Source organism: Miscanthus floridulus, chromosome 13 (assembly GCF_019320115.1).
Source record: "Miscanthus floridulus cultivar M001 chromosome 13, ASM1932011v1, whole genome shotgun sequence".
In the NCBI taxonomy this organism is placed as follows: Eukaryota; Viridiplantae; Streptophyta; class Magnoliopsida; order Poales; family Poaceae; genus Miscanthus; species Miscanthus floridulus.
Window position 1 is genome coordinate 84578508 of NC_089592.1, and position 70684 is coordinate 84649191.

General features: G+C 46.9%; 5 protein-coding genes across 5 annotated transcripts; 1 reads left to right on the top strand and 4 right to left on the bottom strand.

Annotated features, from left to right (window-relative positions):
- Nucleotides 1–2233: 2233 nt before the first annotated feature.
- On the bottom strand, nucleotides 2234–4355 carry LOC136501262 (BTB/POZ and MATH domain-containing protein 1-like). Its single transcript, XM_066496761.1, has 2 exons — nucleotides 4077–4355; nucleotides 2234–3876 (listed from the first exon to the last, which is right to left on the bottom strand). Exon 2 carries the CDS (start codon nucleotides 3735–3737, stop codon nucleotides 2835–2837), a length of 903 nt encoding a protein of 300 aa, XP_066352858.1. The 5' UTR covers nucleotides 3738–3876; nucleotides 4077–4355; the 3' UTR covers nucleotides 2234–2834.
- Nucleotides 4356–6953: 2598 nt separating this feature from the next.
- LOC136502234 (probable L-type lectin-domain containing receptor kinase S.5) lies at nucleotides 6954–9447 on the bottom strand. The gene is made up of 2 exons (XM_066497696.1): nucleotides 8100–9447; nucleotides 6954–7801 (listed from the first exon to the last, which is right to left on the bottom strand). The coding sequence occupies exons 1-2, from the start codon at nucleotides 9445–9447 to the stop codon at nucleotides 6954–6956; spliced, it is 2196 nt and encodes a 731-aa protein (XP_066353793.1).
- A 5256-nt stretch (nucleotides 9448–14703) lies between these two features.
- LOC136500194 (uncharacterized) lies at nucleotides 14704–17629 on the bottom strand. Its single transcript, XM_066495571.1, has 6 exons — nucleotides 17609–17629; nucleotides 17281–17519; nucleotides 16335–16750; nucleotides 15999–16220; nucleotides 15813–15911; nucleotides 14704–15161 (listed from the first exon to the last, which is right to left on the bottom strand). The coding sequence occupies exons 1-6, from the start codon at nucleotides 17627–17629 to the stop codon at nucleotides 14704–14706; spliced, it is 1455 nt and encodes a 484-aa protein (XP_066351668.1).
- A 4306-nt stretch (nucleotides 17630–21935) lies between these two features.
- LOC136501995 (probable L-type lectin-domain containing receptor kinase S.5) lies at nucleotides 21936–24965 on the bottom strand. Its single transcript, XM_066497491.1, has 2 exons — nucleotides 23508–24965; nucleotides 21936–23026 (listed from the first exon to the last, which is right to left on the bottom strand). Exons 1-2 carry the CDS (start codon nucleotides 24874–24876, stop codon nucleotides 22149–22151), a joined length of 2247 nt encoding a protein of 748 aa, XP_066353588.1. The 5' UTR covers nucleotides 24877–24965; the 3' UTR covers nucleotides 21936–22148.
- A 20745-nt stretch (nucleotides 24966–45710) lies between these two features.
- LOC136501371 (methionine aminopeptidase 2B-like) lies at nucleotides 45711–49618 on the top strand. Its single transcript, XM_066496884.1, has 13 exons — nucleotides 45711–45853; nucleotides 46277–46373; nucleotides 46847–46973; nucleotides 47088–47124; nucleotides 47206–47313; nucleotides 47479–47578; nucleotides 47671–47816; nucleotides 47921–48012; nucleotides 48132–48226; nucleotides 48519–48615; nucleotides 48719–48862; nucleotides 49074–49291; nucleotides 49381–49618. The coding sequence occupies exons 2-13, from the start codon at nucleotides 46305–46307 to the stop codon at nucleotides 49489–49491; spliced, it is 1344 nt and encodes a 447-aa protein (XP_066352981.1). The 5' UTR covers nucleotides 45711–45853; nucleotides 46277–46304; the 3' UTR covers nucleotides 49492–49618.
- Nucleotides 49619–70684: the final 21066 nt, after the last annotated feature.

Below are 70684 nucleotides of genomic sequence, written 5' to 3' on the forward strand. Positions count from 1 at the left end.
TATCCCCCCATAGCTAGTCCCCGAGCGTCTTGTATCCGTTGTGCAATGTCATCTTGAGCTTGTCCGAGCAGGTGCGAACAAAGCCGAACAGTCAGACTCATGGTCCGACCACCATGATGAGTTGCCGAGCAGTTGTGAACCGTCACTGAGCAGTTGTGAACCATCATCGAGCAGTTGTGAACCGTCACCGAGCAGTATATCCAAGTAAGGCTTGTCATAAGGATGTAAGGAGCTCAAGTTCAAAATCTAAAAATTCTGAAAATTCTTCCAATTAGGAGAAGTGTAGCCACTTAGACTCCGTCAATAAGGAGGGTAAATCAAGAAATAAGCACTATATTCACTGCCAGGTGAAGTGTAGCTACTTAGTCCCCGAGCCTGCTGAAAGATGAAGAATGAATCTTGTAGCAGGGTCAAAGAAAAGAAGTCTGAAAGCTTGCCGACGTCATCTGACATGCGTGTATCAAGACCCCAGACATGCTGCCCAAGATCTGCACCTTGATCCGAACAGCTTGGAGCAGCTTGATAGCACACCAATGAGATGTAGCAAGATCCGACCACCAAGAGAGTCCTCAGCTTAGCTAGCGATGCTTGTACGAAGAATCCGAACACCGAGGAGTCCCCGACGTAGCTGGCGATGTCCGAGCACCGAGGAGTCCCCAGCGTAACTGGCGATGTCCGAACACCGAGGAGTCTCCGACGTAGCTGGCGATGTCCGAGCACCGAGGAGTCCCCGGCATAGCTGATGATGAAGCACGAGCGATGAACAGTCCGGTCAACTAGTCGGCGGCGAAGTGAGCATTGAGTAGAAGCGATCGGTGAACAGTCCGATCAACTGGTCGGCGATGAAGTCCATGAACCTAGTGGTTCGACCAGTTGATTGGTGGAGAAGTCCGAGCACCAGGTGGTTCGATCACCTAGACGATGATCCTACAATAAATATGTAGAACGGGTAGTACATGATGTAAAAATATATGAACTCCAGAGAAAAATCAGCAATGGTGATGAAATAGCGTATACAGCTCAACGATCAGTTGGTGTGAAGATGTATTTATATTTAATACAAAACGTCCGACCAGTTAGTGTGTAGTTGAGTCTCCAGCCCTAACTAGCCTGTTAACTATAAGGCGGAGCGCGGAGCACGTATGCGTGTAGGAAGAATAAAGCGTCGCTAAGGAGCCACTGTCGACCACCCATACGTAGAGGACAGACGCTCGTGCACGTGTAGGGAGGAGTCGGAAATAGAGCCGTCTCTAGGAACATCCGAGCATCAACATGATTGTTCGAGGATTTGCCTTAGACTTAGTTGTATGCCATCTTTAAGATGGTATACATGAAAGAAAATCGTTTGGAGAATAAACATGGAGAAAACAGCTCGGAGAAACATCGTGGCGATATATGAAGATCGGAGAATATTTTGAAAAATATTAAAGCGTGACTTAGCTTTAGACAGAACGTCTGATCAGTGGCGTATGGCGTTATCTGGTCGGCGTCGCGGGCAGCTCGCTTAGCGGCTCGCTTGACGGCTGGAACGAAGTTGATCTCGTGTTAGAGTAGGACGACATAGTCGGAGCTTGGTGGTGTCAATCCGCGTACGAAGACGTGCACCGTGGTTGTCGAAGGATGTCAACACGATCCGCCGAGTTGCCGCGAAGGATGTTGATCTTGAGTTACGCCATCTGGTTCGCCAGGGATCAGCGCGCACGAGCCCCACGGTGGGCGCCAACTGTCGATAAAAGATGCTCAGCAGTCCTCCGAGGGGTATCCCACGAAGGTAGATTGATCGGTGGAGATGCGCGTGATCAGGAACCGGATTGTGACACAAGGCGCAGAGATAGCGATTTAGACAGGTTCGGGTCGTCTGATCGACGTAATACCATACGTCTTGTGTCTTTGGTGTATTGTATTGAATATGAGATGTATGTAGATGTCGACTAGGGAATCTGTGTCTCTTCTTATATATTCTGGAGGGGTAGGGTTACAAGGAAAGTATCCTTTTTGGTACTATATAATATCTTGCAGTGCACGTCGACCAGTGATGTGCACATCTTAATCTTGTGGCTGGACCACCTCTGATGGTGCGGCCCATGTCTTGTCTTATAGATACTAGGGTCATATCCCCCACAGTTATATGAAAACAGTAAGAGACATATAGAATGGAGCATTGACTTGAACACGCCACAAATTAAGTCACCACAGTTTGCAGTTACCAAACGGAAGTCTGCAATGGTGGATAGTCGTGATGCAAAAGCCAACTACTTCCATGTTCCAACAGGCTTGAAAAGGCCAGACATTACTCATGGAGATGAGAATACATAAAGTTAAGACCAGACAATGTAGCAAAGTAAAACTGAACATCTCAAAAGCTTGAAGCATAACCAAATACAGGACACGATAGGACCCAAGACAATACTGAAACAATAAAACTAGGCTACTAAGTGAACATAATCTCCATAGCTTCACACCGGATCTGAACCATGGCTCCATAACTTTGAACCTGATCCGAGCGACAACAGCCACCTCGCCTCATAGCCTTGGACAGCTGAACCTGATATGCGACAATATCCTCCACCTTGCCTCACATGGCAGCAACTTAGTTCAATACTGAAAGGAGAAGATTTCAATGCCCACTAGACCAAAATATCTGAACACCATATTTGACAATATCCTCCACCTTGCCTCACATGGCAGCGACTTAGTTCAATACTGAAAGGAGAAGATTTCAATGCCCCATTATGCACGAAAAACTACAGAAACACTAGACCAAAATATCTGAACACCATATTCGGCTACACTTGAACGCTTGAACTACGTACATGGAGCCTTCTCACACACTGTCATAACCCAATCCTCTGTCGTAACTCATCAATAATTGAAGGGAACTCCTGAACCAACTGCACATAACCCCTGGTCAACACAGCCTTCTTGAAATTCTCCTCAGATGCAAAGAAGTCAATGCACTTGTTCTTCAACTCTAGGCAGCTGTACATTTCAGCACAAGTTAAGATCCCAGCAACCGTATCGACAGACACCCCTTCCCACAATTTCTGTGCACACATAAGCTTAAGCCGGTCCAATGCGAACCGGTCAGCCGCAGCTAGCAGATGCTGCACCATCTCAGAAGGAGAGTCCCCAAGCTCATCACCTCCTGGGAAGGCATCTGTGTAAACAAACCGAAGCATGGCTCTGAATGTTGTAGGGGCAATGTCGTGTAGGGTGATGGAGGACATTGTAGACTCAGCCATAGGACCAAGGAGCTCGGCTTTGAAAACCGGCGAACGGGCAGCAAGCACCGCTCGGTGTGCATGGAATGTCACAGTTCCAATGACGAACGAGACATCTGTCCCGTCTGAGCTATCCAACAGTGAGCCAAAATGTTTTCCAATGTCTGAAGCCGGCACATGAATAGATCTGTCACAAACAACCATGACGACACATAAAAAGGTTAAATATCCATCTGTCACGTACTCTCTCTCCAGATCAGTCCGTAAAATGTTGTGCTGACAGCCACATTCAGGATAGTCAGTTTGGAACAGATGAAGGCCACTTAGGAACGGACGAATGGAAGATGTTCCTGCAGCCACATGACGTGGCTGCCCATTCATGTGCAGTAAGAATGTCTCAAACATGGCATAGACGCCTCCGGAATCACTCACCAGCTTAAAGCGGATACTGAGATTGAGGTACTCAGCCTGGCCAGACTCATGTTCCCCACACAGAAAGAAGCTAACCCGCCACATGTGGCCACCAGCGGAGACGAGTTGGGAGTGGATGGAGTTGAAGCCCTTGCTGCACCCATAGTATACACTGAATTCGTGCACAGTGGAATCAATGGTCTGCCCCTCCAGCCCAGCCCAGCCAACCGGCGTCGCTTGCTCACTGCATAAACGGGAACTAAACTCAGTCTAAACCAAATACAATGGCGCTCAGATCTAGAAATCGAACATCACAAAATCAGAAGCTTTTTATCCTTCCACTTGCAGAGTTGCAGTCACACATCAGATCAGTGTACCACCAAATCAGACTGAAAACGAAATCCGTAATCTGCAAGAACTGAAGCGCACGAGAGGGGTACTCACTATCTGCTGCCGGAGGTGGCCGTGGCGATGGCTGGTGCCTGCACCTGCCTGCTGGTGGCAGCGACTCGCCGGCGGCAGCTCCTCCGTCTTCCGCACTCCTGACTTAGGTCCTCCGGCCGACCGTGAACGCGGCCCCGTCACCACCGTCGTCACCTACCCGGCTCCCGCAACGAACTTCCGCGGGACCTAGACGTCCGTCGCCTCGCCCGCCGCTAGGGTTCGTCTCGCTTCTGCGGACTGCGGTTGCAGGCGCAAGAGCGGCCGCGTGTCGAGCGTCCGGGTGCGAGCGTACGAATGGGATCACAACTTCACAAGGGTGAAACCCACACGGCCTGGGCCTGGGCCTGCACTGGATATGCTAACGGCGCTGCCCAGCTTTTCCACGGCGCAGTCTCAATCCCATTATTCGCTTTTTTTTTTTTTTGAATTTAGCCCAGGAATGGCTTTGCAGCTCTAGGACCGATAAAAACCTTGATGAATTGGGCTCGGTGACTGGGTCGATTACACTCGGTTTACTCTTTTTATTTAAAGGTAAAATTAGCTGATCTGGATGAAGGTCCGTTTAGATTCAGTTTAAAGTTGGATCTCCAACAGCACAAAAAACTAAAGCAGCGCCGCCGCCGCCGCCTTGCACCCCCGCTTCCCCTCCTTTATCTTTCCGCGTCTCGCTGGAGGGCAGAGGGGTGGGAATCTATTATTTTCATAAGTTTTTTTTTAAGTAGATCGAGTCCTTAGAGTTAGGATCTCTCCATGCCAAATTTGTTGGTATTGGAGATTTATCTCCACCTCTTCCTCTCCGGTGACGGTAAAAAGGAAGGGTGGAATTGTTTTCTCCATGGTGGCTCTGCTGGAGCTAAGGGCGACAACTATGGTGTCATCAACTTCATCGGCTTGATGACATGGAGACCTTTCTTTCCGGAGAACGACATCAAGGTGGAGATGATGTCGTCGCCATGGAATAATTTTCCCTGGTCTCTTCTCCGTTTTATCGTGGTTAGATCTAGCCACGACGAAGGACTAGGGAGAATAATTTTCAGATCAGTCTTCCTCATTCTTCGGTGACAGAAAGAAGAAGAAGAAGTTTCTCCACTCCGTCGACATGAATGTTGGTCGTCGTTCGTTGGGCATATGTTCTCATGACTTTTTGCCGAGTGTTTGCTCGTGCGGTCATCCATGCTGCAAAGTGTCGTATAGATTTGGTTTTAGATCTGGAGCTATTCACAGCATGTGTACAATTTAGATGAAAATTAGTTTTTGGATATTTATATAATCTAGAGTGCTTGTAACGTGTTGATGTACCCAACTATTATCTAATATATAATTCTTCTTTCGTCGCATCGCAAAAAAAAACAGCACAAAAAACTATATAAACAAATTAAATCAATTTTGAAGAAAACTAAAGAAATAGCTTGGTACACTTTTACCAGGAAGTAGATACAAGAACATCTCCAATAGTTCGCTAAACCCACTTTTTTTGCAGGATGAAAAATTTACAGATTTGCTAATTGATAACTGCATGGAGCACGACGTGCGGTTTCTGGGCCTTTGGATCCCCTAGGCTCCGATCGACGGCCTGTAGGGAGCGTCGCCTCCTGCACCTCGCCCAGCGCAGGCATGTAGGCGGTCCCCACCACCAAAGCCAGATGGATGCGTGCTTTCTCTCTCTCTCTCTGACAAACCAGCCACAACCCCCACGAGAGCATGCAACAACTGATGGATCCCACTGCAATTCGTGAACAATTTGTTATTTGCTCGTGAATAATTTATGAATAATTTAACATATATTCTCTGATCATAGAAATAATTTGTAATTTTTTATGAAAAATTTGGTACGAGATCTGCAGTCTATGGAAATAAAAGTTGTGTTATCTCCAAATTATATCACTCTGTCCAGTAAATTACACTGAAAAAATCATTATAAATATAGTTATAAGATCACGTAAGTCCATGGGAAAAATGTGGTTGTTAGGAGGGGCTAAAACAACCGGTTGTTGGCCAGACAGATTCAAAATTATTCCTCCAACAACTTATATTATATTAACTTTGTATTTGTGCTAGGTTCAAAAAAAAACTTTGTATTTGTGCATTCTTTCAAAAAAAAAACTTTGTATTAGTGCACATTTAGAGAAAAGAGGCTTCCACGCATAAACATACGTGGATGCAGCGGCGGATCCACAGGGGGGGCTGGGGGGGCTCCAGCCCCCCCTAATTTCTTGATTTCAAGCTTAATCACTGTAGCAAAAACTTGATTTCACCATTAAATCTTCATGCAAATCAACATCTCCATTGTTTTAGCCCCCCCTTATCCTGCATCGTGCATCCGCCACTGCGTGGATGATCGACGTTTAGAAAAGATAGGCTTCCATGTGCAAACATACATGGATGACTACTACTCCCTGTATCACTGTACACCCTCGACCTTGCTCAACATCTTTCACCAAATCAAAAGTTATGTTTACCTGACGAAAGATCGGGTACTATATATGTTCCCATCGTAGTCGACAAGCTAGATATGTGCTTTCTATTAATTGCGTAAACAAGAGAGAGAGAAGTAGACGGCCAATTCTGGACCTTCATCGCCGAGTGACGACATCAAAAAATCTAAAAAAAACATAATTACAATGGTATAAATTTTGAACAAAGCAAAAGAAAGTAAAGAAATCAAACAAAACACAAAGAAGACATTTATGTTCATACGAACAACCGTATCACTAGATCATCATCTTCTCCGGTCTACGGTCTTTGATCGTCTTGTGATCGTGGAGGTCACTCTGCTTTGAACAATTAGCCTCCACAGTGACCATGACGGAGATTCCATCGTGTCGAACATGTTGCGGTGTTTTACGAGAACAAACATTAAGAATGATAGCTCAGTCATTACGCCAAGGAATCGGTGCCTTCTTGCTCGAACGCGTGCTTCAGGCTGCCTTTCATGAAGTTGCCGCTCCACGTGGACGCCGACGTCAAGCTGAGGTGGCTGGTCGTGGTGCCCGCCGTGGTCGACATGGTGTCCAGCACCCCATCGGTCGCCGGCCACACGAAGGACGGCTTGAACGGCGGCACCACCGGCGGCGGTATGGACCCGAGCAGGATCTGCAGGATGGCCGGCGTCTTGGGCCGCTCGGCGGGGTTCGGGTGGCTGCACGCGAGCCCCAGCAGGATCAGCCGCTCCGCCTGGTCGGCGTCGAACGCGCCGTCGAGCCGCGCGTCGACGGCCTCCAGCGCGCGGCCGTCGCGGTGGAGGCGCCACACCCAGTCGACGAGGAAGTGGAAGCCCTCGATGTCGCAGCGCGGGCGGCGGCCGCACACCACCTCCAGCACGACGGCGCCGAACGCGTAGACGTCGGACTCGCGCGTCGCCTTCTCGGTGTGGAAGCACTCGGGCGCGATGTACCCGACGGTGCCGTGCACGCCGCCGCCGGCCTCCTCCATGTACGACGTCTTGTCGGTCTCGATGGCGCGCGCCAGGCCGAAGTCGCCCAGGCGCGCGCTGAAGGCGGCGTCCAGCATGATGTTGGAGGCCTTGAGGTCCCGGTGCACCACGCGCTGGTCGTACTCGTCGTGCAGGTAGTGCAGCGCCGACGCCACGCCCTTGACGATGTTGTACCGGAGCTCCCACCCCAGCAGCTGCCGACCTGGAGCAGGGCTGAACAGGTGCTGGTCCAGGCTCCCGTTCGGCATGAACTCGTACACCAGCAGCAACTCGCCATTGTCGTGGCTCCACCCTGCCCGTCCAAAGATAGCCATAAACATGTCGTTCATCAGTGATTGTGGTAGCCCACTTAGTAGGTTAATTAGTTTGGACGCAATGTGGAGAGTCAACAGAACAAAAAAAAATGTTGTGCGCACATGGATCGCCTGGAAAGACGAGTGCAGTGCGTTCAAACGGGCATTGTTAATGGGCATTCCATGTGCGAGATGAGATGATGAGAACCGAATCACAGGTGAATAAAGAATGGAGAAATGGGCGGCGCGCCGGCGGGCGGCCGGAGGACAGCAAGAATGTGGGGCTAGCTAGCTTACCGACGAGACGGACGAGGTGCTTGTGGCGGAGGCGGTTGATGATGCTGAGCTCGGCGAGGAAGTCGTTCTGGCCCTGCGTGCTGGCGCGGGAGAACTTCTTGACGGCCACCTCGACGGCGCTCCCGGCGCCGCCGGGGCTGGTGTGGTCGCCGACCACCACGCCCCGGTACACGACCCCGTATCCGCCCTGCCCCAGCTTCATCTTCTCGTCGAAGTTGTTGGTGGCCTTGCGGATCTCGCGGTACTCGAACTCCCGCGGCCCGCCGGCGAAGCTCCGGATCATGGTGCCGGTGATGGCGCTGCTGCTGTTGCCGTCGTCGCCGTGCACCTTCCGACGCTCCACCACGCACACGTACGCCAGGACGGCGGCGCCGACCACCGCGACGACACCCACGGCCACGGGCACTCCGACGGCGAGCCCGAGCGTCCGTCTCTTGCCACCGCCATCGCCGTCGTCGAACGGGAGCTTCTCCAGCGTCATGTTCCACGCGAGCACGCAGTTGAGCTGGTACTTGCGCCCCGTCGACGCCGCGAACCCGAAGTAGGACCACTCGGCCACGGTCTCCCCGAGGTCCAGCGGCGCGGCGAGGACCGCGCGCTGGGGCTTCACCTTCCCCGACACGGCCATGCGCACCGCAATGCGGCGCGCGGCGCCGTCGTAGTCGACCCAGACGTCGTACTTGACGGGGACGACGGGCGAGATCTCGATGCCGAGCGGCGTCAGCGAGGCGGTGGCGACGGAGACGACGCTGTTGACGTCGAGCCCGACGTGGTTGTCGTCCGGGTCGTACGCCTGCTTCTCAGTGTCGAGCTCCACAGCGACGATCCGGTTCGTGGCGTTGCCGTCGGTGGCCGCGTTGGTCAGGCCGAGGTACCCGCCGGAGCTCCCCGTGGGCGGCTCGTCCGCGGACGGCGCGATCACGAACGCGAACCCTTCCGCGGGCTCCGTGCCGTTGGGCCGGAACACGTTGACGGTGAAGACGGTGCTGAAGGACGCGACCTGCTTGCCCCCGCCGGTGGCGTTGGTGGCCTTGTCGCGGTGCCAGAGCTTGAACGGGGTGGCATAGAGCACGCGGCCAGACTTGTGGGTGAGGTAGGTGGCGGCGTTGTTGAGCGAGTCCGGCGTGATCTGGAGCGCGCCCTGGTTGATGTTGGCGTCGCCGAGCACCGTCACGTTGACGACGCGGTTCGCGCTGACGAACCGGGAGAAGCTGAACCCGGTGACGTTGCCGCCGCAGCTGACGCCAGGGGCCGCGGTGGCATTGGTGGAGAGTGAGGTAGAGGCGGCGGCGACGGCGCTGGCGGCGGCTAAGAGGAGCAGGTGTACGAGGAAACGGGCGGCGGCCATCAACCGCGAGCGAGAGGGCGAGACGAGCACTGTTGCCGCCCGTGTGCGGTGCCACTGCGGCCCGGCTGCCCTCCTTATTTCCACCCGGTTTCCTGAGGCTGACAGACTAGATTCGCTTCGCTGGCCTACCGGTAAAGATGACCCTATAAAATTTTGAAGCTTTTTTTCAGTAGCAAAGCTGCGTCCACACCAGTGTGTGTCGTCTGCTCCTGCGTGCGATAGATCCGAAAGTACTTCTAAGCGTGATCGGTGGATAAATTACTTAACTTAGACAGAGTCCGGGTGACGTACCTCGTCCAGTGAAGTCGCGGCCATGACGCCGCCGACGTGGTAGCAGCAACGTGGAGGCGCTGTCAAGTGACAGCGGCGAAGGCGATGGCACTTCCCGTCGCTTACATTGCGCCATTCTAGATCGGACTAGAGCTAAGACGTCGGTGGGGCGCTGGCGGCTACGGTGAACCTCATGACTCGAGCCCCAGTCCACACCTCCTATTTACTCGCGCCATGACGACGCATTTTAAATGTGCCAAGGTCAATACTAGGACAGCATAAAAGCTATCCAAACTTCTCTCGCTATGCGGGATACAAAACATATAAATCATCACAAAACTTCTCCCGCCATGCAGGATTGACTAGCATAAGTACTATACCAAAACTTCTCCCCATGCGGGATACATCTATACGAAAACTTAGTCATGACGACTAAAACATTCACTTATACTTCATTTTCCGATTAAATCTTCCCGTTCGTTCCAATTTAATCATAAAATTAGTAAACAAACAAAAAAACTATCTTGGCTTGACTCAGGCCTTTTCATTCACATACCTCAATATTGTAGTCTGTTGGCATACAACCGAGTGATCTCGTCGGTTAAAAATAAAACATACAATATGCTTCTGCATCAATTCTACATCACCGTTGGGCAGAAAATAGAATTAATGCATAAAACTCATAAAATTAACTTAAAATCCATATAACTACTCTTCAAAATTAAATTCTCCTGTTGGTTTGAATTTAATTAGAAGATAATCAATATCATTGCAGCGAAAACTTGATAATGAAATACATTCTTTTAGTTCAGGAGCACTTCTTGGTCCTTATCTATTCTTTGAAAAATTGACCATGTTAGTGTAAAATTTATCAGAGATTTAAACTTCAAACTTAAATTCATTATAATATTATCATCATCAACGTTGGTCGGAAAATGACAATACCATAATCTCACTTAAATAAAACGGACTACTCATCTAATTTAAATTTTCCGTTGGTTCTAATTTAATTAGAGGATAAATATAATCATAATTTACTAAATATAAATGCTCTTCAAAATTAAATTCTCCCGATGGTTCGAATTTAATTAGAAGATAATCAACATTAAACTTTGCAGCGGAAACACAAAAAATTTCTTTATCTACTTTTCAGAAGCATTTAACTTTTCTTACCTACTCTTTGAAAAAATTATCTCGTGGGTTCAAATTTTGACAGAGATTTAAACTAGACAAAAATCATCAAAAAAATTGCTTATGAAAAAGAATAAAACATGAACTTGGGGTTCACTGTTCATTTGACCTGGACTTGATGAAACCGTCGCGACCCAGTGCCGCGAAATCGGCCCACTACGCACGCGCGCGTAGCTCCTCCCCCGCGCCCAGGCCGCAACCTGGGCCTGGGCTAGGATTTTCCGCACCCGCCTAGGCCTAATCTAGATCCAGCGAATCGCAGCCGTTGCTTACGATCGGACGGCTAGGCGACGTCTGCGCGAGTACAAAACGCCCCGCCGCGGCGCGGGCACCCTAACCCTAAGTCATTCTCGCTGCCCTTCGTCTCCTCTCCTCAGCGTAGCCGGAAGAGAAAAGAGAGAGCAACGTAGCGGCGCCGCCGCCGGTCCCCTCACCGGCGCGCACGCTCGCCCTAGGCTGAGTGCGCCGTCGTCGAGCGGTCTGGGCGACGGTGCCCTCATCCCCCATATGCGTTGCGGTGGGCTTGCCCTTAACGCTAGATCTAGCCCTCTCTCCCCACCGCACCCGAGGTCAACGCAGGAGGTGAAAGCGCCGCTGTGGCGCCCTTCGCAAGTGCACGCGTGCGGCCGGAGCCACGCGCAGCACCGTCGAGTGGCACCGCGGTGGTGCACTTTGCGCCCCACACGCGTTGCGGTGGAGCACGACCCCAAAAATCTAGATTTTACCGGCGCCGCCGCAGGTCCCTTCACCGGAGCGCGCACTCCCTAGTGGGTGAGCGCGCCGCCGTCGAGCGGTCCTGTGACGGTGCCCTCGGCCGGGTTCGTGTGCACGGCGGCGAGCGCGGCTCGGCTTCTCTTCGGCGCCGGCAAGGCGGCGGCGGAGGTCCTTCCCGCGCGACGGCGGTGGTGACGCGCGGCGGAGAGTCCAGGTAGGTCGTCCCCTCCATCGTCCTTACTCTAGGGTTAGGGTTTCTATTAGGGTCAATTCAATTCGGTCTCTTTCTTGATTTCTTTTCACTTTTCTACCCCGATCTAGATCTACACACTAGAAAAAACCTGACTCTAGTACCATGGATAGATCTGAAAGTACTTTTAGGCGTAGATCAGTGGATAAATTGTTAACTTAGATAGGAGTCCTAGTGATGTACCTCGCTCAGTGAAGTCGCGGCCATGGCGCCGCTGATGTGGTAGCAGCAACGTGGAGGCGCGGTCCAGTGGCGGCGGCGAAGGCGATGGCGCTTCACGTCGTTTACAGCACGCCCTTCTAGATCGGACTAGGGCTAGGACGTCGGTGGGGTGCTGGCGGCTACGGTGAACCTCGTGACTCGAGCCCCAGCCCCCACCTTCTATTTATTGCGCTGCGCGACGGGGGCTCATCAGCCAGAAGAACGGCTGGGCGCCCCCGATCAGGACGCGGATCAAGAGCCAAATTGGCCGTTGGGCCAAATTGGTGGAGATCAACCTAATAGCGTGAAGACGACGAAGAGAGCGGAGAGAAGGAGAGATGAAGGTGCCGTGCAGTCTTTGTTATCTTTTGGGTGCTGTCAACCTGGCACGGCTGCTGGTACGATGCCCTTTCGGATCAAAGATATTCCAAAATGTGACCAGAAAATACAATAGCATTCCACTTCTGTTCTTGCTGAAAGTTTACACGATCCCCATTCTTTTGAAAGAAACATGATCATGCTTCGTGCATGAAGCTGCTGGTGTGGATGTGGATGGGCAATTGGCCAGATGATGAGAAACAGCATATGGTGTGGTGATGACAGTGTGAGTAAGTGAATAGTAACTGAACATGATGCCATCATGCCCACGCTGCTACCATGCTTCGTCAGTTGAAGAAATGTGCAGGTATATGCATATGCTTGAGTTGGTACGGGCAGGTACGGTCTGCAATCGGAATGCAAGCTTCAGTTCATTTTCCCTGGACTTCAGCTTGCTCTTTGTCCTTTTGTTCGCACTCGCAGCGGTACTATTGTAGACTGAATTTTTACAAGAGAATACAGTTCTTCTGTGCTTGCATGGTAGACTGTAGACCGTAGCTCATTCGCCGTTTCTTGTTCAGCGCTGGAGACAGACAAGGAGACGACGACAGGAGGGATTCACACACACGGGCCACGGCACGCTTGCCTGCTCGCTGTCACCGGTCAGCAGGTGACTGGATTGGATTGGGTCACCTTTCAGTGATGACATCTTCACCTTCAAATGTTCAGCAAGACAGCAACATTAGGATAAGGAGAACTGCACAAGCACCGGAGAATCCAATTTGCAGCGGCATTTCCTGACGCTCTCCGTCCTCAGCTCAGATTCCACGCGGGGCTCCGGCGACGTGCAGCAACTCGGCTAACAGTTTCCTGCAGGCTGCAGCGAAGGACGACCAACCTGAACCTGAACCTGTGATTGTTGAATCCAACCTGGAGCTGCATGCGACTCTGACGAAGTGACGGGAGAGCGTCCGTCCAGGTCAATTTCTGCTCTTCAACTGCTGCACTGCTTGCATCATTAAGTTTTCACACCGACTGGCTGACGCATCAGCGACCAAGAACTGTACGTGGCCCGCACATGGCGCAGCCGCCAGCTCCGTGCAGGCTCGAGCTGTTCTGTTCTGTTCTGTCTGCCAGTGGCACTTTCTCATCTTCCTTTCCCGGGAAAAAGAATCAGATCGTCTCGCTTTGGCTTTGGCTTTGCCGTGTGAAACTGACGCGGCGAGGAGACTGGCATCATCAGGTGGAATTGTGGGAAAGATGAGGTGCAGTGCGAGCTGGTGCCGGCGACAGCACTTTTGTTCAACAATGATAGGGGCATGCAGCTTAGAACCTAGCAGCTTATTATACCAAACTCTCTCTCTTTCACAAGTGTTGCAGCGAATTGTGGTGAAGTTCACTGCGTCAACCGTCAAGGTAAAAGTGGAGTGGAGGAGAATTTACGGTGAGTTTAGGAAGGGAGGAAATGGTACCAAGAGGCCCCGTTCGGCTTACCCCATATTCAATTTGTTCGACTTCTTTTTTCAGCCGGAACAGTATTTTTCTCTCACAACAATTCAGTTAGGACAGTGTTTTTCAGCCGAACTAAAAATCAGCCAGCCGAACGGGGCCCATCGTCACCGCTCGCAATTGGTCCAGATCAGAAGTCATCACCCTGACACCATCGTTGGATGTGATGGGATGTATATATGTACCCAAGATCCCAAGTAGTACTCGCTGAATTGTCGCTTTTGTTTGCCATCTTTCTAAGATCGGTCCAGTCGTCCAGACAGTTCTGCAATTCATAATCAGTTACCTATAATGGCAGGTGACGTGCCCACATGCTAATGCTATGCTACACGGTGAGTGCATCAACAGAAAAGAGTGCAAGTAGCATTCGAGCATCACGAACGTTGGATCAGGATCCAACCAACCAACCCGTGCTAGGTAGCAGCGCTAGGGGAAAAAAATGGGGGAGGCACCATGAATCTGCTGTATTCACCGAGGCCTATTTATCTGTATTGCTTAATGGGTTTTAATATTAAACACCTTGTCTTGAAACGTCTATAGGACTAACGAGCGGGACGTCGTCTCCTTCGACGTCGGCACTAGAAGCGTATGATGAAATCTACAGCGAGGACCCTGCAGTGACGGACCTAGGTTTTTATCTCTGGGTATGTGCAACAAAAAGTTTTCTTATGCAATTCGGTAAACCATATATAATTTGGTAAAACCATATTCTCATTCGGTAAAACCATATTCTAAAACCATATAAATTGTTCAAATGAAATACAAAATACTTTAAAATATAACCATATAAGAGACTTACAATATTACTTGTTGATCCGTCGCTTTCTCAATGACATGAATGTCTCAATTATATCATCTTCATCAACTTGAAAGAAAATATCCCGCTCAATAAATGTTTGTAGACAATCATCCAGAACAATATCACCTAGCTTATTCCTTGATTTTGTTTTCACTATAACCAATGCAGAAAATACCCTTTCAACGCTCGCAGTTGCCACCGGTAAAAGCAATACCAATTTGAGAAGCAAGTACACCATATCATACACTTTGTGCCTATTTGTATCAATAAGCTTAACTGAGAGATCAACAATATTGTCTAGACCTTGGAAGCATTCAGTTCGTTTCATGTCATCAATATAATTATCAAGTTGCAATTCTAGCTGTACCAAATTGTTGTTGGAGAAGTCATTAGGATAAAATTCAGCCAATCTACGCAGCTTCTGTGCATCAAATGAAGCAAAGGACTTGGAAGGACTAAAGGCTGACATACAAGAGAGTAGCTCCATGTTGATCTCATCAAACCGATTATCAAGCTCTTGACTAATTTAATCAATGACACCAATGTACACTTCTCTTCTAAAATGATCATCATTTTTTTGGTTTCGGGCTCGGGCATACCTTGCTGATTTTCCATAAGGCACATAAGCATCATCCATAGCAGGAACTTCGACATCATGTGTAATACAAAAAGAAGTGACCGTCTTATGAAATTTATCCCAACCATCAGACCTCAACTATTGCATTCTGCTCTTTGCCACATTAACAAGTGAGATTGCATTAAGAATATCTTGATCCCTTCTCTGCAAACACTCGGATAACTCATTTGTGTATCCAAGAATAACATACATTAAGTGCACAAAGAAAACAAACTCAAAGATTTCAAATGCTCCAAGCACAAAATGAATCTTTGTCCAATCATCCTTATATGCAATATCAGCACTAAGCTCAATGAGCACATCATGGATTGAGGAATACATAGTGATGATGCTACATATAGTTTTGTAATGCGAGCCCCACCGAGTGTCACCAGGCCTAGGCAAACCCATCTCTTGATTTAAACCACTCCCTGATTCAAGCTCACCACACTGTAGTGATTTCTTGACATTCTCCAGCCTAGTATTTTGAAACATACCATGACGCTTGCAAGAAACCCCAACAATGTTCAACAAGATAGATACTTGATCAAAAAAGGTCTTGCAATCAGTATTTCCCTTGGCAACAACTACAAGAACTAGTTGGAGTTGATGTGCAAAGCAATGAATATAATAAGCAGAAGGTGATTCTTTCATGATTAATGTTTTCAGCCCTTTAATATCACCTTTCATATTGCTAGCTCCATCATAACCTTGACCTCTAATCCGAGTCATACTCAATCCATTACTATCAAGTAAACCTTTGATTGCTTCCTTAAGTGACAAAGACGTAGTATCATCTACATGAACAACTCCAATGAAGTGCTCACATGGCCTTCCAAGTTTATCAACAAAACGCAAGCAAAGAGCTAGTTGTTCTTTATGTGATATGTCACTAGACTCATCGGCTAAAATTGCAAAGGGCTCATCACCAAGTTCCTCAATTATTTTCTTTCTAGTTTCTATGGCACAACAATGAATAATTTGCTTTTGTATCTTTGGGCTAGTCAAAGTGCAATTACCTGGTGCATTGTTCAAGACATACTTGTTCACTTCATCACTATTTCCTGCAAGAAACTTCAAAAGTTCAATGAAGTTGCCTCTGTTGCTAGACTCTTCACTTTCATCATTTCCACGGAATGCCAATCCTTGAAACAAAAGAAACTTGATACATCTAAGTGAATATGTCAATCTTTTCTTGTAAAGACGAAGCTCCTCATCAGTCCACTTGTCAATGTGATAATCAATTGCTACCTTGGGATTTATAAAACCAATATACCTCTCCTGAGCTGCTTTGTGTACCTTAGAACCACTATGTTTGATGAGTGCGGCGTTTCCTATATTCCAATTATCCCATCCATCAACAACAAATGCATCTGACCCACTGCCCTTCTTGAACAAGTAGCATATAAAGCAAAATACAGAATCCTTCTTGATACTATATTCAAGCCACTCATAATTATACAACCACTGTAAACTGAATCAACGAGGTGTGTCTCCAATGTTTCGATATGGGAAATCATGTATATAAGGTTTGCAAGGACCTTTAGTAATATATGTTCTACGGATTGCATCTTGATCATTAACATGATAATCTTTTATGGGCAGCCTTTCACCTGGATCATATGGTAGAAGATTGATGTCATACACCGATGGCTTTGATGCGGGCGGTGGCGGTGGCGATGACGCTAGCGGGGGCGAAGGATCTGCAATTTCTTCAACTTCTGCTCTATCTTCTCGATTCTGCTCTTCCACAACAGTTTCAACCGGAGGTGGGGTAGGGTTCAAAGCAGCTGCAGCCGGCTTCTTTGCTGCTTTGCAAAAAAAAGGATCGAATGTCGTCGTTTCTCTTCATCATTCAACAATTATTCTGAAAAATAGTTTATAATTACCAAACGTGCGAAACTCAAATAGTATAGTCACATGCGATATTGAGTTATTGACTCATGTTTGGACTTTGGAACTTACCGACTGGTGCTGATGAACTTGCTGGAGTTCTGGACCTCGCGCGTCGCCCTGAGGAGCCAAGCAGATCGACGTCGCCACCTCGCCGGATCGTCGCGGGCTCGCGGCTTCTCCTTTCCCGTCGCGGCGTCGCCCTGAAGGAGCCAGGTAGGAGCAAATTGTCGCAGAGTCGCGGCCAGGAAATCCCGCGGATCGCTGTCGGCCGTCGCCGTCTCCAGGCCCGTACTTGAGAATTTTAGGCCCTGGTGCGAATCATACAAATGGGGCCTTATAGAGCAATACAAATAACTAAAGTGCATTTGATTATATTATATAAAGCCTGTTTTCTCACAATATCAAGAACCACAGACATGCACTGATGCTAAAAATATATGACAGGTGTTACTAATTAGTTAAGAAAGTAAAGGGCATGTACCTGGGATCAGGGATCGCCGAGTTGCTGCTCCTGCGGTCTGTGAGAAGAACAGGCGGCGGCGGCGTCAGTTCGGCTTCCACGCTTCGACTCCTACACTCCCGGTCAAAACGCGATGCAGAAACTCACGTAAAGCTACCAGGCCGGCAGGCTATAGCAGGGAAAAAACGAGAACCAAAAGGCCCATACAGCCATACTAGCCTCATGAAGCCCAGTCGGAGGGGGCCCGAAAATTTGGGGGCCTAGTGCCGATCGTTTTTTTATTTACATTAAAATTTTCTATCTGTCTCTATGACTGGCGGACCCCAGGGTATGCGGTGGCCCACCCTGCATACCCTGTGGGTCCGTCCCTGGGACCCCGGTAATATACAAGCGCTACGCGAGTTGTTCCCACCGGACGATGACGTGGGTCCGCGCAAGTAGCGCTGTCGCCGCTCAGCCGCCCAGGCATAACCTCCTAGCCGACGCCGCAATTCGGGTTGATCAGTGTCCAATGTAACAGCATGGCTTTCAGTACACTAGGAGGGTCCGAGTGTCCATGTAAATCTCTTCTGACCACCTAGGCGCCATTAAGGCGTGTTGTATTAAAGTTTTCCTCTATTTTAACACAAAGACGCATAAACCTTTTGCGTGATCGAGAAAAAAAATAAAAGATTTAATATTAATTAGTATCATATTATTAGTTGATGTAGAGCTAAAATATTCTTCTCACTATATATCTATGTGTCAACCTTTGCTGATAGAAGTATATCAGGATACCAGGACTAATATACGGGGAGCAGGACTAATATACGGGGAGCCTAAGGTTTGGGAATTCCTAATGTAGTCCGTTAGATTTGTTTTCCTCTCTCTCTATTGCATCACCACCAGTTTACGGAACCTCCTCGCATCAGCGAGTTTACGGAACCTCTTCGATCAGGTGTTTGGAAGCGTTTCGTGCTACTGCTTGTGTTCTTCACAAGGAGTTGCCTTCCATTCAATTTAAACGGTCCTGCATACTACTGTCCTCGTGGCCGACTGCATACCACCGCCACCGCTTGTGTCCCAAACACCGATCCTCTTAAGCCTATATTCATCTCAATTAACATATGTTGAAATAGATTGAAGTAGAACTAAACTAAATTTTATTTCATTCCACTTCAATACATGTGGATTGACGTGATACATATGTCGAATTCCACTTTAGCGTTCGCCCGCTCATTTTGAATTGAGCGAACCGTGCACGCGGCTCACTCCACGGGCTACGGATACGGATGAACCGATTCCAGATTGGTGCTCGTTTCACTCGGCTTCGATGAACACTCCCTCCGACTTCTATTCCATTAATTATGAGTTGGACTCGTTTTTCTTCTTTTTTTCCATGCGAGATACTCCGTATTCGTGAACGTTCGGAGGGAATAGAAGTCCGATGTAATTAATACAAGTCGTCTGCGTGGCTTCAGTGCTTGTATTAATTAATTAATAATGTATTATTATTATTCTTTTTTTTCTTTTTTACTTTTTACAGTAGTCTATCAATTTTATTTTTATATTATCAACATACCTGTTAAATATGTTACGATATTAATTTATACCTCTAAGTTCTTGAATATGACTTATACGTCCAATTTTACATCTAAGTTATTTATCAAGTTATATATCTAAGTTATACATAAAAGTTTTGTGTATATTTTTTTAGCTTTTTGGGAAAGAAATTATGTTGATAAGTTTGTTCCGCAACATATTATACATAAAAGTTATGCGTGTCACGTAGTAAGTTATATGTATAACTTTGTCAAGTTAAAGGTAAACGGATCAAGTCATGTGTATAAGTTATATGTATAAGTTATACCTTTAAGTTTGTTTCAGAAGTTATACATAAAAGTTGTGAGTATAACTAGTATAACTTTGTAACTTTTCAAAAGAGAAAGTTGCGAAATTTTTTTTGCCAAAAATGGAAAGCTTTCCAAAAACAGAAATTTGTAGATTTTTTTTGCCAAAAAAGGAAAGTCGTAGGGCTGTCTGAACGTTCGTTGTTTAGCCAGACCGATACACATGTATCCAAACAAGGCCTAAAGGTACAATACAATTTTCTAACTATTAATATTATTTCTTTTTTAATCCATTCAATATTACTTCCTATTACATCTATGCTAATTTATTTCATGATTTAGGCCCCGTTCGGCTTGCTGAAACTTGGCTGGAACTGGTTCAAAAATATTGTTCTGGCTGAATTGTTGTGAGAGAAAAACACTGTTCCGGCTGAAAAAAGAAGCCGAACAAGCCGGCTTCTGGGTAAGCCGAACCGGGCCTTATATTCTATAAACATACTCCTAATGTTCCAATACTAAGTATGGATAACTGGTACCAAAAAAAATATAAAAGAGAAGAAAAAACGTCCATAGCACTAGCAGCATCATACTCCATGCCATGCCATGGGGTCGGTCGACCTCCTCTAGGGCCCATCTTGGCCCAACTTCGTCGAGGTTGGTTCTTTCTTCATGTATTGCTATTCTACACGTGCATAAGACAAAAATCTTGTTCATTGTTTTCATATGTGTTTGTCAAGGTGGATCTTTCTCCCCCACAATTGTTTACTGTTTTATTTTATGCACAAAATGTGGAGACAAACACATATATATACAAAGAGACAAAGAGACATATATAATAGAGCAATTGCATTAATAGTATATAAAGCACTTTTTATTATTAGTAAGCAAACTTTATCAAACTAACACACCATTTAATCTAAAGCGAACTGAACTTAAACAAACTAGCCTAATAGCGTTTGATACTAACATCAAGCTCAAACTTCTAATCTAGATTTTCATCAACTAATCTTTTCTCAAGCCTGGAGACATAACGGCGTAACACATTAAACTTGTCTTCTAATTCAAAGCGTTGCATCTCATGGTCAAGCCTATCTCGCAGGGACTGGGTATACTTAAAAAGATCACTATACTTTTTGTTTACACTCCCAACAATGATCCTCTTACGCTTTTTTTCTTGCACTTTAGCAGACGGAGGCACCTTCTTCTTCTCTACCAGAGTAGAGGTTTTCGGTGGAATCCTAACTTGTCCTGGTTCAGCTCTAATCCCCTTGATAGTCACTCTTGGCTTCACTTGACACTAGGTGGCATAAGCAGTATCTCCATCCTTAACCAAGGTCTCCCCCTTCCTAGAAGGAAGGATGTCAAGATAATTGGCTTAGGATTCAGCTGATCGAACGGACGCTTCTCTCCTCCAATCTTGTATTTCATTGGAACGTGAGAAATTGGAGGCACAGGCAATGGGTGAGAAGTGGTGGATGCACCAGGAAAGGTTGCCTACCCATAAAAGGGTTCAGCTGACCTGTTCCAACCACTAAGAGCTACATCTTTTGCCGGAGTTGGAACAATCTCTCTTGGAGGCAAAACACTGAGTGCTAAGGCTTCCTCTCGTCGCTCAAAATTTCTTAGATCAGTCCCATATGAGGCTTCCTCTCTCGTCGCTCAAAATTTCTTAGATCAGTCCCATATGGAACGATCTGCTTCCCCTTATTTCCAGCCATTTGCGAATGGAAGAGTAAGGCTTAGATGAGGCTTTGAGAAGAGATGAAAAGGCTTGGGATGGCTTAGAATGCTAGTGTCAACTAAGCAATGAAGGAGGATGAAGATATGAGGTTTCTCATATCGCAACCGGCTTTAAGGTGGGCCCATCTAAGGATGAAATTGCTATTAAAGGAACAACCTACGGATTTGAGAGCAAAGCATATAAATAGAGTGAGGATGATGCAGAGTTGTATAAAAACTGGAATGTGTGACCACATTGACAGGGACAGAACCTCATGGAGGCGATAGTAGACTCTTGTCTCCTTGATCCAAAGGCAAATTTTAATATTTGCATCCATCCATCAAATCTCCGAGCTCTTTATCCCATCAGTCTTCTCTTGAGAAACCGGATAACTCTCTACATCGCACACAACTATATCCTTGTGTGTTGGATTGTATGCTCAAGTTTTATTAAAGCTGCCTCCCTCCCCCATGATTCTACCTCACGCTCCACCACTGCACATTTGCAGTTGGACTGCTAGCTGATTTGGCATTTTAGTGAGTTTATAACTCCGAAGACGAAAGTCCGTTTCTTCCAAGAAATCAAACAAAAAAAATACTCCTTTATTTCAGTTGAGTCAATGTGAAGATCTGGCTGTACAATACTAAAATTTCTGACTAGCCTAAACAGAGCCTGTCGTGCTTCACTAAAACAACAGATGCAGGTCTCCTAAAACTTGAAGTGCAGGTGCATGGAACTAAGCTCCTTAACGAATTCGATATTGTACATGGATATATATATTTACATCTTCGAAGCTAGCTGCAATCATGACCAAATGCATGCATACATGATGTAAAAGGCCAAGATTATGTGCGTGTTATATGCTATGTCTATGCACACAAAGCAAGCCCTGGATCAACGGTTGGGAAGTAACCGTCGCTGCCGTTGATCAACGGCCGGAGGAGAGGGCTGGGAAGTAACTGTCGCTGCTGTTTGGCGCGGTGTGCCGCTGGAAGCTTTCGTAGGAGGTGCTCTGCGTGGCCCGCGTCGACACGCCGTCGTCGGTGCCGGTGCCACTCGTGGTCACCTCGACATCGCTCAGCTGGAAATTCGCTCCCCCCTCGGGCGGCCACACGAACCGGGGCTTGAACGGCGGCACCTCGGGCGGCGGCGCGGCCTTGGTTAGGACCTGCAGCACCTGCGGCATGGTGGGCCGGTCGCCCGGGTTGGGGCTGCTGCACGCCAGGGCGAGGAGCAGCAGACGGGCGGCCTCGTCGTGGTCGAACTCGTCGGCGCCGAGGCTCTGGTCCACGGCACCAAGCAGCGCGCCGCGGCCGTGCATCTGCCACACCCAGTCCGACAGCAGCGGGCACCGGGGGTCGCCGGCGCGCAGCGCGAGCTGCCCCGTGACCACCTCCAGCACGAGGGCGCCGAACGCGAACACGTCCGTCTCGCGCGACGCCTTGTGGCCGACGGAGTACTCGGGCGCGATGAACCCCCGCGTGCCGTTGACTTGGAGGTCGGTGAAGGCCTCGCGGTCGTCGTCGAGCACGCGCGCCAGGCCGAAGTCGCCCAGCCGCGCGCGGAAGGACGCGTCCAGCAGCACGTTGCTGGCCTTGACGTCGCGGTGCAGCACCATGCGGGTGTACTCGTGGTGCACGTAGTGGAGCCCCGCCGCGACGTCGCCCACGATGGCGTACCGCCTCGCCCAACTCAGCACGGGCCACCGCTGCTCGTGGACGCCGCGCCGGAACAGGTGCTGCTCCAGGCTGCCGTTGGGCATGAACTCGTACACCAGCAGCAACTGCCCTTTCTTGTAGCACCAACCTGACAAAAATGCAAGCGACGCAGTGCTCGTCAGATCAGAATGGAAAAAGAACAAGACGCATCTCATCGTCCAGTGGACATCACTGCACGTTCGCTCTAACTATAGCCTACTCTGTAGGATTTGTTCAATGGTGATGCCCAATAGAAGAAAAATCAGGACGCGTACGTCACCGGGATAGTTGAACAACAGAATACTAAGTTGTTTGTTCGTTTACGATTTCATAAACGTGTCAGAATTTTAGTAGAAAACGTTGCCCCTTCTACTTGCCCATCACTACTGACTCGTCAATGCTACAAAATGAAGTTGCTGGTTGTTCAGCCTAAAGCTACTAACCACCTACAAGCCTTCAACTGATGCAAAAAAATGGTTAGGAAGTCTAAAACTATTACTGCAGCCTAGTCAAGTCTCAGGTCATGATGAACCAAAATGATGATCATCAGCTAACCCCTGATCATGCATTTGCAAAAATAGATCACATACCGATGAGGGGGACGATGTTCTTGTGGCGCAGCCGGTTGATGATGTCGACCTCCTGGAGGAAGTCGGTGACGTCCTTACCATCGTCCCGGATGAACCTCTTCACCGCCACGTCCATCCCCTCCGGCAGGGCCTCGTCGGCGGGGAGCACGCCCTTGTAGACCATGCCGTACCCACCTTTCCCCAGCCGGAGCCGCTCGTCGAAGTTCCTGGTGGCCTTCTTGAGCTTGTCGTACGCGAACCCCCTGGGCATCCCGGGGAGGTTGCTGAGCTGCTGCTCCAGCCGCTCTTGCCGCCTCTCCATGGACCGCCTCGCGCGCAGCTTCCTGGCGAGGAAGAAGGCGGCGACGCCGACCGCGACGACGGTCACCGGCACGACGACGGCGACGATGACGACCCACGTCGTGCTCTTCTTCTCCGGAATCACCTCGATCGACAGGGTCCAGTCGAGGATGCAGTTGAGCTCGAAGTCGGTGCCGGTGGACGCTGTGAAGCCGATGTAGGCCTGCTCCGGGACGTGCTCGCTGAGGTCCAGCGGCGAGTCCAGCACCGGGGACGCCGGCTTCGGCTCGCCCCGGACGGCCATGTACACGGACACGTGCCGCGCCGCGCCGTCGTACTCGACCCAGGCCGTGTAGTTGCGGGGGCTGGCGCTGTCCGTGGCGATGCGGAACGCCGTCAGGTTCGCCGTCTTGAAGGACACGACGGAGCCGACGTTGAGACCGACGTGGTTGTCGCTGGGGTCGTAGTCCTGCTTCGTGGTGTCGAACTCGACGGCCACGAAGCGGTTCCTCGCCGCCGGGCTGGATTCCAGCGTTGCGTTGGTGAGGCCGAGGTAGCCGCCGTAGCTGCCCGGGGGCGGCTCGTCGCGGGACGGCGCGACGACGAAGGTGAGCCCCTCGCCGGGCCGCGGCGACGAGTCCGGGAGGTGGAACACGTTCATGGAGAAGGTGCTGTTGAACGACATGACCTGGACGCGCGGGGCCGTGGCACTGCCATTGCCATTGCCGCCGCCGTCGACGTCGACTCGGCGCCACATGGTAAACCGGCGCTGGAGGAGCACGGAGCCGGACTTGTTGACCATGATGTCCTGGTAGCTGCCGACGTTGCCGGTGTCCGGGGAGACCTGGATCGCGCCCTGGTAGATGCGGGCCTCCCTGCTGAACGCCAGCTCCCGCTGCTCCCGCGAGTTGCCCTCCTGGAACGACGTGTAGTTGTAGGTCGCCACCTCCAGCGCCGGCAGCGGCTGCAGCTGCCCCGGGTACTGCGCGCGGCAGACGGTGCAGAGCAGCGAGAAGATGACGAGGCAGCCCAGCAGAGGCGACAGAGGAGAGCGACCACGTCCGCCGCCGCTGCATGCAGCAGGCGCCATGGTCACGGCACGGCAACACGGGTGCCGGAGCCTGGAGAAAAAGCGCAGTGCAGGCAGGCGAAAAAGGGCTGGAAAAGGTGAGTGGGAGAGCGAGAGGAGGGGGGAATCCACCGTGGTGCTGCCGGGCGCTATTTGTATTGCCATGGCCCATGCGCGGCGTTGAATGGTGCCTGGAGGAGGCAGGAGACACCCACCGGGTCAACACCCAAGAGGGGGAGGGGTGCTGGGTTGGTGGCGGTGCGCGCGCACGACGCGAACTTGCCGGGCACCTGCGGCCATCTCGGCGAGGCACGAAACGTGCAGCGACAACGACGGCATACGGACGTACGGACGGTCGGACAGCGACGTGATACTGCTAGAAGTAGAAACACGTAGGGACGGGACGGGACTGGACCGGAGCCAGACGGCCGGCAGAAACGATCCGGCCCGGGTCCGGGCGGCGCGCACATGCACCTTCCGTGCCATTTCTGCCGGCCGGCCGGTCGGAACGGTCAATGCGAGCGTGGTTTCCTGCGGCGCCCGCTGGACCGGAGGCCCGGGGCTCAAGCGAGGCATTCCCCGGCCGCCGGCGCGGGTCGCCGTCTTGCGTGCGCGCAGCAGCTAGAGGCCGGGTTACCGCAGCACGCATGCTGCGGGCTGCGGCGGTAGCGACAAGCGACGTCGCGCTCGCGCTCGGGCGGCGGGGGCCACCAGATGTGGCTTCTGTTTTGGGGCATCCTTGCTGACTTCAACCGCGCGGGAAGTCGCCGTTTTAAAATACTGCATGCCAGGTCAGCAGGACGCGTATACCTATATCTAGATGACTAGATAAAACATATATGTCTCCGTTCGTTTGAGCTTATCAGCCAGAATCAGCCCTACTTTTCAGTCATGAAACAGTATTTTTTCCCCCACAACAAATCAGCCATACAAATTAGCCGCAGCCACAATAAGTCCCGCTGAACAGCCCGATAATAGATATAGAAGTATGTCGGTGCAAAACAAACTTGCTTGAAATGGCAGGAGGTACATAAATGCAAGCAGATATAGGTTTATCCTATGTGCTATTTTTGGTGGTAGCTGCTCATCTTCCAAGTACCAAAAATGTTCCAATGTTTATCTACAGTAAAGTTGCATGTGTTTTCTGTCACATAATGTTGGTAAATAAACGGACTCTAACCTAAAAGGAAAAGTGAAGAAAGATCTAAACTAGAGTCCATTCTCTATATAACTTCTTAGGCCTCCCATAGCGTGGTGATGCCAGAAAACTAAGAATGGGCCCCACACATAGAAATAGAAGTCACTCTTCTTGTGTTGCAGTGGAAGGCATCACTCCTGGCCCCATCATGTCCTGTGTTCTCTCGCCATTTTCTTCAGCATGCATGTCCCTTCTCATGTTTTTGCTGTACGCTGCATGAGTTGGAACCGATGCCTACACTTTCATAGCTCCCAATTTTTGGAGCACCACTGAAATTTGGCATCGCATGCTGCAGTGGTAGAAGTGATGCTTAAATACCCTCTCTTCTTTAGGCGTCACTCTAGGATCACATTGCTGAAGGCCTTACTGAACTCTTAGCCCATATCAAAACTATATATATATGTAGGAGTTGTATATCATAATTATCAATATGAGATGTGCTATACATCAGGCGCTTAGGCACCTAAAAACAACCTGATTATTATGCGGTAAAGCTTAATCATCTAATGCCCATCCAATGGTTTGAGTCTTTTCTTCTACCTCCGATGGCCATTGCTCTTCTATGCGATAGTACATCTTGGCCTCTTGCTCCCACCAACCGCCGACCGACCTCCGTCCTCGACGGTCTCCCGTTTGCCGCATCCAAGCCCCGCCATGCTAACTTGGGCTAATATGATTACCTTAACCAAGAATAGAACTCCATAATATCCATTACTTCTCATAAAAAGACGCTCTTTGGGTATTTCGTGATGCAAAATCATCAAGGATGGTATTGAGATCAATAGTGATCGGCTGATCGAGTGATGTGTGATCGCGTTATTGTCGAGTCTAGCCTGGGTCCTGGAGTGCTCTGCAGTCTGCCCTGATCGCTGGCTTGCCGTTCCGTGTCTCCGCGAGACGGCAAGATGCGAGTCCGCGGCGCGGCTGTGGCTCCATGCGTGAGTCCGTGTCTCCACTCTCCACCTCTTCGGCTGCTGCGGGCCAGTGCTACGGCGCTCGCGTACGTACTAAACTAAAGAATATACGACTGAGGGTCTCTGTATTGTATACATGGGCCTAGGCCCCTCACTCCCGTGGGCCCTCGGTCGTCGCACCCCTGGCACCTCTCTAGGGCCGGAAATGCTATATATATGTGGGAGATATATATCATAATTACATCAGGTGCTTAGGCACCTAAAAACAACCTGATTATCAAGCAGTGAAGCTTAATCATCTAATGCCCATCCAATGGCTTGAGTCTTTTCTTCACCTACGATGGCCATTGCTCTTCTATGCGACAGTACATCTTGGCCTCTTGCTCTCACCTACCGTCGACCGACCTCCGTCCTCGACGGTCTCCGCATCCGAGCCCCGCCATGCTAACTTGGGCTGTCCTCATGACTCCTCCATCCGCGACATCTTTATATCATTCCTTATTGATATAGGAATAGATACTTTAGTAAAAAAAAAGATTCACTCCAATAATTCCTTTAATTAGATCTCCAAATATTGTCATCCTCTATCCCGAATTTTTGCTAGCCAAAGATGGATAGCGGAGTTGGCTCTCTAAAGTGCCCACAAGATATTGAGAAAATGTTGGAAGGTGGAAAGATGATTTTTATTCAAATGGTTTAAATGACTCTCTAAATGATGATTTAGAGAGTGAGTTTAAGAAAAGCTTGCAATAGACCCTAACATCAGCATGCTCAACATCATTTGGAGTATGCCGAGATTTTCATACGACTGAACGATAGGAGATGTGTATCGATATTCAGAGAATAAAGAATAGTCATCCTATTTTGTGCATCTATGTTCTTCTACTTTCATCTATTGAGTTTCGTAAGAGATAGAGAGAAAGATGTCCTAACCATAACCGACGTGTTTAATTTATAACACATAATAAACAATTAACTCTATTAGCATATCGGATAAATATCTTCGATAAACCAAAAAAAAAAAACACGCAAAAAGAACCTTGACTATTTCTGGAAACCGATAGAATAGTAGCCCGTACATATTCAGAACATCAGATTTCCGAATCAAAGTCAAAACTCGCAGCTAATAAATGTCCAGTTTTTTCCTTTTATTTTTTTTGGATCATATAATGTTTGGCTATTTGCCATCACCTGGACCGTGTTGTCGCCGACCTTCTCTTTTGCTGCTTTGATTTGATGTTTTCATTCATGCTTCGAGACAAGCATGCATGACGTCGAAATTTCCAAATCGGGATAACGGATAAGTTATAACTACTTCTTGTGTGAAGGTGGCAAGAGCATGCTCTTATATATATCATTATTAAAGCAATGATCATGATCAGTAATGTTTTCACTTCCTCACATGATCATCAACTCGATCATGGTTACAGCAAAAGGGTTAGCAAGTAATCAGGCGTGTAAATATCCCACGCAACAGATTGCCATTTTTACCACGACGCAGCTGACATCTTCAAACCACTACAGATAGAATTTCCGGTCAGTCCATGTATAGGCGCGTCTGTAGCTACAGTTGGAGAATCGTAGCATCAGCTTCTTCTGTGTTCATATCTAAGAATAGTACTTCGGTTCAAGTCTCATCAGCACAGAAACGCTTGACGAGTACCAAGTGTAAACACAGCTATACTGACTTATACATTTATACACTCCTTGCACCTGCCCGGGACTTTCTTTGGCCCAGAATTCTTCATTCTGAGATTGTCAACTCTCAGAGCAGTGTAATATATAACAACTCCTTCATGGCAATCCCTTTGCTTATACTCTTCCATGGCTGATTCATGAGATTCCCTTATGCCCCCACCGCACATCTTATATAAAAAAATAAATCCGTTATGCAATGTGAAGTTTCCACTGCAATACAGAGGAATGGATGTCGTGCTGTTTAAGTTGAACTACACAGTTTCTTGATTTCTTCTGAAGGGTCATTCGGATGCAATGCATCCATCCATAGCAAGAGTCAGACTGAAACCGGATGCAGATTCAAATTTTCTCTTTAAAAAACAACACTTGTCCATTCTGGACGGCAAGCATCTGTCATCTGTGGACAGTCAAGAAGGGCCAAGTGGCCGATCTGCGCAAACCGTGGCGTTGGAATAATCGCCCAGGCCCAAAAACAACATCCAAAATCGTCAGCAGATCACAGAGAGCACAGGATGGTCAATGGCCTAGCATCTCCGTCTCAAGGTGGAAAAAAGAAATGTCAACATCTCCGTACATTGTCTGATAGTATTGCTAGTAACCATATTATAATTTAGAACCCCCTAAGCGCGTATTCAGATGACTGTGAAGCGGCACTTGGACGACAAGAGGAATGTCAATATATATCTATGAAATGCAGAAACTGTACTTGGAAGTACCATATAATTTGACAGTCGCATCACGAACACAACCAACTAGCCATTTTTTTCAGTTTCCCAAAGCAAATTGCATGCGCGTCACGTCTCATCGTATTTTGTGAGATTTTTTTGGTGGTGAAATCTCTCTAAGAACGTACAATACGAGTCGCTACGTTCGTCTTGTTCTTGGGGTCCATCCGGGCTCCGGCAATAGTGTTGTAATACAGACATTCCCATATTCTTTTTTTCTCCAAGTGCAGTTTGTAACACACAACTAACATGTTCAGTCAGCAGGCCAATAGAAGCATTCCGGACGTCACAAGCTAACCACACACAGTAAACAACTTGTTCGTATTTTAGCAAATAAGGAAATTTCGTCAGAGATGAAATGAGAGAGACAAATCGGTATCCTGATACAGTGATACAAATGTCCGGGCCCCGTTCGTTGATCTGAAACTGGCTGAAAAATACTGTTCTGACTGAATTAATGTGAGAGAAAAACACTGTTCCGGCTGAAAAAAAAAAGCTGAACAATAGCTTATGATTGTGCTAGCTCCTTTTAGCTGTGATCAACGGATCAAGTCCCTTTCCATCGCCTTGTAAATTTAATGGGAGATTTCTGAGTCATCGTCAGCTAGCCTGCATCATACGAGCGTCACAAGGCTGAAAGTTTCAGCAATCACTGGCGCTGGCCGAGAGAGCGGCCGGGTGGGCTGACGGGAGCACGGCAGGCCGCGCGGCTGTGGCTGGATATCTGCCGGTCCGTTCGGATTGGGCTTGGGCCTTTCAGTTTGGTCAGCAATTAAATTCGTGCAGTTCAATAAGACGACGTGTTCAATTTATAAGGCACAAACAAATCCAACTCCAACTCCAAATGAAAACTATTTAAACAAAAGAAAAAGAGCGCCACAGTTTGGAGCATCCCACATCCACTCGGGGTCCTCTAAAGCCCTGGAGCAGCTTGGGCAAATTGGACTACTGCGGGGCATGCTTTTGCTTTTGCCTTTTGAAGTTTCTTGTGCGTTTCACTTGATCCAAAAAGACTCCAAGTAGAACATTGAAGCCAGCAAACCCATACAACCACTTCATGTTCCTCCAAAATCTTTTGGAACAGCATCTTACCTGAATAACAGAAAAAAAAACAAAAACAAAGCGTCAAACATATAAAACTGAGTCAGGTTACATGTTTGTTGACTTACGAACCACTGATCTAATACGTAAAATAACATATTTCTTTTTATTCTAAATTGTGAAACCGATAAAATTAAATTATAGCTTGCCTAATGAGAACCGCTATCAAATGAATATTGCATCTTTATGTTACTTTTTTTTTAACGAATCAGGTAAGAGAGCTGCCGATTATATTAAAAAAAAGTCTAAAGTGGGCACAACGATACAACAGCGACCAACAACCACGTCAGAAAACAAACTCAATAAAAAAAGAAAAAAAATAAGTTTAGTTGGTCGGATTGGGACATCGACACGAACTACACAAAGCCAAAGCTCAACTCTGAAAAAAAGAAAAAAAGAGAACCACCACCTAACTCCAAGCCACCATACTGCACTGCCAACCCCTGGACAACTAAGGATGTCAGGGCGAAAACACCGTCTTCACCGCTCGAGCGGTCGTTACCGACGATGATCCACACCGAGCTAGCCTGCTGCCAGATAGGACTAGCCGCCGTAGGTCGCTGCAAGCCGTGTTGCCATCCCACAATCGGATCCGCTTTGCGCCGCCTGTCAGGACGATGTACCACACCGGACTAGCCACCGCCAAGCAGGGCTAGCCATCGTAGCCCGCTTCAAGTTGCCAAACCAACGCGTGGCGCTCACCAAGCCGATCCCGTCCTCCAAGATCTAGGCGCATACACGGTAGTTTCCAGCAACCTAGCTGCCTAATCAAAGGTAGAAGTGCCACGTGGGTCCTCCGGCTGCTAGTTAGAAAACCTCCTTACACCGGAGCGGTCGATGAGCAGGACTACCCGCCGCTAAACTATGCAAGTCACCTCGGCAACGCGAATCTTCTGGCCACCACCTCCCACGCTAGCCTCCGCCAACTTCGTGGGTGCCGCCCACGCCAGCCTCCTAGCCATCTTCGTGGGCGCAACTAGCACATGGTCCCTCCTGGACCGTCGACCTCCATCAAGCAGATGCCAAGCCCTCCAATCGTTGCGCCAACACCCTCTTCGTAGCCACCTTCTAACGTCATGGGCACTGGACCCAAATCATTCCACCTTGTTGGCAACCACCATGGCTGGCAAAGCACGAGCTTCCAAAACGAGACCTCCAACGAGGTGAACGATGACACAAGCACCACCGTCGCCAAACCAGAGTTTTACACCTAGGAAGAAAGCATCATGCAAAGGGAGAGAGTTGGTCGATGGACGCTTACAAGGAAGTAAACGATGTCCGCATCGCCATCTTCGGCCCTAAAGAGTAAGGCTTTCGCCAAGGCCCCCAACCCCTGCACACGCCTCAATGCTGCCGCTGCCAAGCGAGGGTTGCCGCCCGTCATTCCCATCCAGAGCTCAGCCCTGCACAAGGCCGAAGCCGCAACCAGGCCCCAGGCCGCCGGACCCCAGGGCAGCAAGGTAGCATCGCTGTTGTCCAACACCGCTGCCGGCCGCCCTCACCGATGGTCTGCCGCCACACCGCCCCTGCCATGCTACAGAGCGCGGCCTTGACGAAGATGTACGGGCCACCGCCATCGCCGCCATGAGACCCTGAAGGGCGAGGATCGCCCCACCGAACGTGCGCAGATCCAATACAGGGGGACCGGATCCGGCCGCCGGAGGACTGAATCCGCCGCCCCCTGAGCTCCCGTCGCCGAGGCCACGCCCGTAGTCGACGGCGAGCAGCAGCAGCGCGTGGCCACCTCCACCTCAGCAGGCGCGCGGGAACAGGCAGGCTTGCCCCGGCACTCTGCAGGAGTGCGGGTGCCGCCGCTGGCATGGACACCCTCCCCGACGTAGATCGGTCAAGGCGGCACCGGATCCACGCGCGCCGGAGTTAGAACCGGCCGCCGGCAGCTGCCTCGCACAGGAGCTCCTCCGGGGGGAGAGAGACCCACCGCCACCGTCCTTGCTCTCTCCCGGCCAGGCGGTGGAGGCGTGGTGGAGGGCCTAGCGGCGGCGGTGGGAGGCGTCGCCCGAGTCATCCTCAGAAAGCAACGCGGGGGCCTAGAGTATTCCACGGGTTGAAAATAAGACGTTACATACAAATCCAATTTGTCTATAATAAGATGTAAATCGTAGTAATCATCGACTAAGTTGACTATTTCGAAGTCTTAGAGAATGGCCTTTCGATTTGTTATTGCAAACCAAAAATAATGAAAATTCATTTACGGCATGCAGACACACATGAATAGGACGCACATGACATCTAGCCGCAATATTCCAAAGTAATCGACAGGAGCTACCCCTTCGTTGCACAATGATAAGCATATTTTGATCATAGAAAAGCCAAAATTAGACTTTTGTCGTTAATTTCTCTTACTATGTATTGTCATTTATTAAAAAATAAATATCATATCAGACACACTTTGAATACATTCTATTGGTACATGTTTCATGTTCAAAATTTGTACATGCTAGGTAGCGTGCTTGTGCATTGCTACGGAATAGTTAAACTTTTGTACTAAAAACATATGGATCGCACATAAGATAATAATACTGTTAAAATTAAATACCGACGTTAAAGTGATATTTAGGCCATTTTCGCTTATCTTATAATCCGTCTTTTTCAGCTTGTTTTTTCAGCGGGAACAGTGTTTTTCTCTAACACCAAATCAGCCGGAAATAGTGTTTCGGCTTATTTTTTCAGCGAAGCGAACGGGGCCTTAATCTAAAAAGCAAATTCATAAAATTAACACAGTCACTGAGAGCGCGGCGTCGTAGGTTTACAAACTCTACTGTAGACCTTTTCGTGATGCGGCTAAGATAATATTTTATATCGGCTGGAAGAAATCTCCGATATCATTTCTTTCGTGCTCCAATAAATACACGAATAAGTTCTGTCGCATCTCCATACCATCATGTACATATATTTGAGTATATATATAAATATTAGTGCCAGTCACATAGGTAATACTGCGTGTCTTGAAAAATTTCTCAGAAAACCTTAAAACAAAACATGTTATACTCACCGTATAAATATATGTGGCTTTAGGACTATTCCACGTGGACATATAATATAGAATAAGATATCCACTAGTGTGTCTGTGACGAGATTCACCATTAGCCATATATAGAAATAGTTAAATCCTAGGTATTACTATTGCAAGCGACGATGACTTTAAGTTAGTTACCCATCTCAGGTAATTAGAAGAATAAGACAATATAATATAGCACGATAATAATTATAAAAATGTGCTTACACAGAAGCTCAGGTCCATGTAATGTTTCGTAATACTATTGTATTGTGTCAGTGTCCTATACTCTCGAGCTGCGAGAAAACAGACACCTAAGTTGTAACAGTTCTTAGAGATGCCTCGATCATTCATTAACAACTCTTGTCGGTTCTTGACACTTAGCGTAATCATGGAGGGATAAAAACCTTTAACCCAAAGCCTCCTGCAAAAGACGATGGTTATCTAATTATAAGAGAGCACACTATTATTAGTAAAGTAGTTAAAATAAGCATGTAGCTTACTTCAACATCGCTTCACCCTGAATTGACATGACATAATCACATAGTAACTTAGTCATCTTTTTCTTATTCATTGGTATGTCTTTCATGACCTCAAATGCCCCAAAACTCATCAGAATTTTGATTGGCATGGACTTGTGAGGATTTCTTCTGAGTTTGTATGTGTTGAGGCGTGCCCTTTTGAACCACTAAGCATTCAGCCTTCTCATAATATTTCCTCTTTTTCGTGGACGTTTCAGCCATCTTTGGATTCTCTATTATGGCACACTCAGCTTGGGCTTCCAATATTTTCATTGCTCTCAAGATGTGGAGACCTCTTTCATTTATTTAACTCCGACAATAGCAGGGTCGCTGCAAGTTTCAGTCTAAATCCTTTCATATCGTCCTGCATGATGATATGAACATCATTAATTACTAATTAAAAACCCATAGCTAGTACACACTCATGACTTGTGGTAAGATGCAGAGTGAATTAACTGATTGAACTCGTTTGACAAATCGTTTCCGGTCCAATACTCCATAAAGGTTATTAAAAATAAACTTTATGAAAAACTACACACATTAGATCAAAGACGTCAAAGGCACGCAAACTTCAACTTATATAACGCCATTATTTCCGACGTAACCATCATTTTGTAATAACTTACCGCGGGAAATCTCCCTAACTGGCCAAGTATCAACCTCAACATCTGGCCAGTTGTGCTCTTTTAGGTCTGTCTGCTCCAATATGAAATCTATCTCTTTTCTCAATTCAACTCGCTATTTATTCATAGAAGAATGAATCAATTAGCCATTGTAAAATATAAAATGTGTACAAATACCTGTGTTAGAAAATACCCATAATTTTATAGAGGTCAGCACGTCCGAACATCTCGCCCAAGGAGTCTGGCACCTGGACCTCATGTTTGTTAGCGTTTATAACACCAACGTACCAATGTGAATCATTAACATTTATCGGAAGGAACACCTATCAAATCAAATAATGTACATTTTGTCTGGCATACAAATTTAATAATCAAAGAACACTATATTGTTTAAAAAAATCTACCATGTCATGACCCAAGTAAGCTAGCAACCTTTTGACCTAAACCAGGACGCTGGGAAGTGCCACAGCTAGTGTAATCGGCTTCAATGGTCTCATCCTTTTCTCCATCCCACTTCATGAATGCAGTTATGAACGCACTTTCAAGATAGACCGTACCTTTCGGCCTCTTTATCAAACCCTTCTAGGTCTTCAGCATGTTAATATAAGCATATATGATCTGTATACAATGAGCCATTAAAAAGAAAGGATATTGAAGTTGCCTATGTTTGATTGAGTATTATGACTCGCATCTATTACCTCGTCACACAATAATTCATATGGCTGAAAAAGACATTCCATGTGCTTTCTCGACGTTAGAACATCATCGATGAGCACAAGCTACTCCTTTCCAGGTGAAGATGGATTTTTTGGCAGATTCAATTATGGCTCTATCACTTTCGGTACAAACATGATCTAAAAAAGACCACAATTTTTGGTAGATTTAATTATGGCTCTATCACTTTTGGTACAAACATGATCTAAAAAAGACCACAATTTTTGGCTGATTCAATTATGGCTCTATCACTTTCGGTATAAACATAATCTGAAAAGACAACATACTTATAGGATTAATCTTATAGAATTAATTAACACTATTGCATGTATTAATTATTATTAAAAATATATACTAAATGAGTAGCGTAATGGATGAAAAGTACACTACCTTCTGGCACGATGCGGGCCGACGATGATTTTTTTTGAGTTTGTTATGCATCAAACCCTCTATCAATTCATTATGCAACAATTCTTTTTCTTTTGATGGATCCGCATGAGGAAAATCCCTTTGAGCCGGCTTGTGAACATCAACCTTTGTCACATTAGTGTCATCCTTGGTACAATTTTCTTGGTGTACCGTGGTTGGGATGTCTCAACGAGGGATAATTTCTGGGGTGTACCTAGGATAGTTTTGAGTGCTCCTTTATAGTAGAGAAGAAGATAATGGTGACAATAATTGTGAACTCGATGGGAACATTTGAGTGTTGGGCCTGAATGCAGCCCAAATTCGGTAGTTTTTCTATAAACATTTCCTTTTCAGAAGATATTTACATTACGATTTTTGTGAAAAATAGTGAAGTAGAAAGAAGCTACATTGCTTCAAATAATTTGATCATTATATAAATTAAATCAAGCAACCAAGCTCATGGTAGAAATATTAAATAGTCTAGATACTTTGATTATTACAAACTAATAAATGGAGCAACCAAATACGTCGACAAACATTGCGCTGTCTACATATTTTGAATCTTTCTGACTAATGAAAATGCACAAAGTGACTCTTATTAAACTAAATTCTAGTCCATCATATTATGAAAGTGCATATCAAAAGTGTGTAAATAGTCTTAATATTATTTATTTCTCTAAATCGACGAGTAGGCATCATGGCTTCTCCATGAGATGCAACACAGGGTCATAGGCAAATTCTTCAACTTGGTGACATTCGGCTTCATCAACAAGCAGATGATTGTGTAGGCCTATAAACAAGAAACTTTTGAATCAGTGCTATATCTGAGAAATTAAATCAATGAATTACCGCAAAAGAACCTCACCTTGACATTCATACGCCTGATTACAAATAGGACAAAATACAATTTGGCAAATTCAGTAGTGGTCACTCTACCTATCATGCACGAGCAAAAAAATATAATAACTGAAACTTTAATTAGTCAATAGATATGAGGACATCAGTAATGAATCACCTCTCCTTCTATTCATTTGTACATGGAGGGTAGCTAATGTGCGCAACTCTGTTGCCACTTGCCGCCATTCCCATATGTCACGCAATAGGTGTGGTTTCTTAACATTTATTATGATGCACTTGTAACTACGAGTTACAAAATTGATTAACATCGACCAATGATAAAATTTTCAATCTACTACTATCTCTCACAACTAAACAAAGTATCTTTCATTCATCTCCATGACATGTGACGCATCTGGAAATCATCCCTTCCTTGGATATCGGACACATTGTAAGGTTGAGATGACGGACTAGAGGGGGGTGAATAGTCCTTTCTAAAACTTAATCACGTCGGCTAATCAATACAAGTGTGGAATTAAAACTATCGGTCTAGCCAAGACTACACCCCTCTATTTATGTTTTCTAGCACCTTCCAAAGATACTAATTAAGCAACAAAGGTGCCAGGCTAGCTAGAGCTCACCTAACCAATTCTAGAAGCAAGATTACACAAACCTATGCCACTAGTACTTTAAGCAACAAGGGAGCTCCTACACATGCTAGTAAGCAAAAGCACAAAGCCAACTAAGCTCACTAGCAATGCTCAATAACAAAGCAACCAATGTCAAATTACAGAGCGCAAATACTTAGCTACACAAACTAAGTAATATGACTAACAAGGTTACACAAACCAAATTAGTCACGCAAGGGAGCTACTTCTATGCTACACAAGCAAGAAGGCAACTAGTGAGCTACACAAGCTAACTAATTATAAGAGCAACTACACAAGCACAATGTATATAAAAGTAATCACAAGCTTATGTAAAGGGATTGCAAATCAATGGGAAGAACAAGATTGACACGGTGATTTTTCTTCCAAGGTTCACATGCTTGTCAACACGCTAGTCCCCATTGTGTCGACCGCTCACTTGGTGGTTCGGTGGCTAATTGGTATCACCCGCCAAGCCTGCACGTTGGGCACCGCAAGAACCTACCCCAAAAGTGAGGGTAGCTCAATGATAAGCCTGGGTAAAATACCCGATACCCATTACCCGTACCCGAATTACCCGAACCCGGACCTGAATTACCCGAACCCGAGGTACCCGATCCCAAATTCGGATAGCGATTTTGATTACCCGAAATTAGTTTGGGTAATTCGGGTAATATCCCCCGGTACCCAAACTACCCGAACTACCCAAAGATTTATTTTGTCTTTGTATTCATCATGTGTTGTTAGCTGAACCATTTAACTTATCACTTTATTAGAATATAATTCTCTCTATTTGAATGAGTGATTGTAATATATTATTCTCTACAAATTGCTATTGAAATTCTATACAAATTGCTGCTGAAATTATGTATAGATCGCTACTGAAATTTAGTGTAGTTTGTTGTTTTCTATAAATTTGGGTATATCGGGTAATACCTGAACCCGAACCCGAATTATCGGGTACCCGAATTTGCGGGTAGTGTTTTTTCGGGGGTAATATCGGGTAGCAATTTTTATTACCCGAATTTTGAATTACCCGAAATACCCGACCCGAAAAAATCGGGTAACCCGAACGCCCAGGCCTGCTCAATGACACGATTTACTAGAGTTGCTCTTCGTGGCTCCCGCGGGGCGAGCATAATGCCCTCACAAAGCTCTTCTCCGGAGCACCGCACAAGCTTCTTCCAGGCTTCGACGGAGACCACCACCAAGCCATCTAGGAGGTGGCAACCTCCAAGAGTAACAAGCACCACCAGCTTGCAACTCGATCACCTAGTGCCACTCAATGCAACCTCACGATGCAATCGCACTAGAATTGCTCTCTCACACAATCGGATGATCACTATCAAGCATATGTGAGATGGAGGGCTCCCAAGCACTCACAAGCATGGACATAAAGTCCCTCGAGGTGCTCAGCACCAGCTATGGCTGAGACCACCTTCTATTTATAACCCCATGGACTAAACTAGTAGTTACCCCTTCACTAGGCAAATTTCGGGACGACCAGATGCTCCGATCAGATCGACCGGACGTAGGACTTTAGCGTCTAGTCGCTCGATGCTTGCCACGTGTCATCGGCTTCAAATGCTGTTCACCCAATCTCAACGGTTAAGTGATGACCGGGCATAGCTACTCAAGTGATCGGACGCACCAACACCGGCGTCCGGTCGTTTCTAGTAAGCATCTAGTCGCGATCGGACACGTTCGGTCGGTCATGATCGGACGCAGCATCAGCATCCGGTCCTTCTTCAACCTCTCTATGTCGCCTATGTCACCGTATGTCAGCCTGACCGGACGCACCGTGCCAGTGTCCGGTCACTTTCAGCACTAGCGTTCGGTCGAAGACTGATGCCTACGCGTTCTCTGCTGCCACTGACCGGACGTAGAACCCCAGTGTCTGGTCACCACATGACCAACATCCGGTCCACTCTATGAGACCCTGTCTTTTTCATATAGGGCGTCGGTGGAGTTTCGAACCCTTCTCGCCTCTGTTCCATCACCGAGTTGATCCACATCAACTCCAACTTCATCTCCTTTATAAATGTGCCAACACCACCAAGTGTACACCACCATGTGTATGTGTGTTAGCATTTTCATAATCATTTTTCAAAGGATTAGCTACTCAACTTGCCACACCACTCAATCCTAGCGACGATACAAAGTTAGATCACTCGAGTGGTACTAGATGATCGATATGCAAACAAGTTTGCCCCTCTTGATAGTATGGCCATCTATTCCTAAACTCAGTCATAAACTTCTCTACACACCTATGACCGGTGAAATAAAATACCCTAGGTTATACCTTTGCCTTGAGCATTCCATTCCATCTCCTCCAATATTGATGCAACACATGCACCAACATGATCAACAATGATATGATCCACTTTATATCATCACATGATCATATTGGTTCATCGATCTTGACTACACTTGCTTTTCACCATTGCCTTCGTCCATCGGCACCAAGTCTTGCTTAAGCTTCACCGCCACGCGGTCCATCGCTTCAAAGCCTCCAACTTGCCCTTCACGCTTGCAACTGGTTCATCAAGCCAAGTCATGTCTTGATCTTCTCCACCTTGATCACATGACTCAATGTCATGTCTCATTTGCAATGAGCTCCTTCATCATCATATGTGTGAGCTTTGCAACATCTTCAAGCCATTCTCACCTTCATGGCATATGTTGCTCACACACATATACCTGTGGACTAATCACCTGTGTATCTTACATAAACACAATTAGTCCATCTAGGTTGTCACTCAATTACCAAAACCACACAAGGACCTTTCACACATACACAACCATACCAATGACATCTACAAATGCAAACGATAGGTATTGATGGAATAGGAGCATGAATAGTTAACTACATGATTTTAAATATAGGCGTATGAGATATACTTGCAAAAATGGACTCATCCTGGTCATATACATCCTCGATTTCCATAAAGGTACAAGAACACTAAGCAATCTAGATAGTTCTATGTGGTGCATTAACCATAATTTGTGGAGATAGAATGACATAATAGTCGACACATAAACGGAAAATGTAGCACAAACGATCAACATAAGTAGGCGGAAAGCCAACTCTCATGAAGCCATAAACTTCTCCTCGACCAAGCAAACTATTGAACATCATGGTTTGATCGCCATAGGCAATCGCCTTCCATTTTGGTTCACTGTAAGAACATTATAGTCAACAATAAATAACAATTGTCTGTAGGCAAAAATTTAAACATGATCCAAAAAGATAAGCTCTGAATGCACCTGCTCATCCACCAATATTATACGCAAATAGCTTTCTCCCATGTGCTATCGTACATTGCCTTTCCAAAACACCATGACACTCACATCCCATCTCGAAAAAACACATGGTGTTTTGGAAAGGCAATGTACAACATCATAGGGCGAAAGCTATTTGCGTATAATATTGGTGGATGAGCAGGTGCATTTAGAGCTTAGCTTTTTGGACCATGTCTAAAATTTCTATCTACAGACAATTGTTATCTATATGTTGACAACAATTTTCTTATAGGGAACCAAAATGGAAGTGGTTGCCTACGACGATCAAACCATGAGGTTCAACAGTTTGCTTGGTCTAGAAGAAGCTTTTGACTTCTTGAGAATTGATTTTGCGCCTACTTATGTTGATCTTGTGCTACATTTTTCTGTTTATGTGCTAACTACTATGTCATTCTACCTCCACAAACTATGGTTAATGCACCATAGAGAACTATGTGGATTGCTCGGTTTCCTCGTACCTTTATGGAAATCAAGGATGTATACGATTAGGATGAGTCCATTTTTGTAGGTATATCTCATAAGCCTATATTTAAATTCATGTAATTAATTGTTCATGCTCCTTTTCCATCAATACCTATTGGTTGCGTTTGAAGATGTCATTGGTATGGTTGTGTATGTGTCTGATATTGGATGACTTCCGGATGCATCTGTACAGACATGTGGTGATGATGAATGAAAGATACATGTTTAGTTGTGAAAGATAGTAGTATATTGAAACTTTATCATTGGTCGATGCTAATCAACCGTAGGCACCAGTGCATCATAATACACGTCAAGGAACCACACCTATTACGTCACATATGAGAATGGCGGCAAGCAGCATCAGAATTGCGCACTTTAGCTACCCTCCATGTACAATTGAATAGGTGAGGTATTGCATTACCAATGTCCTCATATCTATTGACTAATTAAAGTTTTAGTTATTATAATTTTTGCTCGTGCATGATAGGTGGAGTGTCCACTACTGAATTCAGCCAAATGGCATTTTGTCCTATTTGTAATTAGACGTATGCATTTCAAGGTGAGGTTCTTTTAGGTTAATTCATTGATTTAATTTCTCTGATATAGCACTGATCCAAAAGTTTTTGTTTATATGCCTACGCAATTGTGTCCTTGTTGATGAAGCCGAACGTCACCAAGTTGAAGAATTTGCCCATGACACTGTGTTACGTCTCATGGAGAAGCCCTAATGTCTACTCATCGATTTAGAGAAATAAATAATATTGAGATTATTTACACGCTTTTGACATGCACTTTCAATATATGATGGACAAGAATTTAATTCAATAAGAGTCACTTTGTGCGTTTTCATTGGTTAGAAAGACTCAAAATACGTAGACCTCACAATATTTGCCGATGTATTTGGTTGCTCCATTTAGTTTGTAATAATCAATGCATCCAAACTATTTAATTTATTTTTACCACAAGTTTGGTTGCTTGATTTAATTTATATAATGATCAAATTATTCGAAGCAATGTTGCTACTTTTTGCTTCACTATTTTTCACAAAATTAGTCCAATATCTACTGAAAAGGAAATGTTTATAGAAAAACTACCGAATCATGCATTCCGGCATTCATGAAGCGGGATGGAGAAAAGGACGAAACTATTGAAGCCAATTACCCTAACCGTGGCACTTCCCGGCGTCCTGGTTTAGGTTGAAGGGTGCTATCTTACTTGGACCATGACATGGTAGTAATTTTTTAAAATGATATATTGTTTTTTATTATCAAATTTTTATGCCTCACAAAATATTTTTATTTGATTTAACAAACATGAGGTCTAGGTGCTAGGCTCTTTGGGCAAGATGTTCGGATGTGCTGACCTCAATAAAACTATGGATATTTTCTAACGCAAGTATTTGTACACATTTTATATTTTAGAAAGGCTAATTGATTCATTCTTCAATGAATAAATAGCGAGTTGGATTATGGAAAGAGATAGATTTCATATTGGAGCAAACATGCCTGAAAGAGCACAACTAGCTGGTTAGGGAGATTTTCCACGACAAATTATTACAAAATGATGGGTTCGTCGTAAATAATGACGTCATATAAGTTGAATTTTGCATGCCTTTGACCTCTTTGATCTAATGTGTGCCTGAACCTCTATTAATGTTATATGTAGTTTTTCATGGGGTTTACTCTTAATAACCTTTATAGAGTATTGGACCAGAAATGATTTGTCAAACAAGTTCCGTCAGGTAATTCACTATGCTTCTTACCACAAGTCATGAGTATACACTAGTCGTGGGTTCTTAATTAATAATTAATGATGTTCAAACTATCGTGCAGGATAATATGAAAGGATTTAGACTGAAGCTTGTGGTGATCTTGCTATCGTTAGAGTTAGATAAATGAAAGAGGTCTCCACATCTTGACAGCGATGAAAATATTGGAAGCTCAAGCGAGTGTGACATAATAGAGAATCCAAAGATGGTTGAATCATCCACGAAAAAGAGAAAACATTCTGAGAAGGTTGAATGCTTAGTGGTTCAAAAGGGCACACGTCAACACGAACTCACAATGAAATTTCTGATTACATAAAATAACTAGATCTAGAGTATTCCATGTAGAGTCTTGTTTGTGTTTATCTATGACCAAGATATTTTTATGCAAAATATCCAGATATATAGTATTCTATTGTATAAAGTACGATAATTATGTTTTATGCATACTCGCCGTTTGTCTTGAAAGTTTCTCATGTAGAAGTTTCTTATTTCATAAGATACAAGAAAGACAAATGGGTCACACCCCTAACATTTTTTCTATTATGAGAATATTTCTTTCCACTTAATAAAATAGTGTTTTTCTACTCTTGAAGTTGTTTCTAACCCAAAAAATATTTTTGTCGGTGTTTCATAAATCGGACTAGTAAATTTATACGATTGCTGCGCTGCTCTAGGAAGACAATGGTAGCATCCAAAAGACACGAGGAGTTGTACTGGTTTAGGCTGGAGCCCTATGTCTAGTCTCAAAGATGATCAAGTGTGTGTTCCTCGCTTGAATGCTCTAAAGTTCTTACAATAGGGGTGCAAGATTGGTGAAAGAGGAAGAAGAGCTAGAGCTAGGAGATGGGCAGCCTGAAGGGAAGCTTCAGGAGCCCTGCAACGATGGAGAGTGAGTGAATGAGTAGGGGTCTCAGAATATCTGAAAAGGGTGCCCTGACTGTCCTTATATAGAGTTCAAGGCCAGGATGTATACAAAGGAGGAGATTCTCCTGACTAAAGGGTCATGAGCCTAAGGGAGAGCCTAGCTAACTTGGCTTGCAAGCTACGCCGTCTTATGGAGTATGCTCGGGCGTGGCTATCGTCATCGTCTTGTGGCCACATCATGGCATGGTGTGGCGTGGTGCTTCTGCGCCGATCATGGTGGCACTATAGGCATGGTGGTGGTGTGCCAGCCATCCTGTGCGACGTGGTCTCTGCCGTGGTCTTTGTCATCGTCTCCTGGTTTCCTAGGGCATCGTACAGAAATTGGTAGCCATCCCCAGGTCGTTGATCGCCTGGTTGTCTTAGGGAGCTGAGGGCCACGATCCCGATCGTTAGGGTCATGGTTCCCCGCTGGTCTGGATGGTCTTCAAGTTAATACCTTTATCGTGGATCCCATCCCATAGTGGGTGGGGTCGTACATGCATCTTGTCGGGCCGTATCTGCCGGTGGTCATCGTGCCCGTAGTCACCGCCCTAGGGCGGTATTGTCTTGTCTGAGCTGCGTGGTGTAGGGTTGATGTCTGACCAGACCGAGGTGACTGTTGTCCCCTCGGCCCTTACGAGGTTAGTGTGGCGTACCTATCCTTGTTAGAATAGGTATACTTGGTGGGGCTCGACCTCTCTCCGTCCCTTCTAGGGGTCGTGATGGGGGTGAGGTCGTGCGCCTCTCGAGCGCCATGCGGCTAAGGCTGGAGGAAGAGGTCGTGGTTGACCCTGGTCTTAGCGTCCGGCCTAGTTTGCTCGGCCCAACTGGGTCTCGGTCGTTTGGGCCTTCGCTAGCTGATGTATTGCAGGCCGCGTGGTCTGCTGACTAATCGATGCCTTGACACACCCTGAGGTTATGACCTCGACAATTTTACTATAAAGGGATAAGTAAAAAATGTTCTACCTGCAGAGGAAAAACATTTGTTCCATAAAAGGACAATTAGTGTCATCTAAGAGCGAAAACATTCCTAATTTATTAATTATGCATTATTGCATTTGTATAATACTTTTCCGGTGAATAATTGTTTTTAAGGTCAAACTATTTCTATTCCTATCATGTCATGTCAAGCCTTCTTTTATTCTTGCCTCATAACGATATCTGTCTTTTGAACTTGTATACCTTTGTTTTTTGTTAGAGTTTTTCTATGGACTTAACGCCACTATGTGCCTCTCCTGTCTTTGTGCCTTGCGGATAATAAACACTCGCTTAGGTAGATTTGTTTAAGGTTGATAAAGTGTGACTATTCTAAGACACAAAAGTATTTTTCAACCTAATCTTTAACCCTGTTACAACATAAATATCCTTAGTAAGTTATAGAATGAAAAGAGAGTGCTAGGAAGACTCAATTTTTTCACGAGATATTGAAGTGTCAATACTCATTATTAGTTCTTGTTGGAGCATGGAATTTTTTTTAATGAGTTCATACCATTTTTTTATTGATGATAGCAATGTTCCTAGTTCATGGGAACTATTGTTCCATGTTTAGCACAGAAATATTTAATATTCACTTGGGAAATTGTCACAAAGAGGAAATTGTTTTTATTTTAGAAAAATGTTGTTATAGCTTATTGGTTTGTGAAATTGGTTATGTTCTTTTGAAAATGGCTTCTAGCTTCAATAGAAAAATATTCAACCTTAATAAAATATAAAAAGTTCCATTTACTTATTTACAATGTACTATATATTTACTAGGCACTGATAGTGTCCAATGAAGAGAATAGATATGAAATTTCTGTTATTTAAAACACATGTTGTACCCATTGATAATGTCCAATTAAGAGAATAGATATGAAATCAACAAGAATAAAAAATTAATTAAAAGGGAGAGAAAGAAAAATAAAAAAACAGAAATTTTCAAAGAAACAGAAAAAACGGCCCACAAGAAGCCCGTGCGTTTTTCCCCCGCCGTCGACCCCTTCCGCTGCATCCCTCTTCCCTCCTCGAGTCCTCTCTTTCTCTCTCTCTGGCTCTCTTCCCTCCTCGTTGTCTCTGTCGCTCGCTCCCCTCTCGCTCTCAGACGACTGTTGGGCCGCCGCCGCCCTAAGCCAGGTGCTGAGGCTTTCGTTGGTCTCTTCGCCGGCGACGAGCACCCACCAGGTACTCCCACCCCTTCTCTTCCCTTCCGTTATGCTGTGCGAAGCTGAGCACCGAAACCCTAACCTAAAGCTATTTAGCTATTTGACAAGCCTCCTAACTTCGAAGTTTTTGCAAAAATTATTGGGTGTACATGTCTACACCCATGTCCCTTTACTGGATCCGCCCCTGATTCTTGACCTGACTCTAGATGATGTATTTCTCTTACTGAGTTTAATGAGCAAATGCTGGTAATCCAGATATGATATTATTTGTTATCAATGGCTTTATCATTTATGAATTTGTCAAGTTTCTGTTAGACACTTGTGAATAGCTGAGATAATACATTAATACACATTTGCTTTATAATGGAGATACATTTATTTGAAATGCAGTTTATCCTTACATATATTGGGCCTTACGGTTTTGTTTATCCTGCGTATTCAGGTTTGAACCTGCTCTAGAAATATACAAAATGGCTGCGGTTGATGCAACAACCAAGGAGATGGAGGCACTGCATGTTGGACAAAATGATGAAACAAAAGTAAGTAGCTGCAGCAGTTCCGTTGTTTTCCATGGCCCATGGAATGAATCAATAGTATTGTTGTGCACAAAGTTGAGCATAAGTATCTATTTGAGAATCGTAGGAGTATTTCGTTTGCGGAGGTGGTCTAGTCATGATAACTGGGTCATTGACTTGCATACTCACATGTTTAATGCAATATTAGCCACTTCATTTGTTCCATATTTCAATTATGCTTTGTCTGAAGTCACTTGTAAGTAATGGACAAAATTGTCCTAATAATGGTGACTTAACTTTTGACTAGATGACGTGGGTAGCTTTTCCAGATTTCAGTTTGAAAGTGAAATGATTAGAACACTTGAACAAGTGATAACAACTTTTATTGTTACATTACATGGATTGTGGACTCTTATATGGCACATTTCTCATGCTTGACCCTTGGTCTGCTGTATTTTTTCTCTCATACCAATTAGCATCCATTTTTCTTTTTCCAGGAGAATCTTATTAGAGAAGACAAAGCTGCAAACAACAATCATTCTGTTCTTGCAGCTCAGTCCTCACCACCAGAGGATGATGACGATGAAGCACAAGCTGACGGTCCATCTCAAGATGGAGCACCAGGTGACAACTATACCTTGCCAAATTTTTCCTATAAAGTTGAAGGTTATTCTATAATATCTAGCATTGGTTGTGGGGTTAGTCTAACATCTGTCTTTTGAAATGGATATTTTTCAGAAGCTGTAAAGAAGAAAAGGAAGAAAAACAAATCCAAGTGAGTTCTGCTTTTGAGTTGAACCATGCTTTTATTGTTTGGCCTGTTTCATTTTGCGAGGATGATTCATCTCTTCTGTAGAAAGAAGAAGGACCCCCTTCAACAGACAGATCCTCCATCAATACCTGTCGATGAGCTTTTCCCTTCAGGAGAATTTCCTGAGGGTGAAATCCAACAATATAAGGATGAGTTAAGTACAAAGTCTATTACCAGTAGCTGAAGTTCTATTGAATTAAATTATCCTATGTATTGGGGGGGAAAGGATTTTCTCCATCTTGTTAAGCATCAGAAGTTATGAACTAATACAATGAACTACCAGTAACTCTTACAAATCTATGCACTATTGGTATCCAGTAATTTGTGGAGAACGACTAGTGAGGAAAAGAGGGAGCTGGAACGACTGCAAAAGCCAATGTACAACTCTATTCGCCGAGCAGCAGAAGTTCATAGACAGGTCTAAAATACATCCCTCTATAATTTATGTGCAGCATAACTTCTATTATGTTGGTTGCAATTCTACAATGTATGTATGTTCTTATTTGCCAGGTACGGAAATATATGAGGAGCATCATAAAGCCTGGAATGTTAATGATTGATCTATGTGAGACGTTGGAAAACATGGTCCGGAAACTTATCAAGGAGAATGGACTGCAAGCTGGCATTGCCTTTCCAACTGGATGCTCCTTGAATTGGTATGGCATTCTTTTATAGTGTTTCCATTAATATGGTATCCTTAAATTTGTTTCCAAGTTTTCATTTGGTTCAAGAATTGATGGAAGAAAAATGCAATTCTTAGGGTTGCAGCTCACTGGACTCCAAATGCGGGTGACAAAACTGTGCTACAATATGATGATGTGATGAAGCTGGATTTTGGAACACATATAGATGGTCTATCATATTTATGTTTTATTTTATTGTCTTTGGTTTGTTGATGTGACTAGTGTGGATTTCTCGTCAATTAGTCAATACTTTTTTAATTGCAAACACTAACTTGATATTTGTTCTAGGGTACATTGTTGATTGTGCATTTACTGTTGCATTCAATCCTATGTTCGATCCATTGCTTCAAGCAACGAGAGATGCCACAAATACAGGGATCAAGGTAATTTCGACATTTTTCTCTGCACTTTGTAGGCTGCCTTTTCATGTAGTGCACTATTTGATTGTACTGAACTGAGATGTTTTGTTCAATGCATCATATTCATGTGTTCATTAGAATACTGATTTCCACTAGACAAATATTGTATGGATTGGCATCTTTGTAGCCGCTACTGTATAATTTGTCTGCCTAATTTAATTTCTTCTATTAATGGTCGTGGTTGCCTGAAATTATTTCTCTGGTTTAGCATGCACACATTGAACATCCAAATAATTTGATTACTGCTACATTTCAGGAAGCTGGAATAGATGCACGGCTTGGTGATGTTGGTGCTGCAATCCAAGAAGTTATGGAGTCATACGAGGTTGAAATCAATGGGAAAGTTTTCCAAGGTAATGTAAAGTAGTCGTATGCAGCTTCTGATTTCCGCTGTGCGAAAATAATGTACAGTGAAAATGAATGATAACTCAAAATACTCTGTTGCTTGTGTGACAGTTAAAAGTGTTCGGAACCTCAATGGACATAGCATTGGGCCATATCAAATCCATGCTGGGAAATCAGTTCCAATAGTGAAAGGTGGAGAACAAACAAAAATGGAGGAAGGGGAGTTTTATGCCATTGAAACTTTTGGATCTACGGGTATGTTACTTATGTAGCTTGAACTCAGAGATAGAAATCTAGGAGTACTATATTATGCCATAATTGTTTTGCACAAAAAAAAAAGACACTTCAGTTACATAATAGAATGACCCTTGGCTGAACAACATAAATTTCTTGTCCCTACTTGGACATGTTTAAGTCCTTGAAGACTTGCACAGTGCACACTTGATGAGTTTCATGATGTTTGCAGGAAAGGGATTTGTCAGGGAGGACTTGGAATGCAGTCATTACATGAAGAACTTTGATGTTGGACATGTGCCATTGCGGTTAGCAAAGGCCAAGCAACTACTTGGGGTCATCAACAACAACTTTGGAACGCTTGCCTTTTGCCGCCGGTACTTGGACCGCCTTGGTGAGACCAAGTATCTCATGGCTCTGAAAAATCTATGTGATAATGGCATCGTTCAGGTAGGTGTATTGCTCCATCTCTGCTCCATTGTCCAAACCTAGTCTTGTTTGCTGACATGTATATTCACCTTCTTGCACCCTCTTGGCAGCCGTATCCTCCCCTGTGTGATGTGAGAGGGAGCTACGTCTCTCAGTTTGAGCACACCATCCTACTCCGGCCAACCTGCAAAGAGGTCATTTCCAGAGGCGATGATTACTGATTGCGGCTGGAGAGGCTCCTTGTACCGGTTGTTTGTGCGTAGCAGAGTACACACCATTTTTGCACAACCTGTGTACCATCTGTTTATGGATGGACTATATATAAAAAGTTTGGTCCTCCTGAGTTTGGAATATGTTGGGACTTGTTTTTCCCAAGAGCTGGAGAACTGGTAATACGTTTTCTGGGAACATGAGCTTTATTAATGCATTCTTGGCGTTCAACAGTGATGGAGACTTGGCTAGCGGAGTTGGCAGTGAAACAAATAAATAATAAAGCAAGCAAGCTGTGAAGAAGAAACAGAAGAAATCACATGCAAGACAGTAGAATTATCAGGCAGTGTGCTAGCGAGGAGCGAAGCTAGCGTAGTAGCGTTTTTCTTCTCTCACCTTCAAGGTCAGGCATAGCTACCCTGTTGGGGGATATACTAAGGCATGGTAGATACCCTGTTGGAGGAATCTGCCGGCTCAGTCCTTCGGAGTTGCATATAAGGGTAGGATTTACGTACGTGTTTTCATAGGGGTGAGTGCGCGTGCGTGTTGTGGGTGTCTACGTTGTTGGAGGATATCCTAAGTTTTTATTCACTCTCACCTTCAGGTCATAGGCATTGTTGGTGCAGAAAGTGACCAACACGTAAATATTTATAGTTTTGCAATACGTTGTGATTGGAGGTGGCATAGCACTCAATGACACAGGGTTTATATTTGTTCAGGCAACGTGCTCTACGCTCAGTTTTAGTCGGTCGGTGACTTTATTCCTGAGCCTAGGTGCTCGAATTTTGCTGTGAGGTTACAAACGGAAGGGAGAAAGATGGGGGTACAAGAGGTCCAGTCGGACTCTAGTCTGAAGGGCCGAGAGTGATGAGAGCTCCGCTATCTGCTAAGTGTTTGAGCGTGTGCTCTGTATAACTTTAGAGTGTCTAAAGTTACAGAGGGTGAATCAATGTAAGTGAACTGATCGATCCTCCTTTTGGAAGAAAGTGCATCCATTTTTTATAGATAAAAGGGATAGCCTTACAAGAGAGAGGGTACGTATACTAAGTCTTGTTGCCCACGCCGTCGGGTACAAGATGATTGTAGGCGGCCATAACACTGTTAATGTCAGATGCATGTGGGAGGTTGCGTCGTCTTCTTTCGGCATAGCAGATGTCGGTGCCTGCTATACTGTTCATGCACAGAGGCATGTGAGGGTTTTTATCGTGTTTGCCTGGTAAGATAAATGTCGGCGCCCACAACACTGTTGATGCCCAGAGGCATGTGGGGGGACCCTTACCGTGTTTGTCCGGTATGGGAGTTGATGGCGCCTAAAACACCGTAGGGCAAATGTCGACGCCCACAACATTGCTTGGGCTCTGATATGCCAGGAAGGTTGCAGGGTACCCTTTTGACATGCCCTGTTGGTACTATTCTGCAGGTATACAGGGTACGTTCTTGGTATTGCGGTTTGACTTGAGTGCCCTGCCTTACTTTCTCCGTCTATTTTCTTGTCCTTACCGAGCGGGCGTCCACGGTCGGTTGGTCCCAGTCGGCTATGTTTGCGCCAGTCGGTGAGGAGCTGTAAGCAGGGGTTCGGCGCATTTTCGGTCGGAGAAGCGGGTCAGAGTCGGAAGTGGTGTTTTGGCCAGACCTTCCAGAGGTGGGCCGGTGTCGGAAGCGAGTGGTGTTCTCCCTTCGTGAGCCCTTCCGGTTGGAGAGGCAGGCCAGAGTCGAAAGCGGGCACCGTTCCTTCTCAGCCAGGCCTTCCGGTCGGAGATTGGATTGTCCTTCTGGCCTGTTGTTTTGGTGTTTGGGCCGGCTCATGAGTTGTGCGTTATTCACAACGTTGTCTACTGGGCCGAGCCTTTGTTGGGAAGCCGGTCCATGAGGGACCCTGGGTTTACGAACCCGACAGGAGCCCTTGAGCCCTCAGATGATTCGGGTAGAATCGTCTGGGGGGTTTTGTCTTGACGGCGGGTGAGCGCGAGCGCACCCGCGGGTGTAGGCCTCGAGCCCCCAGGTGATTCGGGTAGAATTGTCTAAGGGTTTTTTTTATGTTGCCAGCGGGGGAAGTTTCGTTTCGTCAGCGGGGCGATTCGGGCAAAATCGCCCAGGGGGTTTCGTCAGTGGGCAGTTTAGGGATCGAGGTAGTTTTCAAGGATCGAGTGAGACGGAGCTCGTGGATCCTAATGTCGGACATTTTTTGGGATCAGGCGAGACGGAGCTCGTGGATCCTGGCGTCAGGCGTAGCCGAATTTTTAGGGAACGGGCGAGACAGAGCTCGCGGATCCTGGCGTCGGGCGCAGCCGAGGTAGTTTTTTAGGAATCGAGCAAGACGGAGCTCGCGGATCCTAGCGTCGGGCGCACACGTCGAGCGTAGCCGAGACAGTTTTTTAGGGATCAGGCGAGATGGAGTCACGAATCCTGGTGTCGGGCGCAGCCGAGGCAGTTTAGGTATCTTGAGCCCCGAGCCCTGTTTGGGCTTGATAGGGGTCGGTTGAGTTTTGTGTGTTACCCCATCCGTGGTTTCTCACAACCGGAGGGGCTGAGCTAACGTCGCTTGCCTCGATGGCTCAGGCTCGAGTGACGCGCTCGGTGAGCTCGCCAACGGGTATGATCGAGTGAAATCTGGGTCTGTCGTTCATGACGGGGTTAGCATAGCCCTCATGTGGCATTCCACTGCTCCTTAACATACAACCTATCAGTTGTCTGGGTCGTTCTAGAGACCGGCCTGGGTGGTCCGCTGGCCTCCCCTCGATGGAGATTCTATGGGTTTGACAGAGGTTTAGGATTGAACGAGAAGGTTGAGATGACCCTGTCTGCTTCGGGGCAGACTGGGCGAGGGCCGCTTGGGGCTCCTCTACGTTTTCTCCCCTGGCTCTGTTTGACATGAGGCGGCCTCGAGCCCTTCGTGGGCCAGCCTTCAAACCCCGGCCAGTCGTTGCTCATGTTGAATGAGGCAACTGCCGCTTCGTGATGCAACACGGAGTGTTGTGATGCATTTAACCGCATATGCGATGCCTTAGCCCCCGAGCAATTTGGGTAGAATCATCCAGGGGGAGCGGGTGTATGGAATGAATGAATGTGTGTATGGATGTATGAATGATTATATAAAGAAAGAGTGGGGGTCGGTAATGTTACCTTCATGATTTGAGTGACGGGGTTTGAGGAGCTCCAATCGGAAATGTTCGACCGGGATCCACGCTTGTCGTTCTTGATGGAGTCGACATGGCCCACATGGGGCATCTCTTTGCTCCTTACCTGTCTCTCAGCGTTCGCCTGAGCTGTCCGATTAGACTCAGGAAGCCTGTTGGAGATCCCGTTGTTTGGGTCTTTCCAAGTCCCGCCTGGGAAGGCAGAGGGCCGCCTGTGCGTGGTGGCGCTTTGGTTCTCGTGCTCAGCGTGCGGTAGTGGTGGGCCATACCTAGGCCACGTCTCGTCTGACCAGACGTTGTTCTATCGGGCAAGGTGCGTCCCATCGATTAGGGTGCGTCCCATCGTATTCCATCCGCATTTAATGGGGGAAGGGAGAGGGTTTTTCGTCCTCGTCATTTCGCCTTTCCCTGATCACCGTGCCTTTCCCAACTGCTATGCCCCTTTCTTTTAAGTAGGAGAAGGGAGAGGGCTTTCACCCCGTTCCTTCGCCTATTCCTCATCTGCCGTCTCTTCTCTTTCTTCCTTCTCGTCAAGAGCGTCTGAGTGCCGCGGTGGTTCCTAGGAGAGAAAAAGGGGAGAGCGAGGGAGAGGAGAAAACTTGCAGATCCATTCATGAACCCAAAGCAAAATGTTGAGCTGGAGGTCATCCATCGTGAGGGAGTCGGTGTTGGATGCCTTCATCGAGAAAGGGTTTCTGCCGCCGAAGGAGGTAGCGCACTGGAGGGCTCCTAGGAGGGAGGATTTCCCACAACCTTGGGCCGATGAGGTTGTTTCCTTCCTTGCCTTCCATGAGCGTGGGTTAGGATAACCCGCGCACTAGTTCTTGCATGGGCTCGTCAATGAGTGGGGCCTAGAACTGCAGCACCTCAATCCGACTGGGGTGCTGCATATCGCCAGCTTCATCACCATGTGCGAGGCCTTCCTTGGGATGCAGCCGCATGTGGACTTCTTCCGGTAGATGTTCTCTAGGTGAGCTTTGTTGGAGGGGAAGCCGCTCATGATTACGCAGGTGGGGGGCTTTGCGCTGCAGAAGAAACCGAGCATGGGAGGCTCGTACCCCATGTATACCCCCTGTGATTCTAATTGGGGGTGGCATGGGGAATGGTTCTACATCAGGAACCCGATGGAGGCGTTGTTCCCCCCATTTACCGGTAGGAGGCCAGAGAGGCTAGACAGCTGGTCGTGGGGCCCCGCCAGTCAGCAGAAGAAGAAGGTGGAGATTATCAAGGCGGAGCTCTAGAAGCTCATGCGACGCGGTCTTGAAGGGTGAAAGCATCTAGGCCCCTAATTGGATTTCGGTGATTAATGTCAATACAAGATTACTATGACTAACGTGTGTTTTGCAGAGACAATTAAGTTAGGTCATGGTAATGGAGATCGATTGGGCAATCGAGGTTGTCATGCCCCTACGATGGAAATCGTTTTGGTTTTCAAAGGATGGACGACAAGGTTAAGGATAACTAGTTCTAAGTGTCAATTGGAGTTGGAGAGACACTTAGAGTAGTTTAGGACTTTGTTTTTCCTTTGGCCGTACTATGAAGGGGGGTATGAATGGGTAGCTTGACCTAGTTATGTCTAGTGAGTTAGGTGTGGTGCACACTTGTTAAAACTAGCTCTAGGTAGCTCCTATGAATGCCTAAGATCTTTTGGAGCAAACTTCATTCACATATGTTCGGAAGTTGGAAGTGAATGGAGGGTCAAACACTGACCGGACGCTGGCTCCGGTGCGACCGGACGCTGGCCGCAGGGTCCGGTCAGTTCATTTGACCAAGGGGATCAAGTCTGGTGTGACCGGACGCTGGGAGGTCATGTGACCGGACGCTAAGGGCCAGCGTCCGGTCGACTCCAGTAAGGGTCCAGATTTGGGAAAGAGTGACCGGACGCGTCCGGTCAGTGTGACCGGACCCTGAGTATCCAGCGTCCGGCCATTTACAGTAAGCATCCAAGAGCGACCGGACGCGTCCGGTCGGTACTGACCGGACCCTGACAGCGTCCGGTCATCACTTGAAAACTGTTCGCAGGTTGAACTGACCGGAGCGTCCGGTCATAGCGATCGGAGCGTCCGGTCGTCCCGCAGAGACTCATAACGGTTCGTTTTTCAGGCTGGCTTATAAATAGAAGCTCCACTCATGAGTGGAGTATCTTTTGCTCATTCCAACAGCTGAGAAACACGTTTGTGAGTGCCAAGAAGAGCAAGGTCCTAGTGAGGTGTTTGTGATTTGAGAATCCAAGAGAGTAGCCTCACTAGCAAATCAAGAGTAGCAAAGTGTGCATCCATCTTCTCATTAGGCTTCGCGTGGTCAAGTGAGAGTTCGTGCTTGTTACTCTTGGTGATCGCCATCACCTAGACGGCTTGGTGGTGATTGGGAGTTTGGTGTTCACCCGGCGGAGCTTGTGGGTGACCCAACTCAAGTTGTGAGCGGCTTTGGGTGATTCGCCGCGATGGAGTGTCGAAGAATCAACCCGTAGAGAGCACTTGATCCTTGCGCGGATCAAGGGGGAGCTACACCCCTGCGCGGGTGCTCCAACAAGGACTAGTGGGGAGTGGCGACTCTCCGATACCTCGGCAAAACATCACCGCGTTTCTTTCTCTCTCTATTTACTTTGAGCACTTACTTTGAGCATTTACTTTGAGCAATTCAATACTTGTTTTTTTTACATCTATAGAATTGCTTGCTAGAGTAAGTTTGGAACTTAGGTTGCGAGGTTGTTGTGCATTAGTTTGATATAAACATTTTTCTAGGCACAAGGGGTTAATTGGGCTATCCATAGGATTTGATTATTGCAAGAGAATTTAGAATTAGCCCAATTCACCCTCCCTCTTGGGCATCTTGATCCTTTCAATTGGTATCAGAGCCTCGTGCTCACGTTTTTAAGCTTAATCGCTTAGAGCAAGATGTCTCACGGGGATGGACCTCCTCCTATCTTTGAGGGAGATGATTTTCCATATTGGAAAATCCGCATGGAGGCTTACTTAGAAGCTCTAGATGTTGGAATTCTTAAAGCCGCCTCTCAAGGGTTCCCAGCACCTAGGAATGCCGCACAACTTCAAGGCGATGAAGTGAATTATGAAAAATGGAATGCAAAGGCTCGCAACACCATCTTTAGAGGCCTTTGCAAAGATGTGTTTAATCGTGTGAGGAACCACAAAGACGCCCATGCACTATGGTCGGACGTTTGTGCACTCCATGAGGGAACCAAGAGTGAGCGTGAGGAACGCTATCATCTTGTGATTAAAAAGCTAAATTCTTTTGAGATGTTTCCCAAAGAAAGTGCTAATGAGATGTATTCTCGATTGAATGTTCTTGTAGAGGAGGTCAATGGGCTTGGACTCACTCAAATGTCACCATCCAACGTTGTGAGAAAAATCTTGAGTGTCCTCCCCATTGACAAATATGGGCACATTGTGACCGTGCTACATCAAGGTGATCTTTCCGCCACTACACCGACACAAATCTTGGGAAAGATCAATGCTCATGAGATGTACATGCACATCACACCACAAGATAGCTCATCCTCTACAAAGAAGAAAGAGAAGGACTTAGCATTCAAAGCTAGCCAAGACAAGGGCAAAGCAAGACTTGAGTATGAGAGCTCAAGTGATGAAGATGATGAAGAAAGCCTTGCCCTCATGGTGAAGAAGACCACCAAGATGCTAAAAAGGCTAAACAAGAGTGGCATCAAGTTTGATGGCAAGAAGAAGAAGTTCTTCACTAGCTCAAGAAGAAAGCCAATCTCCGAGATGGATTGCTACAATTGTGGTGAACTTGGTCATCTAGCTCATCAATGCACAAAGCCCAAGAAAGACAAGTTCAAGAACAAGAGCAAGAAAGATGATTCAAGTGATGAAGATGAAAAGAAGAAGAACAAGTCATACAAGAAGAGAAATGGCAAAAAGAGGGAGTTCTACAAGAAGAAGAAGAGTGGCAAGGCATATATTGTCGGTGATTGGCTCACGGACATTGATTCATCATGTGGATCATCCGATGATGATAGTGACGATGAAAAGGTGGCCGCCATTGCTATTGATCTTGCATCTTCACCGCCACCATCACCATCATCCTCTACACACCTATGCCTTATGGCCAAAGGTGAACACAAGGTAACTAAGTGTGATGATAGTAGTGATGATGAACATGCTAGTGATGATAATAGTGATAGCGATGATGATGACTCACCTACATATGATGATCTTGTCAAAATACTAAGAAAATATACCAAGATCATTAGAAAAAGTAGAGCTACAAATGAAAAACTTGATGCTAAAAATGATTCACTCTTAGCTAAGTGTGATACATTAGAAAAGGCTAATGATGAGCTCAAGGAAACAAATGATTCTATATCATCCAAACTCAAGGAGCTCAAATCTTCTAAGAAAGAGCTTAGAGATAAAAATGATAAACTTGAGTGGGTGCACAATGAGCTTATCACTAGTCACAATAAGCTAAAAGATGAATATGCAACTCTAAAGATCAATTATGATACCCTTATTATTGCACAAGAATTCTTACCAGATGAGCCACATGATGCTACTAACCATGTTGTTAAGATTGATATAGCTACCTCATGTGATGATTTAATTGATGAAAGCATTGAGCATGGATCTAGTAGCAAGGGCAAGCAAGTGGTTGAGTGCAATGACTATGATGAGTATGTCAAGCTCAAGAATAACAATGAGAAGCTCATGAAAGATCTTGAAGAGATGAAAAGTCACAACACCATTGTGCTAGAAACTCTTGATCATGACAAAGAGGTGATCCTTGAGAATGAGAAGTTAAAAGAAGAAATCAAGAAACTCAAGGAGGAGAAGAACAATGATATTCTCAAGGAAGAGAACAAGAAGCTTAAGATGGAGAAAGAGCATCTCAAGGTGGGATTGAGCAAGTTTGCTAGAGGCAAGCATCTCTAAAGTGAGCTACTCATGAATACCGTCATGAAGATGGATAGAAGTGGCATTGGATATATGGCAAGTGTAGAGAAGAAGAAGGCTCAAGCTCAACACCAATAATCAAAGTCAAAGCCAAAGCCAAAGAGATGTTGAGTGTGGACAAGAAGGCCACTTTGCTCATGAGTGTCAAACTCCACCACCACAACCCTTGCCCAAGCATGCTAGACCCTTTGCTTTCAATGCTCACTACATGCTTAGAAAAGATTCGAGTGGAAAGATGAAAGTCATGTTCTTAGGTCCCCCCAACAAGAGTAGGCCTAAGAAAATTTGGGTGGCTAAGTCACTTGTTGAGAAGGTGAAGGGCCCTCAACAAGCTTGGATCCCTAAAGCTTGAATCTCTTGTGTGTAGGTGAACTACAAGACCGGTGGAAGTCATTGGGTTATTGATAGTGGTTGCACTCAACATATGACCAGTGATCCTCGTATGTTCACCTCACTAGATGAAGAGGTAGATGGACAAGAGAAAATAACATTTGGAGATAATTCAAAGGGCAAGGTCAAAGGATTGGGCAAAGTGGCAATATCAAATGATCATTCCATCTCCAATGTGCTCTATGTTGCTTCATTGAGTTTCAACTTGCTATCCGTTGGACAATTGTGTGATCTTGGCTTCCAATGCTTGTTCACCGAGAAGGAGGTGGTTGTATCTAAGGTAGATGACAATCAAGTGATATTCAATGGATTTAGATACAACAATTTATATCTAGTTGACTTTACCTCCGAAGATGCAAACTTGAAGACTTGCCTATTCACCAAAACAACACTTGGGTGGCTATGGCATAGAAGGCTTGCTCATGTTGGGATGAGCTCACTCAAGAAGCTTATGAAAAATGATTTGGTGAGAGGATTGAAGGATGTGAAGTTTGAGAAGGACAAACTTTGTAGTGCATGTCAAGCCAGCAAGCAAGTTGCAAACACTCATCCAACCAAAGCTTTCATGTCAATCACAAGAGTGCTAGAACTCCTACACATGGACTTATTTGGACCAACAACATACAAGAGTTTGGGAGGAAATCTCTATTGTCTTGTGATTGTGGATGACTATTCAAGATATACATGGGTGTTCTTCCTTCATGACAAATCCGAAGTTGCATCTTGTTTCAAGAAGTTTGCCAAGAGAGCTCAAAATGAATTTGAAGTGAAGCTCAAGAAGATAAGAAGTGACAATGGCAAAGAGTTTGACAACACAAACATAGAAGCTTATTGTGATGAAGTTGGAATCAAACATGAAGTCTCCGCAACCTATACTCCTCAACAAAATGGTGTAGTTGAGAGAAAGAACCGGACTTTGATCACTCTTGCAAGGACAATGCTAGATGAGTACAACACCCCCGAAGCTCTATGGGCGGAAGCAATCAACACCGCATGTTATGCATCCAACCGCCTATTTCTTCAAAAGTTCCTTGTCAAGACACCATATGAGTTGCTCAATGGGAAGAAGCCGGACGTCTCCTTCTTTAGGGTGTTTGGTTGCAAGTGCTACATCTACAAGAAGCGGCAATACCTAGGGAAGTTTCAAAGGCGTTGTGATATAGGTTTTCTTATTGGTTACTCATTGAAGTCCAAAGCATATAGAGTATTTAATCATGCCACCGGCTTGGTTGAAGAAACATATGATGTGGAATTTGATGAATCTAACGGCTCCCAAGGAGCACATGAGAATCTTGATGATGTAGGTGATGAACCATTGAGGGAGGCTATGAAGAATATTCCGGTGGGAGACATCAAGCCAAAAGATGATGAAGATGATGTACAAGTCATTAACCAACCCTCTTCATCAAATGTACCACAAGATGGTGATAAAGTTGGGAGAGTAGAAAATGAAGATACTCATATCTCCCATGAGCAAATGGTGGTACAAGCACAAGATGTTGATGCTCCACAACCTCCTCCTCAAGTGGTCAATAGAAGAAATACACCTCTCCTACAAGATCATCCACAAGATCTCATCATAGGGAGTCCAACAAAGGGGGTGATGACTAGATCTCAAAAACTTACCTCATTTATTGCTCATCACTCTTTTGTCTCTTGCTATGAGCCTACCAAGGTAGAAGAAGCTCTAAAAGATCCGGATTGGATCAATGCCGTGCATGAAGAGTTGAACAACTTCACTCGCAATGAAGTTTGGAATCTTGAAGAGCGACCAAAAGGTGCAAGAGTGATTGGAACAAAGTGGGTGTTCCGCAACAAGCAAGATGATCAAGGTGTTGTTGTGAGGAACAAGGCAAGACTAGTGGCAAAGGGGTTCTCTCAAGTTGAAGGTTTAGATTTTGGAGAAACCTTTGCACTGGTTGCAAGATTAGAAGCCATCCGTATCCTTCTTGCATATGCATCACATCATGAAATGAAACTATATCAAATGGATGTGAAAAGTGCATTCTTAAATGGCTTTATTAATGAACTAGTCTATGTTGATCAACCTCCCGGGTTTGAAGACCCTAGATATCCTAATCATGTTTATAGGTTGTCCAAGGCACTATATGGGCTTAAGCAAGCCCCAAGAGCTTGGTATGAGCGCCTTTGGGATTTCCTTATTGAGAAGGGCTTCACCATTGGGAAGGTCGACACCACACTATTCACTAAGAAGCTTGATGGGCATATCTTCATTTGTCAAGTATATGTTGATGATATTATCTTTGGATCATCAAATGAAGACTCATGCAAAGAATTTGGTGAATTGATGTCTAAGGAGTTCGAGATGTCAATGATTGGTGAGCTTACATTCTTTCTTGGTTTTCAAGGCAAGCAAATGAAAGAAGGCATCTTCATCTCTCAAGAGAAATACACAAAAGATCTTCTCAAGAGATTCAAGATGGATGAATGTAAGCCAATCAAGACCCCAATGCCTACCAATGGACATCTCGACCTAGATGAGGGAGGTAACTCGGTTGATCAAACTCTCTACCGTTCTATGATTGGTAGCTTGTTATATTTAACCGCATCTAGGCCCGACATCATGTTTAGTGTGTGTATGTGTGCTAGATTTCAAGCTAGTCCTAAGGAAACACATTTAATTGCCGTAAAAAGAATCCTTAGGTATCTTAAGCACACACCAAGCATTGGCCTTTGGTATCGCAAAGGAGCTTTATTTGAATTAATTGGCTATTCCGATTCGGATTACGCCGGATGCAAAGTTGATAGAAAGTGCACATCCGGAGGGTGCCATTTGCTTGGTAGATCACTTGTGTCTTGGTCCTCCAAGAAACAAAATAGTGTGGCTTTGTCCACCGCCGAAGCGGAATACATTGCCGCGGGTGCTTGTTGTGCACAAATATTATACATGAAACAAACTTTACTAGACTATGGAGTAGTTCTAGAGAAAGTACCTCTTTTGTGCGACAATGAAAGTGCGGTAAAACTTACAAATAATCCGATTCAACACTCTCGCACCAAGCATATAGATATCCGCCATCACTTTCTAAGAGATCATGTAGCCAAAAATGATATATCACTAGAAGGTGTAAGATCCGAAGATCAATTAGCGGATATCTTCACTAAACCACTAGATGAGGCTACATTTTGTAGATTGCGGAACGAGCTCAATGTACTTGATTTTAGTAACTTCACTAAAAATTGAGTTTGTGTTGTCCCTTGCATTCATTGTAATATACAACATGTTTAATTTGTGGAAATGCATATAGGGCTTGTCTAACATGGTTAAGATAACCGCCGAAAAGCGTGTGAAGAAGCTTAACCTTGGATCAAACTTGACAAGCAACTAGATTTACTTACAAGTATTACATATACATGAATGTTGTTTTGTCGTTTTGTTCCATTTGCCTTCTTGTTGCCTATTTTCTTAAAAAGAATTATAGCCTAAGGCAAAATATTTTGAAAATTATGAGGGTTTGAGAGAGGTCACTCACATCAGTCCCAATTGGTGTTTATTTGGATCTTATTCAAGTTGGGACTTGATTGGGAATAGGCAGCGCGAAGGAAGGTTGAAGGATTGCTGGAAAAGGTGCACCGGACGCTGCACCGGACGCTGCTGTCTAGCGTCCGGTTAGTTCACAGGAGGTGAACTGCTGATGAAGGAGTGACCGGACGCTGCGTCTGTGCATCCAGTCAGGAAGGGTTCTGCGTCTGGTCGATCAAGGAAGGACAAGCAGTACTAATCGGACCCTGCCTGCGTCCGGTCATGGACCACTGGACGCGTCCGGTCCCAATTCCAGAGGATTTGGACCTCTCTGGAATCGACCGGACGCTGGGTGGTAGCGTCCGGTCGCTACCACCGGAGCGTTCGGTCAGTGGATCTCGCGCGTCTTAAGGACTCTTTTCCCGTTTCCTTTTCTGTCACGAGTTGGGGGATTACTTAACCTGCCCGCAACCCCTGTCTCCCGTCGAACCCTAGCCCGAGCCGCCGCCGCATCTCCGCCGTAACCACCTGCGCCGGTCATCTCGCGACCGCCACCGTGCTCAGCCTCCTCGCAGTCCCGCACGCCACCACGCCTGCCCAGCCGCGCGCCTCCGTGCCCCTGCCCCGCGCCACCACCGGCCCGTCGTAGCCAAGCGCCGCCGAGCTCCAGCCCTGTCTCACCTCTGCAGCATCGCGCCCAAGCTCGCCGCTCCACCATTGCCAGGCTACCGGTCTTCACGTCAAGTGCTCTTGCCCTACCCTCCCATTGATTGGTAAGGCAAGTCTTGTGTTTCACTCTTGATCTCCACAATTGTGACCTAGATTAAATTCTAAACGCACTGATTCCCAATTGCATTCAGGGCGTTTGACCTAACCCTAGCCCGGTTCTGAGGATCCCCCGCGTGATATCTTATCTCTTCTCGGATCGCTGATCGTCAGGTAGAAAGCCACTCAATTCAAGTTCGCATCTACATTGCTTTCTCTATTAGAATTTTGCATCTATTAGATATATGGTATTTATTTGTATATCCATCTATTCTATCGTGCAGCGAGTCGGTTCCATTGTGTTTCGTCTGGCAGTTGGCAGTTAACTCGGAGCCAAGCTCGCGAGTAAGGATCGAGGCCAAGCCTCGAAAGCGGCAGTTTGACAGTTGATCTTCATCAGCGGCAGTTCACCATCTTGTCAGTTCAGATGGCTCGCACCAAGAATGTTGGTGGTGGCCCAGGTGATGATGATAGGAGGCCCCCGCCTCGCCAGCCAGCCGGATCTAAAGGCAAGTCAATCAAGCAGGTAACATCCAAGAACCGGAAGTACCCCGACGCAGAGACAGCGAGAGCAGTAGCTGTTGCAGAGGCCGCAGAGCATGCCGAGAAAGGTGGTACCCGCAGCGGAGTTGTCATTACAGATCAGCCAGTTTCACCCATAGTCAGAGCTGCAATTGAGGAGGTTGAGCGTCGTCACAGTAGTCCAGCTGGGACTGCCACGCTTGTAGGACGACGGGTTGCCATTGAGGAGTGTCCGTCAGCACAGCAGCAGCCCCCATCAGCAGAGCCTCAGCCAGCCCAGGAGACTCAGGAGAGTCAGGAGACCGAGCCGGCACCTCAGCTACGCCGCTCAAGTCGTACCAGTGCTGCAGTTCCACCGAGGCCAGTTACACAGCGCAGGGGTTCACGCCCTCCGCCCAGACCACAGGGTCCGCCTCCAGTGGTTCACCTCGACTTGAGGGCCGCTACAGCTAGGCAGGTTCAGCAGCTGCGGTTTATTGAGTTTGAGGTTTGGTTTCCTCCGAGGAGGGATGAGAGAGCAGCTGAGGGGTTCTACACGCCACTGCAGGAGGATTTCTACTGAGAGTGACGAGTAGCAGGGCCAGAGAGATACTGAGACTACAGGAGCAACCTGTAAAGATGCATGAGGTTTGCTATGGACATCAGGAGCCTCCCAGGCGTCCTCATGGAGGGCAGGTGCCCCCTACAGATTTAGTGCGGCACTGCTTCAAGGAGCCTTTTGGTGAGGGGTCGAGCAGGAACCCCAGTGACTTGACTCCTACAGCGAGGATACTAGAGGCCATCATCAGGAGGACACTGCTTCCCAGGTTGAGATACAGGGAGGGCCTGACTCGCTTACAGCTCTGGCTTCTCAATGCCATCATGCAGATGACAGTGTTTGACATCTGGGACCTCCTTCTTTCAGAGATGGAGGATACTATAGCTAAGGGATTCAAGGATCGCAGGAAGCTTCCCTATGCTCACTGGATCATGTTCCTCATCCGTAGAGTTGTGATTGATAAGCCCCCTGGCATGATGGATGAGTATACAGGTGCCACTACAGAGTTCCCAGCTTACAACCTGTCACAGAGGATCAGACACGCCACTCCTCAGGCACCTAGTCAGCCTAGTCATCGCCCCGATGTGCCAGAGTCTGCAGCTCAGCAGGATGAGATCATCAGAGGGATTGCAGCCACTGAGGAGGAGGAGCTAGAGGCACAGTAGGAGGTGAGCGAGTATAGTGACAGCTCCGACGACGACTACCAGCCTATACCTCAGATGCCTCCACGCAGACACGATGCAGAGGCAGGTAGCTCCAGTTCTGCTCCACCTGCTCCACAGACAGACCCCGCTCTCATTGCTATTCTTGAGCGGATGCAGCAGGATCAGACACGACAGGCATAGGAGACAGCTACAAACTTCGCACAGTTTCAGGCTCGTCGGGACGAGTTTCAGCGGTAGCAGCAGCTCCTTCAGCACCAGCAGTTACTTATGCAGCAGCAGCTCATGGGATTCATGCAGCATGTAGTGACAGCCATTGGGATCCCACTGCCATAGACTTCGCCCCAGCTTGCACAGCCTCCTACCACTTCGATGACTCCAGCAGTACAGCCCATCGGGCTTCAGAGTCAGGGACAGCCTCCAGCTCAGTTTCCTTCACCTCCTATATAGGTGTCCCAGTGGTTAGCCTCACCTGGTGTAGCCCTACAGTTCACTCCTTATCACACGGGTTTCTCACCAGAGTAGACTTTCTCACTATTCATGCCTGAGTCGTCAGTCTCTAGGAGTCTTGGAGCATCATTCAGCGAGTTGACCGGCATGCCTACTCCGCCTCACATGCATACTGCCGGTCCGTCTACAGCACCTCCAGCTATCATGACTACTCAGAGGCTCCCCTCGTCTGTCGCCTCGTCAGATCCTATGACAGACATACTTGCAGCTTCACAGGCAGCACCAGCCCCAGCTCAGACCCAGACCGCTTCAGCGACACTTCCTGCTTCAGAGGGTCAGTCAGTTCAGAGCTCAGGGTCAGATGATGATGGCGCCCAGTTCCATCTTGCTCCACGTACTTCAGCGCCCGACTCGTCCGCTGCAGCCCCGCCGTCCGACCCCTAGGTTTTGGTGTTTGACGCCAAAGGGGGAGAGGGTTTGAGTATGTAGACTTAGGGGGAGCGAGTTATCTAGTATTAGCTTATTATATACATTTGGAGTTTTATTTGTGTGATACACTATTACTTATGCATTCGTGTATTTACTTTCATGCATACTTTTATATATATATGTGATAGTGCTATCTACGTGGTTGTGATATTTGACATGTGTGACTTCTACTTTGTTTTATCTATATGTCATATCACCTGTGTAATGCTCATTTGTTTTTGCTTCCGCGTTTACACTTCGAAGCAAATGAGCTTTGTTATTTGTACTCATGCTTAATTCATATTCTTTGAGTACATTGTGTTGGCTTGGGTCATATAAGCGTAACTAACTCTTTTGGTCTTATTGACAAAAGCTTATATGAACCAAGCCCGTCAAAAACCTCACTCCATAACATACTCGAGGTGGTATTGTCATCAATCACCAAAAAGGGGGAGATTGAAAGCATCTAGGCCCCTAATTGGATTTCGGTGATTAATGTCAATACAAGATTACTATGACTAACGTGTGTTTTGCAGAGACAATTAAGTTAGGTCATGGTAATGGAGATCGATTGGGCAATCGAGGTTGTCATGCCCCTACGATGGAAATCGTTTTGGTTTTCAAAGGATGGACGACAAGGTTAAGGATAACTAGTTCTAAGTGTCAATTGGAGTTGGAGAGACACTTAGAGTAGTTTAGGACTTTGTTTTTCCTTTGGCCGTACTATGAAGGGGGGTATGAACGGGTAGCTTGACCTAGTTATGTCTAGTGAGTTAGGTGTGGTGCACACTTGTTAAAACTAGCTCTAGATAGCTCCTATGAATGCCTAAGATCTTTTGGAGCAAACTTCATTCACATATGTTCGGAAGTTAGAAGTAAATAGAGGGTCAAACACTGACCGGACGCTAGCTCCGGTGCGACCGGACGCTGGCCGCAGGGTCCGGTCAGTTCATTTGACCAAGGGGATCAAGTCTAGTGTGACCGGACGCTGGGAGGTCATGTGACCGGACGCTGAGGGCCAGCGTCTGGTCGACTCCAGTAAGGGTCTAGATTTGGGAAAGAGTGACCAAACGCGTCCGGTCAGTGTGACCGGACCCTGAGTATCCAGCGTCCGGCCATTTACAGTAAGCATCCAAGAGCGACCGGACGCATCCGGTTGGTACTGACCGGACCCTGACAGCGTCCGGTCATCACTTGAAAACTGTTCGCGGGTTGAACTGACCGGAGCGTCCGGTCATAGCGATCGGAGCGTCCGGTCGTCCCGCAGAGACTCATAACGGTTCGTTTTTCAGGCTGGCTTATAAATAGAAGCTCCACTCGTGAGTGGAGTATCTTTTGCTCATTCCAACAGCTGAGAAACATGTTTGTGAGTGCCAAGAAGAGCAAGGTCCTAGTGAGGTGTTTGTGATTTGAGAATCCAAGAGAGTAGCCTCACTAGCAAATCAAGAGTAGCAAAGTGTGCATCCATCTTCTCATTAGGCTTCGCGTGGTCAAGTGAGAGTTCATGCTTGTTACTCTTGGTGATCGCCATCACCTAGACGGCTTAGTGGTGATTGGGAGTTTGGTGTTCACCCAGCGGAGCTTGTGGGTGACCCAACTCAAGTTGTGAGCGGCTTTGGGTGATTCGCCGCGACGGAGTGTCGAAGAATCAACCCGTAGAGAGCACTTGATCCTTGCGCGGATCAAGGGGGAGCTACACCCTTGCGCGGGTGCTCCAACGAGAACTAGTGGGGAGTGGTGACTCTCTGTTACCTCGGCAAAACATCGCCTCGTTTCTTTCTCTCTCTATTTACTTTGAGCACTTACTTTGAGCATTTACTTTGAGCAATTCAATACTTGTTTTTTTTACATCTATAGAATTGCTTGCTAGAGTAAGTTTGGAACTTAGGTTGCGAGATTGTTGTGCATTAGTTTGATATAAACACTTTTCTAGGCATAAGGGGTTAATTGGGCTATCCATAGGATTTGATTATTGCAAGAGAATTTAGAATTAGCCCAATTCACCCCCCTCTTGGGCATCTTGATCCTTTCAAAGGGGTGCGGGTGTTTCACACCCTCTTCTGCCGTCGGGTCGCTCCGCTGGCAGAGAGGACGCAGCCGATGTGGAAGTACAGCGGTCCGATGGACCCCGATCGTGCATTGCTGGAGGAGCTACTGAATGATGAGGTCTAGAGTCGCCTCGACCAGGTGCTGCAGCTAAGGCCTAAAGAGAACCTTGATGAAAAGCCCGGACCCCTCAACTCCGTGGTGGTGTCCAAACTAGTATGCTCCCCTCTCGCTATTCCATGTTCTTTTCTCCTTTGCTTTCCTATTTTCAATTTTGAGTCGCCTGTTCCATAGGGACTCAGGGTTTACAAGCCTCGTCCGCACCTTCCGAAGGGGCCAGAGGGCGTGGCCCGGTAGGCCACCTAGAAGGACGTGGTGGATGCCAAGAAGAAGAAGAAAGCCAAGGAGGCTCGGCAGAAGCATGAGAAGGCAAAGGAGATCGTCCGACGCATGCGGGCTAGGGAAAATAGGAGCGACGTCGAGTTAGAGCTCAAGTCGAAGGACCCCACAGAGGTGGGGGATGACATAATCTTCTCTGAGGAGGAGGAAAGCCGGGAGGTCTTTGTGACCTCGGTGGAACATTGCGATCCTACGGCCGCATCCGCTGGTGACGAGTAGGAGGCAGAGAGGCGTCGTAATGTTCCCATGCCAAGGAAGCTTGCCACGAGAGTGAATGTCGTCAGCGAGTGGGAGGCAAAGCGGACGCGGTCACCGCACCCTTCTAAGGCATCGCTGGCCTCCTCCCCGCCTGTCGTGGGCACGACGGATAAAGCCAGGCGGTCAGAGGAGCAGGCTCGAACCCATGCGTCATCGGGGCTAGCGCCAGCACGCGACTTGCAACGGGAGGATGCCTCGCCAGCTGCTCCAGTCAGCATGCCCCGATCTGAAGGTCGTGGTGATTCGCGTGCTGAGCAGGAGCCGGTTGGGTCGACTCCGCCCCCGATTGAACTGAGGGGGCATGGGTCATGGCCTAGGAGCGGTCCTCGCCATGTGGGCCCATTGACATCGGGTTAGGGTTTTAGAGTCGTATCGCTTACATCTCGGTATGCCTTTCTTTGTTTCGTTTCAATCTTGCTGTTGAGTATTTTGAAGTGTGACTGACCTATACTTTTTCGATAGCGGCTGGATATTGACGGGGCTGAGCATCGCCCCAACTCCCATGTAGGAGGACTAGAGGCCCACCTTGTAGCGCGCCATGGTGAGCAGTGGGGAGAGTAGGGTGGTGCCGGTGGGTCCTTCCCTTCTAGGGGCGGCGCCCCTCGGGTCGGTCGCTAGTATGATGGCAGCGGCGGCGACGATGTTGGTGGCGATCTTAGTGGTGATGGTGGAGGCCACATTGAAGGTATCCCTTGCGGCCCCTCCTCCCTTGGCTATAGTGGAAGAGGAGATGGAGATCGGGCTCCCTGCCTCACCGGGTGAGGGAGGCGCATGGTTTACCCTCCTGGTCGAAGCTGGAGGTGCCAGGGGGAGATGCGGCTGAGACAAAGTCAGAACGCCTGCTGGTGGCCTATGAAACCGAGGTGGTGGAGATCCCCTCCGATGACGAAGTAGGTGACGAGGTGGAGCTACCGACGTCGTCGTAGGAGCTGGTGGTGGTTTGATCAGAGGTTGGGCCCTCCAGTGGGCTGGAGGAGACAGACCTGGTGTGGCCCTGCCCTAAGGACCCGACAAAAGTTTGGTTCATCCTTTGGGATTCGCAGGAGTGTCAGCCCTAGGACATCCTTGGGGGAGAGCATTCGCCATGAAGTTCGATCTCACCAAGCTATCGGTGAAGCTTAAGGAGGCCCAGGGGCGGGTTGAGTCTATCCAGCGGTTGGTCAAGGTCGACCTATGCTGTGCCACGACGGTGAGTTTCCTGCACTTGTCCTTGACCCCTTGGTTTTTCGTTGCTTGCCTCAGCATGCTTGCTTCTCATTTTTGTAGGGTCTGGAGGAGATATCGGGCCGCAAGTCCCATTTCCTCTGGATGGAGCACGCTCGGATGGCCGAGCTTGAGTGCCAGCTGGAGTCCAGCCGCCGCGAGAACCAGGATCGGGCAGCGGAGGTGATCGAGGCGCGGGCGGTGGAAGTGCTCGTGGTGGAACGGGCGACTACCACCGAGCGGGGGCTTGAGGAGGCAAAGGCCCGCCAGGTGGAGACCAAGGCGGCGCTGCAAAAGTCCCTGGCAGACTCCGAGGTGGCACTCCAAAGATCCTTGGAGACCCTGGATACGGAGCGGAAGGCCCTAGAGTCAGAACGAAAGGCCTAGTCGGAGGCTGACCAGGAAGTGCTCGAGCTTCGGGGCCGGGTGATGGGGACGGACAAGGCGAACACCCGACTACGCGAGTAGGTGACTCGGTAGGAGGAGGGACTCTCCATCCTTGAGAACACCCACCTCGGTACGTACCTTTTCTGTTTTACGGCGTGTTGGTTTCTTCCTTTAGCTTGATTCTGAGCTTGTCATCCTTTTTCTAGAGCTGGGTGGAAAGGTGGAGTCACTGGAGCAGGACCTGGCGACGGCAAGGCAACGATTGGCCGGAATGTAGAGGCGCTGGCCAAGTCCCTTGAAGAGCGACATGCTCTTGAGGGGAAACTGGACCAGATGTGCAATGTTGCCCAGCTCATCGTCTCGGAGGTCTTCGGGTTGGCGCCAAGTACTAGTGCGCCTGCCATCCGACTGGCGAAGGTTCCGGATGAGGTTGGGGCCCTCATCACCGAGGGGTTGTTCTACGGGATGTCGGGGGTGCTGACTTCGGTGGTGATGTACCACCCGGACCTAGACTTCGCCACCATCTACAGTGGGTATGCCAACGGCTGGAGCACAGAGGACATCCACTAGCTCGGGGAGAGCTTGCTGCCACACGCAAAGTAAGTGGCGGAGAAAGTCTCCGCACAGTGGGTGATGGATGCTCGCCGTGCGAACATGGCCATAGGCGTGCGTCAGGAGCACGTCGCCTAGTGTGTGGACGGCGTGGAGCCTGGGTCAGAAGCAGATGTCGCCCCACCTTCAACCGAGCCAAACGTTGCCCAGTCGGAGGACGAGCAGCCCCTACCCTCACCGGTCGAGCCGGTAGCCGATGCCACCAAGGAGCCATAGTAGAAGTTTTTAGAGTAGAAATACTTTAGCAAATGTAAAAGATGATGTCATGGGGGAGCCCCCTATGTAAAGTGTTTTTTTGTGATGGAACTACTTCTTTCGGGGAAACTTGTCCCGTTTGTTCCTTATTTTTACCTTAGCATAAATTTGTTTTTTATTCTTTCTTTTTCGTACCTGCCCGTTCGCACCGTAGGCTGCAACCTTAAGAGCCTAGGAGTGGCCCGCGAGGCTCAGCTGCTCATAACCATAGGTAGAGGTGGGCTGCAATCGGTCGAAATATTTAGAGGAAAGTTACGTAAGGTAATTAAAGGAACGGACTGCCCTTTCATTCGGGGAAAAGTATTTATCATATGATAGTAAAAAGAGGGGTGACATTGCATCCCCGTGGAGCCCCTGAGTGACCTGGGCCAAAAGTATTCGGGTCGGGGCGCTTTATAGGAGCAAACGTTAAGTAAAAATGATAAAACTGAATTTTAGGGGAAGAAATGACATAGTTGTTCGCTGTTCCAAGTGTTGGTGAGAACGCTTCCGTTGTCGTCCTTCAGTCGATAGGCGTCCGATCGGATCACCTCGGTCACCGTATAGGGACCTTCAGTCTTCTAGATCCTTGCCCGCTACGCCCCCTTACTTGGCCGCTGCTTCTTTGCCTTTTCCTCCCTTCGGCCCGCCGGCTTGTCGCAGAAGACGCTTGAGGAGCTCGCAGTCCTTGTAGAGGTGTTTGATGGGGTGGGCGTGG

Excerpts from the sequence above, each read along its gene's own strand:
- LOC136501262 (XM_066496761.1), bottom strand. The coding sequence starts at position 3,737 with ATGTGGCGGGTTAGCTTCTTTCTGTGTGGGGAACATGAGTCTGGCCAG.
- LOC136502234 (XM_066497696.1), bottom strand. The coding sequence starts at position 9,447 with ATGGCCGCCGCCCGTTTCCTCGTACACCTGCTCCTCTTAGCCGCCGCC. Across the intron at positions 7,802-8,099 it reads GCACCTCGTCCGTCTCGTCG|GGTGGAGCCACGACAATGGC; the intron begins GTAAGCTAGCTA and ends TTGGACGGGCAG.
- LOC136500194 (XM_066495571.1), bottom strand. The coding sequence starts at position 17,629 with ATGTCTGTGGTTCTTGATATT. Across the intron at positions 16,221-16,334 it reads TGTCTTGAACAATGCACCAG|CCGATGAGTCTAGTGACATA; the intron begins GTAATTGCACTT and ends TTGCAATTTTAG. Across the intron at positions 15,912-15,998 it reads TGGAGCTAGCAATATGAAAG|TTCTTGTAGTTGTTGCCAAG; the intron begins GTGATATTAAAG and ends AACTCCAACTAG.
- LOC136501995 (XM_066497491.1), bottom strand. The coding sequence starts at position 24,876 with ATGGCGCCTGCTGCATGCAGCGGCGGCGGACGTGGTCGCTCTCCTCTG. Across the intron at positions 23,027-23,507 it reads GAACATCGTCCCCCTCATCG|GTTGGTGCTACAAGAAAGGG; the intron begins GTATGTGATCTA and ends CATTTTTGTCAG.
- LOC136501371 (XM_066496884.1), top strand. The coding sequence starts at position 46,305 with ATGGCTGCGGTTGATGCAACAACCAAGGAGATGGAGGCACTGCATGTT. Across the intron at positions 46,374-46,846 it reads GACAAAATGATGAAACAAAA|GAGAATCTTATTAGAGAAGA; the intron begins GTAAGTAGCTGC and ends TTCTTTTTCCAG. Across the intron at positions 47,579-47,670 it reads CAGCAGAAGTTCATAGACAG|GTACGGAAATATATGAGGAG; the intron begins GTCTAAAATACA and ends CTTATTTGCCAG.